General features: G+C 39.4%; 2 protein-coding genes across 2 annotated transcripts; one reads left to right on the top strand and one right to left on the bottom strand.

Moving 5' to 3' along the window:
- The first annotated feature begins 20,013 nt into the window (after window positions 1-20,013).
- OSTN (osteocrin) lies at window positions 20,014-42,658 on the top strand. The gene is made up of 5 exons (XM_075266693.1): window positions 20,014-20,085; window positions 28,027-28,113; window positions 31,263-31,477; window positions 38,543-38,639; window positions 42,445-42,658. Exons 2-4 carry the CDS (start codon window positions 28,027-28,029, stop codon window positions 38,625-38,627), a joined length of 387 nt encoding a protein of 128 aa, XP_075122794.1. The 5' UTR covers window positions 20,014-20,085; the 3' UTR covers window positions 38,628-38,639; window positions 42,445-42,658.
- Window positions 42,659-53,885: 11,227 nt separating this feature from the next.
- On the bottom strand, window positions 53,886-59,051 carry UTS2B (urotensin 2B). The gene is made up of 5 exons (XM_075266694.1): window positions 58,939-59,051; window positions 57,790-57,888; window positions 56,741-56,778; window positions 54,883-54,976; window positions 53,886-54,226 (listed from the first exon to the last, which is right to left on the bottom strand). Exons 1-5 carry the CDS (start codon window positions 59,039-59,041, stop codon window positions 54,201-54,203), a joined length of 360 nt encoding a protein of 119 aa, XP_075122795.1. The 5' UTR covers window positions 59,042-59,051; the 3' UTR covers window positions 53,886-54,200.
- Between the last annotated feature and the right edge of the window lie 13,038 nt (window positions 59,052-72,089).

Here is a 72,089-nt window from a genome sequence, read left to right on the forward strand (position 1 = left end):
GATTAAATTAAAATTGAGCTGGGTTGGAACATACAGCCCAAGTCTGTATCTTCTACACTCTTGTCATGTATTCCTCCTGTTCTCATAGGTGACATTCACAAACAAGGTGTCCAACATCTTCTGACACAGTGCCTTCTGGAATGATGCATACAAACCAAACCAAATGGCTTTTGCATTGTTCAATGTTTGAGGGAAAATTGTGGAGACATTTTATCAAGCAGTAATGACTAGTGCTTTTCTCTTTGGAGCAATAAGCTGCAGTGGTAGCATTAGGATTAACAATGTTAACAGGACTAATAAACTGATTGTAAGGGAATTGCTAGGACCGCAATTCCCCAGTAACTGTTTGAATCCTGGGACGGGACACAAGAGACAGTGAGCCCTAAGCTGAAGCGCCCAACTTTCCCTTCCTATTGCCAGGCCCTATCCTACGTAATAGGCGGCAACCACGAAGACAGTCCCTACCTCTATAGGTGAGACACAAAACGCAGACAAGACAAACGACAACAATGGGAGGTCAGCTAGCCAGGGTTCGGTAACAGTCGAGCGATGCAGTGCCAAATCGGAGTCCAAAGAATTATCAGTAGGGAAAGCCAAAGGTCAAGGATAATAGTGTAAGCAAAAACAGGGACAGTAAAGAGCAAGTATGCACACGGCAATAGCAAGCACTGGTGTGAATGGGAACCAAGGATATATAGGGAGGAAGAACCCGCCCATGGAGTTGACAGGAAGGCAGGCTGTCAATCACAGGCAAGACAAAATTAACCACTTAATGGACAGAGGCAACAAGGGAAGAAGACGGGTGTGGTGCAAATGCAATCACAAAACTAGAGCAGAGTTCACACAGTGCGACCAAAAACTTTAAGCCAAGAACCAAACTGCACACGCCTCCTGCGCCGCAGCACGTGAGCAGAGGTTGGTGCAGTGACCCGAACAGGCAGAGATGTTACACTGATCCTGTCCCAAGAAGAATGCACCTCTCTACATACCCATAGCAAATGAAACAGATCAGTTTTCAGTTTCCGAAATTTGAGAAAATGGGTTTGCAAGATTAGATGGTGTAGCTGGGAGGTTACAGGCATATATCACCATATGCATGACTGTAAAATGTGTTTCCCTCCTTAGCTCATTAAACACATGATAATGTAACATGATAATCTTACGCCACCCATGCAATATCTTATCAGCTACTATCTGATCTAGTTAAATAACAGAGTTTTTTTATGTTCCCTCACCTCCCCTGGCCCTCCAATCTTTATTCTCTGAGGTCTGAAAACACTCCGGAGTATAATGATAGCAATGTTTGTTGGGGATCGCAATCCTCTGGCCTCACATAGTGATCCCTGCTCCTGATCAAAGATCCTTTCTGCCCTCTAGGTGACATGACATGAGATTCAGGATGGGAAGCGGAGACAGGCATGAGCAACAGAGGAGATTGGTAAGTAAATAAGACCCCTTACCTACTGGGGTTACTCCAGCAGGTATCGGCTTATTAAAAAAAAGCACCAGGGGCCCAGTGAGTCTCCTAAGGTCCTGGGCCCCGTTGCAGCCACTGCCACAGCTACTTCGGTATTTACGCCACTGCCAGCTGTTTGTATCACCAATGCGTCCCCAGCTTTAGGATATGTTTCTACAATCAAGTTTTCAAAGCCAGGTGTAGATCATAAGGAGAGAGAACATGTACGAGAGATTCTATTTCTCTATATTTCAATCCACTTAATGTTTTGACTTCAAAAATCGCATAAAAAACCTATACATGGAAATGTAGTCTTATACTCATAAACATTTCATATACTCATATTTCTCCTTGCAGAAAATGTCATGATGGACAGAAAACCACAGTGTACACTAAAGAACCTTTTTTTCCTAATGCTAATTCACACCAGCTCCCGATCTCCATTTTCAGGTTTCTGTCTTCTGCCGACAGAAGACGGAAACCTGGCAGACCAAGTCCGGCTGTGAGTGCCGGTGAGCGTTTTGTGCTCTCCGCGGCGAAATCATTTTTTTTTAACCGTACACAAAGTCCTGCATGTCTGAATATGTGTCCTGTTAAAAAAAAACAATTTCACCGCGGAAAGCACAAAACGCTCACAGGCGCTCACGGCCAGACACTTTCCAAATCCATTCAAATGAATGGGTTTGAAAAATGACTGCAGGTTTCCGTCTCCTGTCCAGTTTCGGGCAGGAAACGGAAATCTGCAAAATGGAGACCCGGGGCACAGATGTGAACCCGCCCTTATAGTGTTAAAAGGGTCATTTTAAAGTGAAAACATTTCCTAGGAAATCCTGATATTTAACTGATACAGTGAACTTAAAGAAAATGAGTCTGGGGGATACTTAGGTTAATAGCAGAACACACACAAGTAACTTTCCCACAATCCTGATTTCTCTAATTTGTCACATTGTTAAATGTGTAACTCTGATTGCTGCCTATTTTTCTATCATTCTGTCTTTTTCGCGCTTTTCATCTGGATCTTTGATGTGTATTTCTCTGAAGTAGATGCTGATTTCTATACTGACTTTCTTATTCCCAAACCGCCCAATTTTTTTTATAAAAATAATTTCCAGGAATTAAACGTGGTTTCAAAGAAACCTTTGGATTGAAGCATTAATGTTTTCTGGCCATGCATAGGACTCCAGTCAAAATACTCATATTTCTAAATTAGTTTATGTTTCACTGATATTTCTTGTGTAGCACTGCAATTACCTTAATATCCTAATCTCCGTTTTTTTTTACTATCTGTTTGTTCCAATAGTTTGTGCCCATAGTAACAGCTGCTGGCAACAAGAAACAATCTGGATTTCATACTTCAGTTTTAGTGACCGTGTTCACTTAAGATCTGAACATTCAACTAATGTAAACCCTTCATTACAGTACATGACAGGGTGGAGAAAACTAGGTGTGGTTCATGTTGAACTGTAAAAACCATATTTCTTGTATAGTAACATATTTTTAGAGCAAAGATAAGAATCCTTGTACAGTCCTATGAAAAAGTTTGGGCACCCCTATTAATCTTAATCATTTTTAGTTCTAAATATTTTGGTGTTTGCAACAGCCATTTCAGTTTGATATATCTAATAACTGATGGACACAGTAATATTTCAGGATTGAAATGAGGTTTATTGTACTAACAGAAAATGCGCAATATGCATTAAACCAAAATTTGACCGGTGCAAAAATATGGGCACCTCAACAGAAAAGTGACATTAATATTTAGTACATCCTCCTTTTGCAAAGATAACAGCCTCTAGTCACTTCCTGTAGCTTTTAATCAGTTCCTGGATCCTGGATGAAGGTATTTTGGACCATTTCTTTCTACAAAACAATTCAAGTTCAGTTAAGTTTGATGGTCGCCGAACATGGACAGCCCGCTCTCAAATGATCTGAAAACAAAGATTGTTCAACATAGTTGTTCAGGGGAAGGATACAAAACGTTGTCTCAGAGATTTAACCTGTCAGTTTCCACTGTGAGGAACATAGTAAGGAAATGGAAGACCACAGGGACAGTTCTTGTTAAGCCCAGAAGTGGCAGGCCAAGAAAAATATCAGAAAGGCAGAGAAGAAGAATGGTGAGAACAGTCAAGGACAATCCACAGACCACCTCCAAAGAGCTGCAGCATCATCTTGCTGCAGATGGTGTCACTGTGCATCGGTCAACTATACAGCGCACTTTGCACAAATAGAAGCTGTATGGGAGAGTGATGAGAAAGAAGCCGTTTCTGCACGTACGCCACAAATAGAGTTGCCTGAGGTATGAAAAAGCACATTTGGACAAGGCAGCTTCATTTTGGAAACAAAAATTGAGTTGTTTGGTTATAAAAAAAGGCGTTATGCATGGCGTCCAAAAAGAAACAGCATTCCAAGAAAAACACATGCTACCCACTGTAAAATTTGGTGGAGGTTCCATCATGCTTTGGGGCTGTGTGGCCAATGCTGGCATCGGGAATCTTGTTAAAGTTGAGGGTGGCATGGATTCCACTCAGTATCAGCAGATTCTTGAGAATAATGTTCAAGAATCAGTGACGAAGTTGAAGTTACGCCGGGGATGGATATTTCAGCAAGACAATGATCCAAAACACCGCTCCAAATCCTCAGGCATTCATGCAGAGGAACAATTACAATGTTCTGGAATGGCCATCCCAGTCCCCAGACCTGAATATCATTGAACATCTGTGGGATGATTTGAAGCGGGCTGTCCATGCTCGGCGACCATCTAACTTAACTGAGCTTGAATTGTTTGTCCAAAATACCTTTATCCAGGATCCAGGAACTGATTAAAAGCTACAGGAAGCGACTAGAGGCTGTTATCTTTGCAAAAGGAGGATGTACTAAATATTAATGTCACTTTTCTGTTGAGGTGCCCATACTTTTGCACCGGTAAAATTTTGGTTTAATGCATATTGCGCATTTTCTGTTAGTACAATAAACCTCATTTCAATCCTGAAATATTACTGTGTCCATCAGTTATTAGAGATATCAAACTGAAATGGCTGTTGCAAATACCAAAATATTTAGAACTAAAAATGATTAAGATTAATAGGGGTGCCCAAACTTTTTCATAGGACTGTATATTTGGTACTGTGCATTTCATGATGTCACATATATCTTTTCACAAATCATGATTAAAGGGGCTCTCTCAGCAAAATCATGCTGATAGAGCCCCACATATGCGTGAATAGCCTTTAAAAAGGCTATTCAGGCACTGTAAAAGTTAAATTAAACTACCCCCCAGTTTTAAAATAAACCCTAAAAAGAATGTGATCTACTTACGGATCGTGCACGCTGGGCGGGCATTCAGGGTGCGCCGTCTTCTTCATCCACGCCTCCTCTTCCTCCGATGTCCTCGGGTCCCGTCCTCCTCCGGCGCTCGCGAACTGACATTGATATAAAAAAATGGCTTGGGCGCATGCGCAGTAGTATGCGGCTTCTACTACGGCTACTGCGCATGCGCCCAGGCCATTTTTTTATATCAATGTCAGTTCGCGAGCGTGCACGATCCGTAAGTAGATCACATTCTTTTTTAGGTTATTATTTTAAAACTGGGGGGTAGTTTAATATAACATTTACGGTGCCTGAATAGCTTTTTTAAAGGCTATTCACGCATATGTGGGGCTCTATCAGCATGATTTTGCTGATAGAGCCCCTTTAAGAAATGCTAAGTTAAAAGGGAACCCATCATGTTGTACCTGCAGCCTTATCTGAGTAGGGAATTGATATATAGTGTTAACCAACTGATGAATCAGGGGAAGCTCTCAGTCACTGAGTAGAATTGCCCACTGGACTCCAGAGCATATTGAAGATTTTCTCTCTTTTTTTTTCCAAACACATTTTATTAAATTTTTATACATTTTACACATATAAAAGGGGAAATATCATAAACATCAAACTTCAAGCACATCCAATAAAAATCAAGCACTTATTGATGGAGCCGATGAGCAGCACCTGTTACAGTAATATGTACAATGTCAAGGAAGGGGAACATACCAATACAACAAACAGATGAGCAGGTGTTTCAAAAAGTACTGGTTTGAAACGAGGATGACATCAACAATGGGTATTTGGAAAATGGTATGTGGTAGGAGACACTAACAGGAGAAAGATATGCAAATAAGTGTTTATGGGTCTTAAAATCAGCAATGCGTGTTCAAGGGTGGTTCAGGATACTGCTAAGGGGGCAGCGGAGGCAACGCTGACAGGGTTCCCATGTTTTAAGAAAGTTCTGCCTTGATTCCTGATCCCATCTGCAAAGCTCCTTAAATCTGAATAATTGGTGCCCTTTGTCTTTCCACTGCTAGGGAGTGGTGGGGTTGTGTCAATGCACGAGCAACTGTGATACCGAATGATGCTAGCACCTCTATGGAAATGGGGTAGGACGCTGTCCCCAACACTATGATGGCTGACTAGGCCCTGCCTGAAGGTGATGGTCAGCTGTACCCAAGCTAAGCTTGGCCCCAACAACTACTACCTCCATAATGCGGAGACCTAACAGACAGATGGAGTGAGAGCTGAAAGAGGCTAGTAACTAGGATACTAGCGGTGGTCACCCCTAACGATAGAATAGGTGCAGCTGCAAATGGTAACAACTAGGATGGGACATGCTGGAGAACTAACAGGCGCAGCACAACCACTCAACACACAACAGGAATTTGAAGAAAGGAAAAGTGGAGTAGTGAGGGAAGGGTTTCGCAGGACAGGGGCAAAAATAAACCTGAAGCCCTAAACAAAAACTCACTAATACCAAAACAGTGACAGGCAACCAGAAATGCAGGACAGGGGTTGAGTAGAAATGTTGAGGGTTAAACAGACTCGAACACAAGACAAAACTCACACCACTTCCAAATCAGCTCCTGAGACAACTCCACAAAACACTCCTACTAGACTGGGCCAAGAATCCTAGTTGATAACAACAAAAACCAGTGAGGTCTAAAGCCAGCAGTCAGCCTTTTACAGACCCCGGAACGGCTTGATAGGTTGATGACAATGTCAAACACCGAAGCTCGCATCTACAGAGACACCAAACCAGCTCAAGTAAACACTGAGGCAGCTACCCAACCAGCAACTGAACAGCTCAGTGGAAAAGAGAATAACTAGAGAGTCACAGGACACCGGCTCAAGCCCCCAGACAAAATACACAACAATTTTATGAAACCACTCAGGTCCTGACAGGTTGGTTTTGTGGCATCTTTGAGAGATGAGCAGTCTTGCCACAGTTATGAACCATGTAACCAGGCAAGATTTTGATGGTGTAAAGTCTAATGTTGAGAGCCATAAAAGTATGGTCTCACGGTAAAATGAGATCTCTCTATTACAAATCTTTTTGATTTGGAGAGCGATCAAAGGCATGACCTGGGGTGGCTGGGAAGCTTATCAAGCCAGTTGAGCTCCCTATGGGGTCATCCTATCTGCTGTTTACTTTAAAATATTAGATTTGGACGATTGATGGAATAGTAGAGGTGGGGTTTGTTATGAAGACCACCAAGTTGTCTGCAATCACCGCTGTTATATGATGGAAGCGCTCAGTATGAATTCCTGTAATGTCAGGGAACTGCCAAAGTTTTTAAATCAAGGTCTCCATTACCAGAATTAACAATGCAACAGAAAGGGGGCAATCCTGCCTGCTACCATTTTTGATGGTGAATGAGTCAGAGAGTGTACCATTGATTCATATTTGGGCTGTGGGTTCTGTGTATAGAGAAAAGATATCTGTTGGGAAAATTAGGTAGGTAGGTAACATCAGTCTTGACATGTGGAACTGGCCCTCTCTACTTGGATACTAAATAAAACACTTGCCCTCATTTATTCTAGTTTGTGATTGTTACAGTAGCTGATACTAGATGAGATATTTGGTGAATCTTTAAACTCTGTAATCTAAGTTTATACCACCTATTTGTTGACTTGCAAAAAATTTGTCACAATTTGTCACATTGAAACCACAGTCCACCAAATGGGAGGAGGCGTTGGGTATCCCCATTTCTCAGGAACAGTGGCAGATTGTCTGGTCTTGTACTCAAAAATCTTCCCAGTGTATTACTTTTAGGGAAACGCAATATAAACTCTTGATGCACTGGTATCATACCCCATCTCTTCTGCATGCTCTGATTCCTACACTTCCATCAAGTTGCTGGCGTTGCAATACTGCAGTGGGTACATTATTTCATATCTTTTGGTCTTGTCCTCTTGTCCTGGGTTTCTGGGGGGAGGTGAAAGCCCTGACATATGCCCTCTTTGTGCAGGGGGTTCCTTTAGACCCCCTCCTGTATTTACTGAACCTCCCTCCCAGGCACCTAGGTAGCACCTAGTAGCATGTCTAGCCAGGTGATCTTTATGACACTAGATGTAGTGTATCCGGAAAATGGCCTGATTGCCAGTGATGCAGCACTGTTACTACAAGCAGCCACCAGGTGCATCATGTTCCCTAACTTTTGCTTTGCTTATTACAATTATTATACCAATTGAGATATATTACAGTTTTTCTGTTATACTCCTTTACCACTTCACACACACACACACACACACACACACATATATATATATATATATATATATATATATATATATATATATATAGTTATGAATACCATCTTATTATCAAGAAAGAATAGTGTATCTCACTGAGATTTTGTTCCTACTGGTGAAGTGTCCACCAATTCTTTGTGAAGCATATGCAGAAAAATAATTTTAACAGAAGTGATTATGTTTATAATTCAGCGATGTTCCACTGGATTCAGGACCTCATCCGACGGACCTTAACGGCTACAGACCTGTAGCATTGACATTCCACTTGCTAAAGGTCTTAGAGAGATTGGTTCTCACACATCTCCGCCCTCTAGTGAGCTCAGCTATGGACCCTCTCCAGTTTGCTTATCAGCTGGGCATTGGGGTGGATGAGACCATCATTCACCTTCTACACAGAGCTCTTTCTCATCTGGAGAAACCAGGGAACACTGAGAATAATGTTCTTTGATTTCTCCTGCGCTTTTAACACCATTCAACCAGGGCTATTGAGAGACAAGCACTTCTTAGGGCCTTTTTCAACGCTATAGTAGCATCACCCATCTTCTCTGGAGTGGCCTGCTGGGGGAGTAGCATACCAACCAGGGATAGAAAGTGTAGAGCATACCATACAGAGAGCTGAAAGATCCTTAAGTTGTGATATCCCTCCAACCTACTGTCACTGTAATGCCTCTACCTTGGAGATTTGTATTTGTATATTGTATTACCTATGCTTCTGTAACACACTGAAATTCCCCATGGTGGGACTTTTAAAGGATTATCTTATCTTAAATAAAAGAAAAACTGAGTTGAATTCTTCATTTTGTCATCAACGTTATAAGTGATAAAGCACAGAGATTACCAAATCCCAATAGGTGAGGCTCTAATAGAACAAAGCTTGAGAAGCCCTGATCTACAGTAAAATACTTTCTACTCAGCTTCAGCCTCAGGGTTCTAGATCTGGTAGATGTGATAGTCTTCCCTCCTTAACTTATTTAAACCACAGGAAGCACTCTACTCTTATACTGCCTACAATTTCTCTTTCCATTAATTGGCAGGCATTTTCTACCCAATAATTATTTTGCCTTTATTGTTTTATCACTTTGGTATCTGATTTCTGATTGGCTAATTAATAAATAGTGTTTATCTGACACCCAGTAAATCAGTTATATGTAAGTGGGTGGTGTTAAAGGGACATTCTGGAGACTTTTTCAACATTTCCTATCATTTTCCTTGAGAGATAAGTTGTGTCAAATATGTCAGGCTTTTTCCATCTTCCCAGTAAAATGAAACCTGCATAATAGATAGACCTTAAAATACAGTACATGTATTTGGAGGATTTTGCTGAGCTAATGTGTATGCCCACCATAAGCATTTCCATGTCAGAAAATTGTTTGTGTTCCATTATAACCTACGTTTACATATAACAATAACAGTCATTGCTGCAGTGACTACATTCCAATCCAGTTACTAGGCAAAATATACCACCTATTCTTTTCCTCTTTTCATTCTCAACCTTGCTGTTCAGACTGGGAACCTTCTCCTCAGCTCCACTGGCAGGATCAAGTTGACAGATGGCTTATATAAGGAGATATTAACTGTATTATTGATTCTGATCCTTACCCTGAACTTAACCTTTGCCTTTTTACCAGACTTCTCTTGTCTTGCCCATTGGTTTTGTCACCTGAATAGTGCGGGACTGTAATACCGTGGGCACACGGGCTGTGCCTGCTGCACTACTTTCGGCACTCAGCTGTGTTACGCAGCCAAGTCCAAAGGCTAGCTGCCGAAGCCGAAAGATACTCTTATTCTTGTGGATTAACCTCCTGGATGCCTTGATCAATAGCAAGATACCCCCCGCCACCACTCAGATCCCCCACATGGGATCACAGGGTCCAAGGAATTGGCTTTGCAGTCAGGAGGTCATGCAACAGCCTCCTACCTGCCTATGCACATTGCAATGTGCTATGATATATAGTATTGCCCACTGCACTGTGGATCAGAGATCCAAGGTTCAAGTCCCCCTATGGGACAGGGAAAAACTAAAAAAAGAAAAAAAAAAAAAAAAAAAAGTGAAGAATAAACAAACAATAAAGACCCCACCTTTAAAAAACACATAGCATAGACAAACATGTTAGGAATACCCACGTATGCATGAGCCCCACTATTCAAAAAATAGCATTAATTATCCCATATGGTGAACGCTGTAAAAATATATACCCCAATATGCGAAATAACGTATTTCGTTCACCTTACTTTTCACAATAAAAAGTGATTAAAAAGTCATACATACCAAACATAGGTACCAATAAAAAGTACAATTTGTCTGACAAATAAAGAGCTTTTACTTATCTAACAAAACAGTAAAAAAAAGTAATAGTCACCAGAATACATTGACCCCAGGAAAATCGTTAATTAAATGTTTAATATGTAAAAATGGTAAAATATAATAAAAACAAAATAAATATGATATCGCCGTAATCATAATGATCCACTGGACAAAGATGCATGTGATTTTTAAATGCAGAGTGAACAGAAAATTATGATAAAACATTATCTGTATCCCAAAATGGAGCCAAATAAAAGTACAACTTGTAAAGCAAAGAATAAGCTCTCACACATCTTATGTTGACAGAAAAATAAAAAAAATCTGAATTTTGTTAGGTGGGGAAGGAAAATATGAAAAATGTCAGCGAGCATTAATGTACAAACTATACTGTGTCATTAAGGGAGGGATACTGCTGCCAGTGGCATAACTATCGGGGTAACAACGGTAGCAGCTGCCACAGGGCCAAGGACATTAGGGGCCCGGCGAGAGCTGCTACTTCTGCATTTTTTTTTTCTTAATAGGCCGTTACTGGCTGGAGTTACTCCAGCTGGTAACAGACCCTATTTACTTACCGATCCTGGCAGAGGTCGGGATCGGTAAGCGACGCCACGAGCCCCACAAATACTATTATACTATTATTATTATACTCAGGGGTCTTTTCAGACCACCAGGTATAATGATCGGAGGTCCGGGAGAGGTAAGAGAACATAAAAAACTGTGTTACTTACCTTTCCACGCTCCTGGCTGGCTTCGGGCCTACTACTGTGAGGTCCCTGACGTTACATGACCAGGGCCTGCGTCCTGGGTCATGTGACGTCTGAACATCAGGGAAGATGTCCGACACCACCGAGGACTTCAGCGGAGCCAGGCATAGGTAAGTGACAGTGCTTTTTTATGTTTGTTTCCCCCCCTTGGGTCTTCGATTATTATACTCTGGGGTGTGAAAAGAGTGTAATAATTGTTCATGGGTGTCCACAGTGGGCATAATACTGTGTGCAGGGGCCACTATGGGGCATAATACTGTGTGCAGGGGCCACTATGGGGCATAATACTGTGTGCAGGGGCCACTATGGGCAATAATTCTGTATGCAGGGGCCACTATGGGGCATAATACTGTGTACTGGGGCCACTATAATGCAAAATACTGTGTGCAGGGGCTGCTATGGGGCATAATAGAGTGCGCAGGAATGGGGGGGTCGGTCGTTGGGGTCTTTGGCGCTGGACGAGGGGGGGCCATGTCAAAAGTTTGCCACGGGGCCCTGCCATTCCTATTTACGCCACTTACTGTTACTCATTTTCCCAGGTTCTAGTGGGCTGTTCTTGAGCACCTTTGTCTCTAGCATTAGGTCAATTCTGGTTGCTTTGTATTTTATGTCAACTTGTTGCCTGTTTCCTGGCTACAGCTCCAAATCTTCCTCCCCCTTGTTGCATGCAGACTGATATTCCTCTAATAATCTTTGGTCACTCTCCTAACTTTGGTACACATTTATAATTAAAATAATTCAAATTCAATAATTCAATAGATGAAGGGACAATACAAAAACTTTCTAAGGATTGTTTACTCCTAGGCCAGTGACAGTGACAAGGGGACATCCTCTACATCTGAAGGAGAGAAAGTTTCACCCGAAACATAGAAGGGGATTTTTCACAGTAAGAAGAGCGAGGCTCTGGAAGTCTCTGCCCCAGGAAGTGGTGATGGTGGATTCATGAAACAAGTTCAAAGAGGGCCTGGATGCCTTTCTTAAACAGAAGAATATTAGGGGTTATGGACTCTAGATTTTAAGCACACATTGATTCAGGGTTTTATACTGACTGCCAGATTGGAGTCGGGAAGGATCTTTTTCCCCTGAAATGGGGCAATTGGCATAAGTCTCATGGGGTTTTTTTTGCCTTCCTCTGGGTCAACACTGTAGGGGATTGTAGGGTTTTAGGTTGGACTTGATGGACTGGTGTCTTCATCCAACCTCATCTACTACTGTATGTAACTATGTAACTGTAATAACCAAATTATCCATGTTGATATGATACAGTAGGTATATAACACAGTTATCTAGAGTTCTTTAAAGCAATACTATCACAAATGCTCTACAAAATAAGCAGAGAATCTATTGTAAGGGCCTTTTTGTAAGAATATTCAACATTAAATATTGTTTATAAAGATAATTGCAAAAAATAATTGTGCATCACTCATGTTACCTATGCTGGTGTTGCATGCCATCTCTGAATGAGAACTGTCAATCATTACATAACCATAACATCATATGTTTGGTTCACTAAGTAAAGTAGGATACATCAGAAAAGCATGGGAGGATGGGAGAAAAGTTTCTGTGCGTCATTCAAGTTTCAAGTCTATGTATATTAAACACAAGCATGTGGATCACATCAATTTACTCATAGGGGAAGCAGATTACAAACACCTTCATTCAGTAAAGCTGAAATTTGTACAAGAGTTATAATCGTGTATATGGCAAAGAATGCCTGCAAGTTTGTGCACTTACTGTATTTTAAACTTATATGTAAACTTAACCATATTGTTGCCAGGGGATCATTCCATATATACTCATTAAAAAAAATAGGATTTTTAACAGATTTATTACAGATCTGTTAGTGTTTGTTGTTAACATTTTTCTATGGATGCTAGCAATGGCCACTACTAACGCCCCCTAAAATACCTTATTACAGCAATATAGCATTGCTGCTTATGTAAGTGTATAAAATGCTCTTCAGTCATACCACTTCCCTTTCTTCGGTTAAAAATGAGAAACATATGTCTATATTCGACTATCCTGACTATACCTAGAAATCTCTAATGTTTCGTCATCACCAATAACTACATCATCCATTCACTTCATTCCATCATTGTCTTTTGAGTCCCCAGTCCACGTGCCATGTTCCAGCTATCTAGTTATATTTTATATAATTTTACATTTTTTATTCTCCCCTGGCTGAAGGGAGACGCATCCGGTGAGATGTCTCTTAATGAATTAAGTACATCTCTGGCCCTGTCTGTGCTATAAAGTCAAATCTGTAACAGATAGTTGTTTGTCCAAATTATAGTAAATTTGCTTTTCCATGGTAGACCACGACCCCTTCTGGTACATATTACTACCTACCCACCCAGTTTTTGGAAAGGTGGCAAGTAGTGCTCAGAACAGTAAAATGTCACACATTTTAGCACAAAAATATATGTAAGTAAAAAGTTGTAATTTCAGTACATCAGAAAAAGTCATCATTGGCTTGTGAAGTAGACTGTTACATTGGATTTTCTGATCCTGTACATTTGTTTTGTTGAGCAGTGGTTTATCCCGGCACTATAGATATACTGTACAAGTCCATCATTCTAGCCATAATTATTTTTAGAACATATTAAAGGAAATATTTGAGACACGGGATATTGAATCTTATCTGAGAGTGACACAGAAGCTATAGCTTCCACTCTTTACAGTGCTGATCCAGAGATATAATCTCTTGATCTCTGGCACCAAAAATATAAATAATTGAAAGGTTATATGACATTTTCTAGTGTGGGAAAATTTGTGTAGTGGAAATAACAGATGTTTAATGTTCAAATGTAAAAATCTTTACTTGCACTATAAAAGTAAAGGGAAGAAGCACATGTACTTTTTGTTACTTGCCGTGATGGTCAAAGTAATATACTATTACCCATTAGACATTGATCTATAGTAGCTGAACAATGGCCAAGAAAATGTCCTTTAAAGAGCTACTGTTTATTTGTACCTATAGATAGCTTTACATGTCAGGACATAATTTAAAAAAAAAATCTGGTTCTCAGAAATTCTTAAAATTAGGTACATACAACTTCAGATTAACAAGAATACACAGATACCACTGTCCATTATTTATTTTAAAAAAAGAGCCAAAATGGAAAAGCCATGTGTGAAAAATTAAGTACACCCTATGAATCAATAGTTTTAGCAGTGACACCGTATGCCCTGTTCACATCAGCATTTGTATTCTGTCCGGGGGAGTCCGCATGGGGACCCCCCAAACAGAATACCAAACGAAAGTGCAAAGCGCTGTGCTGTGAAAAGTGCACGGACCCCATAGACTGTAATGGGGTCCATGTGCTTACTGGCAGATGTCCGCAGTGAAGTGGTTCCCAATCTACTTTCCTGTCCCCATTATAGTCTATGGGGTCCGTGTGCTTTTACAGCACAGCGCTTGCAATTGCGTTTGTTTTCCGTTTGGACATTGGTAATAATGATAATATTTAATATTTTGTGCAATGTACTTACAAGCTGATAAAAATTCATAATGGGGTGGAATTGGAGAAAAACTGTGTTAGCGTGACTTTCTTATGGGCTTATTTCTACAGAATTCAATGTGCAGCCAAAATTACTGTACCTGTATTCTATGGTACGATTCCAGGGACACTAAATTTGTATGTTATTATCTATGTTTTAACCCCTTAAAAAATACAAAACTTTACAAAGAAAATTCACATTCACACATTGCAGAAAATAATCTGCAGAGGAAATGTTCACGTTTTTCTAAAATGCAGCATGTCATTTATGCCTATGGAAAACGCTGTCATTTTCCATACAGGTACAGTATAATGGAAGTAGAAATGCAAAAAACACAAAGGTATAGAAAAGTAGTTCTGTGTACACCATACTCCCCAATCCTGCACACAGGTCTTGGGAACTGAAACTACTGAGCAACACTCTTACCTGGTCTTTAAAACTTTGTTTATCTTCTACTCTAAAAAGCATCAGAAAACATTAAAAATCACCTAAAATCTCACTTATCAGGGGCATAACTATCGTGGTAACAGCGGAGGCAGCTGCCACAGGGCCCGGGACCCTAGGGGGCTCGGTGACAGCTGCTACCGCTGCAATTTTTTTTTTTTTTTTTTTTTAAATAGGCCGTTACCTGCTGGTGTAACTCCAGCACATAACGGGCCCTATTTACTGCAGCACCAGGTGCTGCCTGAAGATGGAGAGTAGCTGCCTCCTCCACTGTCCATCTTTTAACAGTAGTAAAGTCAGCAATTGCTGCCTTTACTACTGTACCCAAGCAGGGGCTGCCTGCTGTCTGGGCCCCTGCTGCCTCCCAGCACTTGCATAGTGACAGCGGGCAGGAGAAACTTCTATCTCCTGCCCGCAGTCCCCAGGCCCTGTGCCGGCATCTATACTAGTAGACTGAAGGACCCGAGACATGACGTCATCATGACGTCATCAAAGGTCCTTTAATCTACTAACATAGACTCAGTGTCTTTTGTGGGCGGAGCTACCCGGATTGTACAGGTCAGTGTACAATGGGGGGAATGGGTTATAGGCTGTGAGGAAGAGGGGTACATGGGTGTTCAGGCTGTGTGTGAGAAAGTCTGCACCCCCATTCCTTCCTTTCTCACATACAGCCTGCACACCTATGTACCCCTCCTACTCACAGTCTGCACCCCCCATTCTGCCCTATGTGAGCAAGAAGGGTACATGGGCATGCAGGCTGTGTGTGAGCAAGAGGGGTACATGGGCATGCAGGCTGTGTGTGAGAAAGAAGGGGGAATGGGGGTTCAGGCTGTGGGTGAGCATCAGTGTGGTGGAATGGGGGGTTCCCCTCTCCAGATCATCCTCTTGCTCGCACACAGCTTGCACCCCCATTTCCCCTCTTGCTTATACACACCCTGCACCCCATGTCACCTTCTTATTCACAAACAGCCTGCACGCCAATGTACCCCTCTTGGAGGAAGCCCCATGTCAAAAGTTCGCCACGGGGCCCCGCCATTCCTAGTTACACCACTGTCGCTTATGATGCTGCTAAAACTTATGTATTAAGTATCTCTTCCATTTCTAAATGGAAAAAAAAATTGTAAGACAGAATGTAAGTTGCTTTTATTATTTGTTAAGTCAAAGGGGTTTTTCTCAACAAACAAACAACCATGCAGATAAACCATCTTCACTGTACATGTGACTTCAAATAGCGCCATAATATTTCAGTATGCAATGGCTATAGGGGGCAGTACTTATTATGCAGCATATGACTGCTTACTGGTGAAGGCAACATTTCCTGGATGCATCTTAGGGTAAGTTCAGACAGAGTTTTTTGGTCCGGAACCTGAGGCGGACACAGCAACCTACACTGACTTCAGAGTATGTCCTCTGCCACAATGCAGGTGCGATGACGTAAGTCATCAGTGCCTGCAGTCAAAAGGAGGAGGATGCCTGGCGGCTCTTGATGGTACTTCAGGTAAGTATATTTGTGTGTGTATGTGTGTGTGTGTGTGTGTGTGTGTGTGTGTGTGTGTGTGTGTGTGTGTGCGTGTGTATAGTGTGTGTGTGGGGAGGGGGGAATACTGTAAAGACATTAATACTGTGTGAGGATAGGGGCTACTGTAGAGCATTTAATACTGTGCGGTGAGGAGGGCTACTGTGTAGTATTTAATACTGTGTGGGCAGGAGGGCTACTGTGGAGAATGTAATACTGTGTGAGGAGGGGGCTACTGTGAAGCATTTAGTACTTTGTGGGTGGCTACTGTTGATCATGAAATACTGTGTGGGGAGGGGGGTTACTTTGGAGCATATAATACTGTGTGGAGGAGGCCTGCTGTGGAGAATATAATACTGTGGTGGGGCTACTGTTGAGCATATAATACTGTGTGGACAACCTACTGTGAAGCAGATAATGCTGTATGGGGGCCCAAAGTTGAACATATAATACTGTGTGGGGGCCACTGTGGGGCATATTGTACTGTATGAGGGCCAATGTGGGCCAAATTGTACTGTGTGGGGGCCACTATAGGACAGATTGTACTGTGTAGGGGCCACTGCGGGGCATATTGTACTGTGTGGGATGCCTTTCCTATTTATATCACACAGTATCTGGTTTATAGCTATATCTGGTTTACAGGCTGTAATAACATTGCACGGTCACTGTAAAACAGATCCTGTGTGATGTAAATAGTGAATATTAATTGTTCAAAAGTACCAAATGCAGAGACCTTTACCTTTTAATACAAGCTCTGTAAAGCCCCATTCACATGACTGTAATTTGTGGGTCCGAAATTGTGGATCAGCAGAGTATTAAGGTTAAATTGCTGAGTTGGCAATTTGCGATAATTTAGTGGGTTATAGTTGCAGTTTGGGCACTAAGTCTCAAAAAGGTTGGCCATCACTGGTCTAGTCTAACATTACACCATTTATTAGTTGGCTTAAACTTTGTTGTGGCAAAGTTGCCACATTTTTTACTCATGTTGTTGCAAGTTAGGCCATGCACCTTTCCCAATAGGTCACATCCTATCCCAGTACATGTAGCATAAGAGTCTAAACAATGTCTACAATGCATCGTTTTGCCATTTTCACCATGGCAAGAAAACTCTGAATTTTAAATTACTTGCAAAGTGGATGGGATTCTGGCTAATTCCATTCACACATTGCAGAATAAAACGGAAATGCAGCAATTTCAAAAACCATAGCATTTTTGTAAATCACAGAATGTCAATTATATTGGTGTTTGCCGTATAGGTATAATAGAAGCAGAAAGTCCATAGAGGAAAATTCTTCAGACTTTCTGTGAAAAATTTTGTGGCAAAAAATGCAATGCAATTCCACCACGATCTTTTCTGCAGCATTTTTTGGCTGTGACTCGCTACGTGATGCCTTAGCCTTAGACAGTTTCTCCAGCCTTAGACAGCAAATTCCTCCACAGTTAAGGCACATTTTGCCTGATAAATCTCCCACAGTGAATGCATTAAAACAAAATCCATAAGAAAATGGTGCTACTACAATTTCTTTTTATATTTCCAGTACCTTTATTAGTGAAGTCAGGAAGGAGTTAATGCTGAATTTGATACAAAGAAGCAGAATTCAAATTTTTGCACTGCAAAAAAATTATACTGCAAATTCTGTATTCATGATACAGTACAATGACTGCCAGTGCCACACATTATGATTGTCAGGGCTGTTTCCTGGCCAAGCTAACATTTCAATGCCCTTTGCCGTGAATCACTTTTGCATAATTTTGATGTGGTGAGGATCTGAATCCTAGTCTACATCTCACATATTTTTCCCATCACTACCAAATGATAAAAGATAGTTTGCTCTCATTCACTGTGTGTATGTGTGTGTGTGTGTGTGTGTGTGTGTGTGTATACATATATATAATTTTTATTTGCTTTTCAAAAAATAAAGCAAGAGAGGAATAAAATAGAAATAAGGAAAGTGTTACAAGGAAAGTCCACAAACATACATAGCCAAAAACTATTTTGTGGGAAAGGAAATTACAGGTATTTACAAAGAGCATCAAATAGTCCACGGGTACGAATAGCAATTTGGTTTGCTAAGTTCTTTTCAGAATCTGATATCAAACAAAGAAATGTAGGAACAATACAAAAGTAAGCACAGTGGAAACTACTGTACAGGGCCCTGATGGACTTCAGGCACCCAAAGAAATTTATTAGACAGAACATGGTGGTGAGTAGAAATATAAGCCTGTAGGAAGTCTAGGATACCATGTCATGGTTACAAAGACACTGTAATGCTCCATTCTGATCACTTTTTTAACTTCCATTTAGCATATCAGTTTAATGTATGCAAAAAACGGAAACAAATGGATGACCATCCATTTACAAAAACTTCAATTCCTGTCCATTTTTTTCCAAGGAGAAAACATAGAATACTATTCTTTTATGTCCATTCAAAAAAACAGACAAAAATGGATCCCTTTTTTTTTTTCACATTGATGCCTATGTAAATGGACACCCATCCATTTGTGTCTGTTTGCATCTGTTTTTCACTTCCATTAAACAGATGAACTAAACAAATATAAAAAACATGATCTGTATAGAGCCTAAAAAACATCCAAGCAGTGGAAAGAAGACAAAAAGTAGCACCTAGAATAAACTGGAATTGAGTCTAATTGTCGGCGATGATAGTTCATAAGCAGATAACCACAATTACCGATATCAATAATTCATAAGGGGCATACAGAGTGTAGCAATGTCCTAAAATGTTGTGCTAAATAACTAAGATGTATACTCATGTGATGGCAATCCAGCTCGGCTGACTGATGTTCCCTGGAAAGCAACTCAACAGGCATCTTGATGTGATGGACTATACTAATATTATTGCATTAAAATTTGCTTAGTGTACAGGTACAATTATATCACATTAAATGCCACATGTGTCATATACATGCGTATTTGTAATATAGGATCTCCTCATATACAGCCATGCATTACTGCCAGTATGTGAATGTTATTTCTAAACGCGCTATATGCAGTGATCTAAAAGTAATTTCAGATAGGGTATGCCTCAGGAGTATACTGTTATTGTATGTATATGCAGACATAGTATGCATGCACAATTATATTGCATGAACACTTGTAACATAAATATGAACCACCCCTTATAACCAATCACAGAATTATTACAGGTTATTTGTAGTTTATTATTCAATAATGAATCAAGAATTTTTACTATACATATATACAGTATATATATATATATATATATATATATATATATATATATCAGTATATATATATATGGCAATTACACATCAATAAAGGTAAAAAGGATAGTGAGTTACACAGAGGGAGTACAGTCTTAAAATTCAGATCAATGGAAAATCTCTAAAAATGATGTAAGAGAAACCTAGGCAGGGATTGGAGTGCGGAGGCTGGAGCAAGGTCTATAAAATCTCTCCCAGTACAAGCTGAAGAAGCAAGGATTAGACAGGAGGAGGAGGAGGAGACAGAAACATACTGAGCACACATAAACTTTCAATCAGTTGAATTCTATTCAAGGTAAGCAGAAGAGAGATTAGCAATGATTTTATGTTCTTTGTTAAATGATTGACTTTATTATTATATGCTATGCCTAAAATATAATAATAATGGATTATATATTGTTTGTAATCTCACTGACAATATTTGTTTGCTATCATCCATTATCTATAAGTTAAATTATTATAATGACTATAAATGGCTAGAGATTATAAATTGGCTAGAGGCTAAAATAAGCTAATAAGAGAAAATGTGTGTGATATGATATATAACATTTATATATAGAATATTTGAAAACCAACAATATTTGCTTCATCCAGTTGCAGATTCCTGGAAAGTGTAGGGTAGGCTATTTATTTGGCCTCTTCCATATGCCATAATGGGGGATTCACCCTTATGAATACATTGCATCCATCTACATATATGTATATATATATATATATATATATATATATATATATATATATATATATATATATATATATATTATACCTAAACTGATTAAATATACTTCTAATTCAGACTATACCTTATAAAATACATTTTCCCTAACTTGCTTTATATTAATAATCTCGCGGATTGCATTTCTAGAAAACAAATAATCTATTATCACTATTATTCTTTTTTTTTTTTTTTACAAAATTTATATTCATGATCATTATTTTTCTTGGGATATAAACAATATAATGTATCAACACTAGGGGTCATGTATCAAAAGATTTGTTTGTCTCAGAATAATTTTTCAATTTTGGTACCTCTAACCTGTACAATATGATGGAGATGTATCAAGCAAGTGTAAGGGGAAATAGAACAGTCACCCAGGGCAGCCTATTAAGTAAGTGCTTTCACTTTATCGAGGGCCTTTGGAAAATGAGAACTACTGTAGGATCCAACTGGCGGTTGTGGGTAACTGTTTCACTGTCTTTAACACTTCTTTTGATACATTTCTATCATAATACCACTTTAAGCTGTATTCACACAGAGTAACGCCAGGCGTTTTTTGTGTGCTTTTTGCACATAGCGCCACGTTAACGTTGCGTATACGCGGCATTAACGCCGCGCTATTTTGCGGTGGCGTTGACCGGCGTTAACGCGGCGTATACGCGGCGTTAACGCGGCGCTACGCGGCGTTAACGCGGCGCTATGTGCAAAAAACACACAAAAAACGCCTGGCGTTACTCTGTGTGAATACAGCCTAAATCGCTGCAACATGAAATTACATCTTTGTGATATCTCTAGAGCTAAAGAAACTGTATTTTGTATAAAGAAAAAAAAGTGCAGTACTGTACATATTCTCCTGTAGAAATAGTAATATATATATATATATATATATATATATATATATATATATATATATATATATGGCTCACTACTATTGATCTTCACATTCTTCATATTCTGAGAAATAATTTATAGCCAAATTTCTAGACAGCTGAAGAATTTAACTAAAATTAAATTTAATCTCTATCTAAAGAATAGAGGATAAGTTGTAGATCAGTGGGTCCAACAACTGGAACAACTAATGATCATGAGAACATTGGTACCTGGTACTGCAGTTTCAATGGGCCAATAGTCATCAACAGGTATGCTGCTGGTCCATTCATTTCTGCTAGAGATATACTGTAGTAACTAGGGATGTACTTAGCTGCTCATCAGCAGTACCCTCTCTTGTGAGCAGTGGAGGTAACAATGGTAGGTCACCCCTCCACCACAACCTACAACTTACTCCAATCCAGTGGATACAGGATATTATTAGAAATCCATTTAAATATGTTAGGTATTGCCAGGTATCTGTGCTTATTATGACATTATGGTTAAAGACATACAGTATTTTTTTTATTATCTATTAACTAAACAATGTTGTTGCTAAAATGTTTTTAAATATGTAACAGAATAAATTATATAAAATATAATTAGTCACCATTGAGCAAAGAAACGAGATAACAACAATAATGAGTACAGTGTAATATTTTTTTCAATGTTCGAAAGTGGAAGGAAATTGACCTTACACACAAGTATGGGCCACACCTCGGTATAACCATCAGGTTCTGATGTGAGATTTTTAAATATGTTTTATCACCACATTAATAAAAATTATAATATCCGATATAATGAAGCAAAAAGTTTTGATTTGATGAAAAATTTATATTTGGAAACTTAATTTCCCATGTTTATTTACACATCATATTCTACTTCTCAAAGATTAATGCATAAATCACAAACTTTATATTAGTTTCTACTACTAAACAAAACGACCCTTTATGTCATTGCACCCGAATTTACTGCAGGTTAATCGTTTGGCCCATATCTCTTATGGAAAACCAACTGAGGAAAAAGTTCATTTTGTAAGCACCTTGATAGAGTACCTTGATACTAGTGCCCTCCACATTATACCCTTTTACATGAATAAATGTAAGGCCGTCATTTAGATGGATCCCCATTATAAAATTCTATTTGTGGACGTGAATACTAACTATTTCTTAAAGAGACCCATACATATTTCTAATGATATTACCTCTATCCTACCACTTTGACTTTTTAAATACCATTTGCACAATTTTCATTGTCCAAATGGCATTTTTATGCCAGCCTTGTCACCTCCTGGTAGTTGTGGTATGAGCAGAGCCTTCAACCCCAGCAGGATCCTCCTGATAAATTAGCCATATCCTTCAGTGATACAGTGGATATCAGGACCAGCATAAAAAAGTTAGACATAGTGACTCATTGGTTAGCACTGTTGGCTTACGGCATAGGGGTTCTGGGTTTGAATCCTACCAAGGGCAACATCTGCACACAGTTTATATGTTGTTGTTGTTGTTAGATACATTGGCAGAACAACTAGTGGGTGTTGGGGATAAGTACCTGTATAGCAGCCGCTAACTCCCTTATACAACAACATTCTCTGCACTTTAAGTCCCTCGATGAAAAAAGCTAATTACAAATGTTTGTCATTGACATTAAAGAATATCCCCCTGAGAACGCTCTTCTTGATGATGGCAAGTTTGGTTCACTTTTAGGTCGCCACAAGTAGAAGTGCTTTATACAGTGTATACAATTCATACTCTAATAAGTTAACTATGACACCTTCAAGACATCTCTGACTCTGACATGCCTTTTATGCCGCCCTCTTATTTAGGTGATCAGATACTTATTCCAATTTCGTTTATGTCCATACATCAGAGATACACCTTACCTGTCCAACGTACCATTAAAGCCAAGGTGGCTAAAATAATAGGACTTTGAGAATTAAGTTTTTCATCTTGACAACCCTTACTTTAGACATTTTTGCGTCCCTTGTTTGTGGTGGATACTTTGATTTGAATTTTCAGCCCCGGGTCTGTGCTTTGTCTTCATCAGTCTTACCAAACACTCAGCGGTGGGAAAGGGGCTATCCTGAATTTTTTGCAGCACAGGCCAATCTCAGCTGCAGATATTACAGATCAGGCATATCAGGGTTTAGTTACACTTATTCGTCATATGCACATTATTTGGCACACAAGCAGTTAAACTAACCAGCAAGTTCTAATGATAGATTACTGTATGTTGTACCTTTTTATTAGTCTTTTCTGATTTCCAGACATAGAGAATAAATATTTTGTGGTTTGTTCACCTCACTGTGACTCATTCCTTTACAGTAAATGGAAACATGGTAGGTACATCACTCACATGGACTTTAGTGCTCTTTTTTGTTTCTCTTGTAAATGTTGCGTATTCTAGAAAGGTATTTCCATTAAACTAGTTTCCCAAATGTTCAGGATTTTTTTTAAGCTTTAGCAAATTTATGAAGACATAATATGGAATAGAAATGTAAAAATCATCTTTACCATTTTATACCAAGAGATCTGTTTAATAATGTCATTTAAACAATTGAAGAACATGTAAGTATATTTGTTAACTTTTATTTATTTTTTTAATTTCCTTATTTCCTATTTTGTTATTTTTTATGTATCGTATTAGATTAGGTTTGGTGAGTGGTGTCATCAATTTACTCAATTTACTTCAACACATTAGTTTCAGATTTTGTACTTCTTACAAACAATGCACATTTTCATATATATATATATATATATATATATATATATATATATACAGTACATTAACGGCCAAATTAAAATTTGCTGCATCTGTATATATACAGATTTGTTCACTTTTAATTTAGCTCAAATTTGGTTAAGGGCTTCAATTTTGCCTTGAAAACAATTCAATATTGTACCAACCTAAAAAAAAAAACAATGAGTACAGTAGCTACACATAGATGCTAATAGGATATCACTTATTACATTGTGATATAATATAACTAAACAATATTGTATGGAAATGTGATCACCTAACACACATATTTAGACATGTTCAGCCTAGAGGAACGGCAAGAGAGGACACATCTATAGATAGATAGATAGATAGATAGATAGATAGATAGATAGATAGATAGATAGATAGATCAATCTCACAGTTATATACATAGATAATGACACCGTGTGATGACACTCTACAGAGTGCTACTGCAATGTTTGTGTTTGGTTAGCTAGACAGATATATAGACAGGTGTTAGAACAGAGGTATGTATCCCATCCATTTCCATAAGCATACACAGTTGACTAAGACTGCATGTTTATTTCAATGGCGCTGGTCACTTCCAGTACAACTGCTTACAATAGGGTTTGAAGAATTTAATATGAGTATTTTCCTTACATATCCCTAGTCTAATCTGCCTGTTATTGATAAAAGCAAAAGCCTTCTCTAATGTCAACCCTATCATGTCTTTTATATACTTTCCATCCATGATTTTGGAGGTGGGTTTGACTTTTGCGAAATATTTTTTAAAATTAAGCTAAGGCAGGGACTTCTTGGAAGCGATCTGTATTGTGCTCTTGGTAAAGACCTTGCCATATAGGAGCCAGTTGACCAGCATCATTTTCACTTTTTTGGCATACAATAAGCTTTTTGTATCATGCTTTTATGTTTTTAAGCTCATTTATATTTATTTATTTTTAGTATATATTTATTTTGCCTGGCTATGGAAGAAATTTGTCACCCCATTTGTTTCCTAGTGTTTCTCTTGAAATTGTAAAAGAAACAAAGATCCGTATATTGTGACTACTTAACCTTAATGTAAAACTGGATATAGTTTTTTAAGACTTGATCTAGGTTGCAGTTCTTGTAATAAACGTCTACGCAGTTTTTCTAGTTCAGGAGAACTTGCTGTATGAGTAGTTGCAGAATGGAATGTGTCAATAGCTAAAGTCAGGAGAGGTCATAAGGTAGGATCTCCCCAAAAATACCAGAAATAGCCTCAAAGTCTTAAAATATTTTCCCCTAAATCACCTTTAACCTCAGCATTTTGTTTTGGGCGCCAGGGTGAGGAAATAGGAGGCAGCAAATGATACCACTTCCAAATTCTGCACGAGTCTAATTTCAACCACTTAATCAAGTGTCTTTTGTAAGGCAGGTGCTATGGTTTATTTTTGTTAGTATACCATATCCTATTTTTAGAAGTTCAGTCTTTTGGATGAATAAACCCAAGCAAGCACATTAAGCCATATTAAATGTGTGTATTTAGGCAGTCCGTTTATTTTTACATCCTCACATCCAAATAATCAGGATGTGGTTATCGAGGGGTGATAGAGTCTCTTTATACTTCTACATGCATACAGACAAATTATAAAGCTATTCATGGATTCTCTATTGTAGGAGAAATGAGAGCATGACTAAGAATCAGAGACACCAATGCTAAAAACACATTACAGACACGCTTTTATGTGGAATTTTTGATAAGCATTCATTTGCAGGTTAAAAGTACAGAAAATGTATTACATAATAAGCCACCTTTTTATCAACACAATGCTTAATAGCAGATTCCATATGATTATCTTTCTACCCTCACATGAAAGTTGAGTAATTTTTATCTTTCCATTTTTCTTCCATTTTAGGCATTGTAGTGACTACCGGGATATACTGTAGAAAAACATTGTTTCTTGTAAAGGTTTCTTAAATCTAAGTGCATCTTATAGATCTTTAATGACTCTTTTGTCTAACCTACATTAGTGTTTGGACATGACTACCCTATAACCCAATGTATTACACAGTACAACACATTGTGCGATACAATACTAAGATTACATTTACTAATTGTTTAGTAATTAATGACACTGAGTCAATCTCTCTAGGATTGGTCTAAAACATTCTGTTTTTTGCTGCTTTTTGCTTCATTCTCCAACTATCAAATATTCATGGCCTTGTCATCTTAATCAGTCACTGTCACAAATCTGGTTGTCTAGTCTAAATTTTCACTGTTTTACTATTAGAATCTGTAAATCTGAGCCAGCCTCTGCAGGCTTTCTACTTCCTTTATTCCTATAGGGAAACCACCAGTGTGTCCATAGGTATAACTGACATGACGGTTTTGGAAATCACAGCATGTCCATTGCGCATATTTTCCCAGCAAGGACTGTAAAACGCTGGACTCAAATTGCGGTGTGTAAACCACATGGGGTTTTTTGAACTTTTAAATTGATGACCTATCCTCAAAGATAGGTCATCAATTGAAGATCAAGACCTAGGACCCCATGCGTCAGTTGTTTTAAGCATCAGAAACCCTCCCTGAACACTGCTTCCCCTTCATAGGCCATATGACATCACCTTCATTGGTCACGTGGCCTGATCACAGCTCAGTCCCATTCAAGTGAATTGACTGAATAGCAATACCTAGCACAGCTGCTGTGCAAATGTTTGGCACTGTTCTTGGTAACTAATGAAAATGGTGCAGCGCTAACCTGAAGAGTACAGCCTCCTCCAACAACGGATCGGTTAGGGGCCCATGTGTCGGACTTCTTCCAATCTGCAATCAAGACAGGTCATCAATTATTTAGTCTGTAAAAAAAACTTTAATTTCAATAGGGAATACAAAACATTTTCTGATGGGTGTCTTACCCTGAAGAATATGTTACATACTGTAAAACTAGTAATATTACTTTAACATTGTGTGTGATGCAGAGTTAGGCTTTAAGTTCTTTCAGATCTAATATTTGACACCGGATTATCTAGTTGTTGGGTTTTCTATGACATCACATTGTTAGTTATTTTACTAGCAGAAACTATGCAGTTGTGAATCCAAATCTTTTTACTCTTATTCTAGACCTACATTGAATGCCAGTGCCACTGTAAGCTATGAAAGTTTGGAGACGTGTTAATATGCTTGTAAAAATCTATTACAGCAAATGCTTTCCTCAAATGTGAGACTTTCATATAAATTTTTATTCATTGTGGCTGTGGAGGCAGCGACTATAAAAATGCATTTCCAGGGTATATTTTTCCAAGATTAACAATAATTTGGGAACAAAAAACTATTTTTAGGTGCGAAGTGAAAACTTTTTTACCTTTGTTTAAATTATACATGGTTCTCTATCCATAGACTCCTAATTCTTTGTGTTTATATTTTCTTCCCTTTGGCCCAATTCACACATCTTACATTTGAATTAGTAAAAAATAGTTATGGATCTACAAAAACATTCACATTTTGATAAATAATGTAATGTAAATAGTCTACGTACACTATAGAGACGAACAAGGTGGAGTCTAAGGGAGGGAGAAGGCCTTACCTCTACACTAGCTTTCTTTTACAAGGGAACTTGACTATATCTCTTCACGTGAACATCAGCAGACTAGAAGAAGAAGAAGAACCCCAGGTCTCTTAAGTAGTGATATGTCGTTCTGAATGCTCTATATTTCACCTGAACACCTGGAATCAGTACCTGGCTGAGTGACTATAGCTAAAAAGAGCTGAAACTCCTGTTACAAATGGGAATTCTCTTGTAGACTGCTGATATAGTTCAGCACTGGCCGAGCTACAAAACATTTTGCTTTTGTTGTGAGGTTATTACCCTCTATGCTCTATATTCTGACCATTTCTATATATGATATATGATTTCTTATTCATAAGTGATATTGCCATTGTCTTTACAGATGCTGGACTGGACCAATGTAAGCGTATACCTTTTCTTTGCTGTTACGATATTGAAGTGGAGTGGTCTTACTGAGGCATCTTCAGAGGTAGGGGAGTAAGTACTGTAGAATTATCTTACCTACTATTCATTGCAATCTAGCTCCGACGTGGCTATTTTAGCAAACAAATGTGTATTCTATTTTGTGCTGATTCAAAGACATTTTTTATTATATATATATATATATATATATATATATATATATATATATATATATATTAAAAGCAAAGCACACACTCTTTAACCCCTTCCCACCTCAGCCTTCAAACCTTCAATTTAAAAAAAAAATGTATTCCTCACCTTCCAAAAGTCATAACTTTTTACTTTTTCAATTCATACAACTGTATGTGGACTTTCAAAAATTCTAACTTATAAAAATTACAAAAAAGAAGAGATCACCTATGATAAAAACTGCATTTGCACCATTTTCTTATGGGTTTTATTTTTACTGAATTCACTGTTTTGCCAAATTACCTAATCTGTGGGTCAGTACAATTACGGCCATACCAAATTTATATACCAAATTAAACACTGAAACATTGAAAAATGAAACCCATAACTTTTTTTATATTCACAAATTCATAAGACATCTTTTTCATTGCAGGAAACGTACTTTTTATTTATACTATTTTTGGGATGATCTGATCACCTCCCTCTAAAAATTGCATAAAAAGTGAAGTGTCAAAAAATAGTTGTTTGATCATTTAGATTTTTTTTTCCAGCATTCACAGCATTTATTGTATATGAGAAATATTTTTGCATGTTTACAGTTTAGCTGTTTTTGGACACAGGGATACCTATTGTGTTTTACTTAATGTTTGACTATTTTTATTTCTGAACTACAAAAAGAGGGCTTATTTGAAATTTTATTGATTTTTTTTTTTTTTTTTTAAAAAAGGGGACTTGAACCCTAGCAGGTCTGATCATCAGTACAATATACTACAATACAGCTGTATTGCACTATATTGTAAAGTCCATTCATTGCTATTTTGGGCTGCCTTAGGCCACAAACATATAGTGAAACCAGACCTGGGAGCCTCCGGATCTCACTCCAAGGGATGGTGATCCTGAAGAAGATTGTGTCACCCATGCACCGCTAGTGAACAGATACCTCAATCACATTTGATCGAGGCATCTGAAGAGCTAATGCCTATGATCAAAGAGGACTCTGATGGCAGAAGCTCAGCACCCGAACAGGCACTAGATTTAAAGTGCTTACATCCACTGTACTATTATGGCAAATGTCAGCAAGGGATTTAATTCCATGGTTTTAAGTATCAGGACATAATAAATAAATGTAGTCTTTAGAATGTCTTAATAACAACACATGACAAATTACACAATGTTATTTATTTAACAAAAATGAAGCCACAATGTCAAACAGTGTATGAAAATTTAAGTACACTCTTACTACGTCCATAGGAATTAGTCCGGTGCTATTTACAAATGCGCTTGCTAGTGTAGCCACCTCTATAATTGTAGAAGTTTCAGCAATTTCCTGATTACATTTTGAGACATGCATTCAAACAGTGCCAAGGAGGAGAGGCATCAGCAATGATCTTAGAGAAGCAATTGCTAATGCCCATCAATCTGGGAATGATATTTCCAAACAATTTGAAGACCATCATTCTGTAGTGAGGAAGAGTATTCACAAGTGAAAAACATTCAAGTTTACTGATAGTTTTCCCAAGATTAGATATTGCAGTAAATTTACCCCATGGTCAACTTACAGAAATTGCAAAAAACCAAGCGCTAGGTCTAAGACTGTACAGGCTGCAGTTAGCAATTAAATGTTCTAACTTATGACTGTACAGTTAGAAAAATGCTGAACAAGCTTGGCTTGTTGTGATGAGTTACCAGGAGAAAACCATTTCTTTGTAAAAAGAATATGGCAGCAAGGGTTAAATTGGCAAAGTTGCATCTGAATAAACTACAAGACTTCAAGTACAATGTCCTTTGAACCAATGAGATCAAAGTGGAAAATGTGTGCCCCATTTGCCAAGAAGTAAACACGGCATATCAGCAGAAACATATCATACAAACTGTCAAGCACAGGGATGGAAGGGTCATGATTTGGACTTTTCAGCCGCAGGAACTGGGCATTTTGCATTCATTAAGGTCAAACTTGATCTCCTCTTTATACCAAAGTACTCTTTATAGTAAAGTATTCCAACATGAGGTCATCTATGCAGCAGCTAATGTTTGGCCGCAACTGTGTCATGCGACAGGGTAATGATTCCAAGCACACTAGCAAGTCTACAATAGGATGGCTAAAAAAGAAAATAATTAAGGTGTTGCAATGCCCCCTTCATAGTACAGACCTCAGCCCAGTGAAAAAGCTGTAGCAGGACCTCCAATTATAAAAGTCTACCTCCAATTATAAAAGTCTACCTCCAATTATAAAACAACAGATCATTAAAGAATAGTATATATAAGAAACTTTGTAATTTATCTTATATTAAAAATCTTTATCCTTCTTCACTTATTAGACTTCTCTTCCCCATCACCCCTTCACATCTCACACAAAAGTGTATGGGGAGGGGAATTGATGAACAAAGCTGTTAATTGATTCATTGCATTAATATTCAGTGCAGCAGGAGAGCCTTATCTTGAAACAGCAGTGTTAAAAGAGCTCTCTGAATAGCAGAGTATAGCAATTGTGTCCTTCTCCCCCTTCCCCTCTCCATAGATTTCTAGCTCAGTCTCATATTGGAAGATGGAAACATATTCATGTAATAAAAGATAATACAAAGTTGCTTATATTGACAAATAAAATTCATATATTTTAAAATGTAACACTTTGAAGCAGCAGCGCATAAACAAATGCTCACAAATCAAATGAACTGAAGCAACAGCATGACTAAGAGTAGCTCACAATTACTACAGAATGGGGGGAGTCGATACAGATTTTGCATTGGGGGCTGAGTGCTTCATGCTACCTCTTTGTTCCTCTGAGTGCTTCTACAAGCTGGTGATTCATAGGGTGTACTTTCTTTTTCACACATGGCTTTTCCAATTTGGCTTTATGTTTGTTAATTATATAATTAAATGCTGGAATCTGTTCCCTGTTATTGGTTGTGTTTACCTAATTTGAATGTTAAGGTGTGCTTTATTTTTCTCATGACTGAATATTTCAGCTAGATACATTATATGCTTTTTGGCTTTTTTGTAACATTCTCTTTCAACTTTATTGAACAGCGGTTTGACTCCCCGATTGTTTTGGACGTTGCTCAACGATCAGTTTCAAATGAAGATAAGACGGCAGATCTGGCAGCTAAACTCTTACTTCTAGATGAACTAGTCTCTCTGGAAAATGATGTGATTGAGACCAAAAAGAAAAGAAGTTTTCCCGGATTTGGATCGCCACTAGACAGAATTTCTGCAAGCACCTCTGAAATAAAGGGAAAACAGCGGTGAGAGAAAAAATCTGTATAAAAGAATATTTTACTATCTCAATTTTAAACCAAGAGGGAGATATCAGTATAGTGTCATAAATAAGGGATGCAGCCCAAGTATAAATGAGAACAAATCCATTTTTAATTATGAGTAAAAATAGACACATAGTAAGATACTACTCTGTTTCAGTTTTTGATCATGGTGTGCTAAACTGGTATACCTGGTATACCATTTTAATACACCCACTATTGGAATGACGTACTGTGCAAATAGCATGTAATACATAAATGGAGTAATGCGCCATCCATCCATAGATGCCTTGTGTTATATTTCTACTATCACTGGTTATATTGTACTCTCTATAGTGTACTCAAAAGTTTAATTTTTCTAAGAAAAACTCTTACAACTTGTAAACAAATAGTGCTTCTTTTTACATTAAGAGTTTTATTGATTTTTTTTACAAGAACAGAGAACTGTCAAAGAAGGTATCAACATAGGCGGTACATGGGAAGTGACAGAGGGAGGGAGGGGAGAAATGGGGACAACAAGCAACATTGGAAGGGGGAGGGAAAAACTGAAGTGGAAACAACAAAGGCCCTGTCACAACAAAATAGTAATTCTTAAAATAAATTCATAAAAAAGAGAAGTAAATAAACCAAAAAATTAGAGAGGAAGCCATAAAAGAGAGTGAATAGAAGAAAAGAGGGAATGAAAGTGCAAGGAGAAATTCAGGTACAAAGTAAGTTCACTAACGTAACTAAGCTAATAAGTAACATAGTTGATAAGGTTGGATAAAGACACCAGTCCATCATATGAACCTATAATCCTACCATGATGATCTAGAGGAAGGCAAAAAAAATCCCAAGGTGGACATTTGACCCATATTAAGGGGAAAAATCCCTTCCCAAATCCAAATATGGTAATTTTGAATAAATCCCTGGATCAACATCCTATCCCAAAATACTAGTTCCCATAACTTGTGATGTTCCTCTTGTACAAGTTATCAGCCATCACCTCATCATAGTATTGCGATTGCTGTAAAAAAAAAAAAAAAAAAAAAAAAAAAAAAAGCTGTTGTTTTTTAAATTAATCTTATCAACCAATATTCCCAAGTGTTTTTCAGCAGTAGACTTACCCAGTGTTTTATTATTTAATACATAATTGTAACACTTGTCTCCACAACCCATGTGCATATATTTACATTTACTAGATAAATCTCATGTACCTGTATTATTAGTAAAAGAATTTTTGTATAAATGATTTAATAAATATTTTTATATATGCGATAAGGCCTGGTTCATATCTGCTTTCAGTACTCTGTTCGGGAGTTCGCTTGGGGAACCCCCCCCCCCCCATCGGAATACCGGAGGCATTGACAAGCGGTGAGCAATGAAATCACACGGACTCCATAGACTATAATAGGGTCAATGTGTTTTCCATGCGGTGTCCGCACTAGTCATGTGGAAAGGAAAGTAATTCTTGAAGTACTTTTTTCTCCACATGATTCGTGAGGACACTGCACGGAAAACACATGAACCCCATTATAGTCTATGGGGTGCGTGTGCTTTCATTGCTCACCACTTTTTAATGCGTTCAGTATTCCGTTCGGAGGTTCCCAAGTAAACTCCCCGAGCGGAATACCAAACGCAGATGTGATTGAGGCCTAATAGTTTAGAAAATCACAATCTGTTCAGCATAAACACAACGTTTCTAAACATTGGGGAGGTACATGTATATAGACAGAGGGATAGAAGGAAGGAGTGGAAGTCCAATACAGGGGGAGACAAAGCCCCAATGTACTATACAAAACATAAAATTTAGAAAGCACATCCCAATGTGAACAGGTTCAATTTGCTATGGCAGTAATATGAATACAGAAACTACAACAGCACTCTGTAAACAGCACCAAGACCTACAGTGCCTTGCGAAAGTATTCGGCCCCATTGAACTTTTCAACCTTTTTCCACATTTCAGGCTTCAAACACAAAGATATCAAATTTTAATTTGGGGGGAAAAAAATCAACAACAAGTGGGACACAATTGTGAGTTGGAACGAAATTTATTGGATATTTTAAACTTTTTTAACAAATAAAAAACTGAAAAGTTGGGCGTGCAATATTATTTGGCCCCTTTACTTTCAGAGCAGCAAACTCACTCCGTTCAGTTCAGTGAGGATCTCTGAATGATCCAATGTTGTCCTAAATGACTGATGATGATAAATAGAATCCACCTGTGTAATCAAGTCTCCGTATAAATGCACCTGCTCTGTGATAGGCTCAGGGTTCTGTTTAAAGTGCAGAGAGCATCATGAAGACCAAGGAACACACCAGGCAGGTCCGAGATACTGTTGTGGAGAAGTGAACACACCATCCCCACTGTCAAACATGGTGGTGGCAGCATCAAGGTTTGGGCATGCTTTTCTTCTGCAGGGACTGGGAAGATGGTTAAAATTGATGGGAAGATGGATGGAGCCAAATACAGGACCATTCTGGAAGAAAACCTGTTGGAGTCTGCAAAAGACCTGAGACTGGGACAGAGATTTATCTTCCAGTAAGACAATGATCTAAAACATAAAGCAAAATCTACAATGGAATGGTTCACAAATAAACGTATCCAGGTGTTAGAATGGCCAAGTCAAAGTCCAGACCTGAATCCAATCGAGAATCTGTGGAAAGGGCTGAAAACTGCTGTTCACAAACGCTCTCCATCCAACCTAACTGAGCTCGAGCTATTTTGCAAGGAAGAATGGGCAAGAATTTTAGTCTCTCGATGTGTAAAACTGATTAGAGACATACCCCAAGCGATTTACAGCTGTAATCGCAGCAAAAGGTGGCGCTACAAAGTATTAACACAAGAAGGCCAAATAATATTGCACACCCCACTTTTCAGTTTTTTATTTCTTAAAAAAGTTTAAAATATCCAATAAATTTCGTTCCACTTTACAATTGTGCCCCACTTGTTGTTCATTCTTCCCCAAATATTTTTATTTGATATCTTTATGTTTGAAGTCTGAAATGTGGCCAAAGGTTGGAAAGTTTAAGGGGGCTGAATACTTTTGCAAGGCACTGTATGTAAATAGAGCTAAAAAGGCATTGCTGCATAGGTGTAGTTAATAGGAATAGAGCATACTCTTAGATTCACCTCTCCTGGGCATCCCTGCAGGTGTCTTCTGGCCTCCAACTGACGTCTCACGCCTTGAGGTAACTGTTGTGGTCTGTGACTGGACCTCGGCAATTACTTAGGCTGACATCGGACCCCTGCAATGCACTGTGCAATGTTCTGCTGGGAAAGCTTGGGTCATGTGAAAGTGTCATTGACACATACTACCTACCAAAACATTGTCACGGACCACGGCAATGGAATTCACTAATAGCTTTGGCCTCATTAACAGTATAATGCATCCTTCCACACCTCAAACTTTTTATAGAATGGCTAAAACATGGCAAAGAGTTCACAAGGCCTTCAAATTCCTAAGATCAAAATCCAATTGAGTATTTATAGGACAAAAACTGAAATCTAATCAATAGGAGCCATATCTCACATACTAAAGACTTGTCTGATTACTGGTAAGAACTTGAGTGTAATTTTGTGAACCTAAAACTTTCTGATGTCAAGAAAAACAACACATACACATGAACCTAGTGTAACATACTATACAGTAGAGCAATTTATGTAAGAAAACTTCATATAACCAAGAAACCAAGCCTAAAGATGTACTTTTAAGATTCTACCACAAGAGGGCGCCAGGACACCATTAAAGTTAATGCTAACATTAGAATTTTTTTTATACAATTGTTTAAATACAAAAAGAAGAGCAGTAAATAGTATGTCTAAAAACATAAGCATTATAATAATATAAAAAAACTATTAAGTATGAGTTTAAAATATTTACACACGAACTAGCTGAATAATAAAAATAATATCTTAAAAACTTAAAAATATGTTAAGAAAAATATATATATACATCAGGGCTGTTTTAGATTGGTCAGATAGATAGCAAGATACTGAGCTGCGGGGGATCCTTGTCCTGGACTGGCTTAAGGAAGCAAAAATGCCACCCTCCCTGGGGCCCTGGCATAGCGCCGCCTGAAGCGCTCGCTTCAGGTCGCCTCATGGGAGGTGCGGCGCTGTGTGGTATATAGTTTCCACTGGTGAGGGTATTCTTTATACAACACATCTGTTTGGCACACTATATTAGTATTTATTTGATTGGTGAAGCCCGAGTTTAAAAAAAAAATAGTTTGAAAAGTCCTATATTCTATAAGATGGATTAGTTCATAGATCATACTACTGTAAATGCTCTAAGTGTTATTGTAATCTTGAGGACAAGAAAAATGCATAGTATGAACCCAGCCTAAATTGCTACTGGCATTTATTTCTATTTACAGACACGGTAGCGCTGCATTTTGCCATCTTGGCCTTGGGTGCCAGGTGAACTTGTCCTACTGACATGATGATTAATACTTTATGTAGAAGTAAAGGTGGAGGCCTGTATTTCCCCATCTTCTCCACAAGATATAGAACTATCACAGACGTAATAACACTTTTTACAAGAAGAGGAATTTGTGCTGCACATATTCCAGAATCACTTCTTTATTAGCGCTCAAAAATAAACCGCCTGCGGACGCCAGTGTTTATGTTAACTATAATTACTTACATACTGTTTGGTTTTAGACACAGCTAGGATTCTGCAATTCACACCTAAGTGAGTCAAAAATCATCAAACAAGAGGAAACAGCTGCAGAAAATGAAATGGCTACCTAAAATACATGTCTGATAGTCCAGTCATTATGTGAGCTCTAAGCATATATTTCCTGTAAACTCTAAGACCCTTAGATGACCCTTTTGGTAAAAGGGGGTTACACCTAAAATCTAAATTAAGCTGTGCTGTTACTGCTGTTATTTAACTATTTCATTTTTTTTTTCCTTTGAAATGTTGGTTAATACATGATGTAACCTTCATTACTATCACCATGGAGGTTGTCACCGAGCTTCCTTAGAGTCTTATACTGAAAGTGTTATAGTCAAGAATCATGGTTATGCAATAAAGCAATAGGGCCAAATTTATAAAATCTATCTAAGGCCCCATTTCTACGGAGTAACGCGCCACTCATTTAGGCACGTACACACTTCAAACAGATCCCATTGATCCCAATGGGTGCCGGCTTACACGCGCTACACATTGAAATCAATGGGAGGCTTTATAACCCATTGATTTCAATGTGTAGCGCGCGTAAGACCGGCACCCATTGAAGTCAATGGGATCTGTTTTGAAGCGCCTCGCTCTGACATGTGTATACGTGTCTAAATGAGCGGCATGTTACTCCACGGGAACGGGACCTAAGGCTAAGGCCCCCACGGGATGACCCGCAGCTATAAAGCACTGTGGGACAAACTGCGGCGGCAACACACTGCGGTTCTTCCCACAGCATTTTAAACTGAAAGTTCACAGAGTTTTCCTCTGCGGACTTTCTGTTACTATTATATCTACGGGGAAGCAACTAGCGTTTCCGTAGATATAATTGACAGGCTGTCCAGAGTAACTGATCACACTGCTGCTATCATTTTTGAAGTGCACATGAAAAAAAACGGAAGTCACACTGTCACTGGATGATGTGAGCAAAGATTTTAGTTCTATAGTTGGATAGTTTTTTCCTTATCCTAGGTATTACTGATGGACTGTGAAAACGCATACAGTAGTATTATTCGTCTGTTCTATATAGTTTGCCTTGATTATAACAGCCTGAAACGTGGAAAAATTTAAATTATAATTTTAAAGAACTTGTTCCATCTTTGATAAAGGAGATTTTTTTTACTTAGCGCCTTGAGGCAGAGGAGAATATCATTACAAAGAGTAGATGTAGTAATGGCAAGCTCCATATGACCTTTTACTACATAGTTTCCTATTTATTTGGATAAGCTAAATGTAAGTCTACATATATCCTGCAGAGGTCACTATGGCTTATCTGACTATAATGGGAACTACAATAGACACCTCTATGATGATCAACAGATAAAAATGGATATGACCGATTGGAACAATCCCTTAAGGCAGGTTTTACATGCCATGCAGTTATTAATTTCAGTAATGAGTAGCACAAGTTACTATGCAGTTCACCATGGCCACAGGTTTGTTGGCATAATATATATGTGTTACTCTTAAAGAGGACCTTTCATCAGATTGGGCACAGGCAGTTCTATATACTGCTGGAAAGCTGACAGTGCGCTGAATGCAGCGCACTGTCGGCTTTCCCGATCTGTGCCCCGGGTAAAGCGCTATTGGTCCCGGTACCGTAGCGCTTTACAGTCAGAAGGGCGTTTCTGACACTTAGCCAGGGACGCCCTTCTGCCCAGCAGCGCCTATCGCGCTGTACAGTGTGAGCAGGAAGGAACGTCCCCTCCGATAATACTCGTCTACCGACGAGCTGTGTGAGCAGAGAGATGGGGGGGGGGGTTTCCTCCCCGCTCCACAGTACAGCGCGATAGGCGCTGCTGGGCAGAAGGGCGTCCCTGGCTAACTGTCAGAAACGCCCTTCTGACTGTAAAGCGCTACGGCACCAGGACCGATAGCGCTTTACCCAGGGCACAGATGGGGAAAGCCGACAGTGCGCTGAATTCAGCAGTCAGCTTTCCAGCAGTATATAGAACTGTCTGTGCCCCAATCGGTGAAAGGTCCTCTTTAACTGCAATTACAATCTGCATGTAGTTGTTCAACAAACTATCCACCATGGAAACCCAGCCTAATAGCTAAGAATGGACTCTTCTAAATGATGTAATTAATGTTATCATTAATATAGTGCTAATTTGTGTATGTAATTTGGTATGATACTTGATTAACATATTTATAATGAACAGTGAAAATAATAAAGTCAGACTTTATATAGCAAACATTTTGAAACGCTTAGCAATTAGATTTTATTAATAGACAACATCATTTTCTTGATAAGTTTTTCAAATTGTCAAAAAAGTGTATATTATTATTATTATTATTATTAATTACTAAGAAGGCTGATTATATCCAGATTATATACTGTATTTTAGAAAAAATGTCATACTTTAGAACTTTACTCTTGTCTTTGCAGAAAAGTTGTAGATCTCACAAAAAGAAGATTTGGGATTCCCATTGACAGGATTGGCATGAACCGCCTTGCTAATACTAGAGGCTAAAATAAATCCATAGTGAGTATCTCATTATTTACAATATTTTATACAGTTCTGTTAATACTTAATAATGAAAGGAGTATCCCCTTCATGCATTTTGCCATCTCTACAGTATGTGGTAAATATCTTGTTTGTTGCATCTCTGATTCTAGTTCTTCCAGTACATGACAATAGCAAACAGCAAAGGTTATACTTACTTATCAAACAGTTATTACATATCATCAGGACATAACATAGAAATTAACCTTTAATCCATGGTCATAAGCATCTACGGTTCACATATGTGTGTCCAAGTAGTGTATATTTTCTTTTTAATACCCATGTAAAAGAAAAAAAAAGCAGCGTATTTTATTCCAACTTGTTGAAAACATAATGGGGGAGAGGAGTCTGGCTCTCTATAGAGTCATTTTACACAAACCTGCATTTCCACAAATTTCACTAACATCACAATGCTCTCCAAGTAGACAGCACTTGGCTCTATTTACATAGTAACTAAAACACCTCCAATGTTAAACACTGCCTCCAAACGACATAATAAAAAGGTGCTTAGTGTTGTGATGAAAGTTAACAAAATAGGCCACAGTTATTAAGTAAAGAGTCACTCAATGGTATCATGGATCAGTCTGAAACGTCTGGGACCACAAGTTTGTGGTACAGTATTACAATTGGCACAGTATTACACGGGTATACCAGTCCAACCCAAGGCATAGCCTTACAGTAACCATATATAAATAATTACTCCAATATGTGTAACAGGTCCTAAAAAAAAGTGAAAAAAAAGTCCTAATGGTCCTGTTGCGTTGCAACCTAGGATTCATCAGGATTCCTTTCTCAACAAAAGTCTATGTCACCATCTTTTTTCAAGTACTCCTTGCAAGTGGGTGGGCAACTCAATTTATTTCAGAAGCAGGTTTTTATAGATGTAGAATCTCAGATCTACACTAAAGAGAAATGTAGCATCACTGAGGTAGAGAAAAGGATAATAGATTGGTTAAGAAAACATGGCTTCCTTGTACTTGAAACAGCAGATTAAGGTGAATACTAGATGGGATATTAAGTGGGGACTACAAAAAAGAAGCCAAAAGGCAATTTACGGAATGCTACAGTGTACCAAGTATTACAAGGTAACTCTGCCTATAAGATCTAGTCACAGTTACAATTCTTCCTTAGACAGAAGGTAGACAGAAAGGGTGTTTTGTCCAGATATACTTGTAACACTCTGCGGGTGTGAACACACAGTACCATCTACCCAGTTTAACATTGGGCACTCCCAAGGGTGTTGCCTAAACAGCCTCCACAGTATTCACTATTTGACTTCACTGCAGAGAAATTACTGCCGGCTGTTGGAGAGGTTAAGTTATAGGTAGGGCCAGAGGGATGCCAGGGGTCCTGCAAGAGAAATAGTAAGGTACAGGCCAAGTTCAGGGGTTGGAGGAATATGTGCACAGTTGTAGACTGCAGAAGATCAGGAGTCCAGAACAGGAATGTAGGTTTGAAGGTCAAAGACAAGCCAGGGTCAGAGACAAGAGATCAGCAGAACAGAGTCAGAATCAGAAATATTGCACAATAAAGTATATTGCGGATATTATCCTGTGCCCACGTAGCAGGTTATATATAATTTTGTACCCTTGTGGTAGTCATCCCCCATTATCAAGACAACACCCACTTTTGGAACCTGTCACATCTTTTTGTGCGTCTCACACCCCTTTTTTGTGATGTAGGCAAATTAATGTGCTAGTCATGGCCATATTATTATTATTATTATTATTATTATTATTATTATTATTATTATTATTGTTTATTTATATAGCACCATTCATTCCATGGTGCTTTACATTTGGGGGTTACATACAATACACAAATATACAGTTAGATATAATACTAACAATGACCGACTGGCACAGTGGGGGTAGAGGACCCTGCCCACGAGGGCTTACAATCTATGAGATTATGTGATAGGCACATAACATGCACACATCACATATTAAATAATAGAGAGCCTGGCAGATGCAGGAGATTTGTGCTTTGTTTCAAGAGTCCAGAAAGCCATCCCTTTTTTGGGGAATCTTGACATTCGAACATAGAGTTGGTGAACACGGAGCAAATCTCTTTCTTGGAAAAGGGTTACAACAGGCATAGAGTTTTGCTGAGAAAGAAAGCCCAGTGGAGCCTAGGGTATAATGCAATAGGACCATAGGGACTAAATGACCAAAAAAAAAACAATATTTGTGTATTTTTGTAACAGCTCTGGTTCTATCTCTCTTTTTTAGGATCTATTGCACATATTTGTGTAATTATTTATTGATGTTTTCTGTAAGGATATACATTGGCTCAGACTGGTTTGCATGTGTTACACTATGCCCTTTTGGCCCAGGTCCATCTGTCTGATCTATGACACCCTTGTTAGTTGTAGTCTAATTTGTTAACTGTAACAACAGTAACATTCAGCAACTTTGTAATATAAGTTTCATAGGTGACATACAGAGTTATCCTGAACTTCTACAATAGGTGAAATGGCTGCAGTGTGATATCTTATCACATAAGACAACAGAAACCAATGAAAAGTTTTTTTGTCTTCAGTAATAAGCTAACACACAGCAGTGACTTAACCTATTGTAGAAGCTCAGGTTAACTCTTCTACATCTGTACATCTTAGAAGCAATGTAAAATTCCTGGTTGTTATCTGAATGGTTCTGATCAAGTCTCTACTTAAGGATGCCCCTGTGTGCTCAAAAGCTCCTTTTTCCTGTTTTGTTTAAGCTGGAATATTGTTTTTTTTTTCTTTAATGTAGATTGTGAGCCCCACATAGAACTCACAATGTACATTTTTCCCTACCTTTCCCATTTTTCCTGTCTTTTTTTGAATATGGGGTGGAAATCCATGCAAACACGGGGAGAACATACAAACTCCTTGCAGATGTTTTTTTGCCCTTGGCAAGATTTAAACACCAGGACTCCAGCGCTGCAAGGCTGCAGTGCTAACCACTGAGCCACCATGTGGCCCCTGAATATTGGGTTGTTGTTTGATAGGGGTTGTCCAGCTTCAGGAAATAAATATTATTTGTATAATGAAAAGTTAAACAATTCCTCGCGGTTTTCTTGATCTTGGATACAAAAATAGCCCATGGCCATGTGATAGACACACACATCATTAATTTTGTGCTGCCACATCATATTCCAAACACTGTACCAAGAAGGGCATACAAAGATCTTACAAACTCCTTGTAGATATCATCCTTGTTTGGATTTGAACCCAGGACTCCAGAGCTGTAAGTTGCTAACCACTGAACCACTGTGCTAGACAGCTGTCAGATAACATGCTATGCACCTGTGTCCATCACATGACCATGGATTGTATATTACATGACCATAGACTGTCATCAAGCTGTGAAGGAATGATTCAGAAATTATATTGGAAATAATATAACTATTCATCATATAAACAGTAACATTTACTTGCTGAAACTGGAGAACCCCTTTAATACTGGTGAGTGACGCCTTTATTTCTTCTGTTGTATATGGACATTGAGATAAGTTCATATTGTATGGCGTTATACTGCCGTTTGTTTAGGATGGCCCCTCCACTTCATGGACATTAGATATGTTCCATGCTGTTTAAGCAGTGTCCTTTCTATTTTTTTGGCTACTTAGTCTTAAGTAAATTGGCAGTTTATTGAAAGTTCAATGCATTATAAATCTGTGAAAGAATTATGGCCGGGCAACATTTTAGCGCCATTAGATCTGTCTAGGTTATTTTGTCGAGTAGAAACAGGATGTTGTTTAGATGTCTTGCCTTATAGAACGTTCTTTTTTATCTTTGAAGGTACATACACCCTGGATGATATACAATACATCTCAGAAGTCACGAAAACACTCTTATATCTTCCAGAGCTCCAGATACTGATTTATGTTACATTGATTAATGAACTGACCATCTATAAATCTATTTCATGTCCACTGTCAAAACAATAATAGATCCAATCCATCAGATGAGAACGTCCACAGCTAGGGTGTGTCTGGTCAGGTTGCAGGGTGTATATATAATCTTACACTGGCTTGTGTTCCTTGGTTTTGTGTTTTTATCATGAAATAGCAATATTTGTACTGAAATTTGTCCTGCCTACGAATTTACTGCACTTTTAGTAACTGAATTTTACCACGTTAATGAATTCCCCACCCCCTTTACACAAAGCATTAGTCATACTAATTTTCTGGCCAAACAGAATATAATTATAGCATGTACTTGTAAGCTTTGCTCAATATTTTAGAATATTCTAGGCAAAAACTATACACTGTACATTTTATTTCCTGAGGGAGTGTTACATGACACAGGGACTCAACACCAAAGAGAGAATTACTATGCAACAGATTTGTTGCACATGGATTTCTGCAATTTCCAAAAATTTCTGCACTAGAGTGTATGAGGGATCCATGAAAATGGGTGTTACTCAGGTGCAAATTTACTTTTTTCACAGCCATTTTGCACTTCTTCGTGTGCATTTAGCCTTACAGGCTAATGCAAAGTGCATAGGGGAGGAACAATCACTAGTGCAATTGATCATCTTAAATGCAATTTCATTATGTTGGCAGCATATACATTGCATATCTGTGCTGCCAACGATTAATTTTTGTGCAACATAAATATGTGATCACTAAAAAAACAAGATTTTGCTCATTTTTGGCTGATCTCTGAAACTTTTACAAGGGGGCAGTTATTGGGAATTAGAGAACCTAAGGATGCTCATTTGGCCAGTCAACATCCCATGTAAAGCTGAGTTCAGACGGGGTTTTTTTGGTCAGGATTTTGACGCGGAATCCACGTCAAAATTCTGACCAAAAAAACGTCTCCCATTGAGCGGGTTTGCTCCCGCTTGCGGAAAAAAGAAGCAACATGCCCTTTCTTCAGGCAGATTCCATGGCCAGTTCAGCCACTCCCTCCCAACTAGGCCCATTCATTTGGGCCTAATCCAGAGTGGAGTGTGAGACTGGATGCCGATGCACTGCACTGGCATCCAGTCGCAGCTACCGTTTTTTGGTCTGGAATCTGAGGCGGCCTCCGCGTCAAATTCCGGAGCAAAAAACCCTGTCTGAACTCAACCTAAAAAGACCGTAACTCAGCAATCAGGTGTTACATTGTTGCAAATCAAAAAAACATTTACCTTTGCTATATTTTAGACAAATAAAAAAAACTGCATTTTTAAATGGAAACTACAAGAGACACTTTGCAGTCACTGCATTACTACCAGCTTGTGTACATGAACTTAATGTAAAACTAATGTAGGCTGGTTTCTACAAGTCAAAAACATACAGTATGATGTACATATACAAAATCCACAATTGTTACCTTTCCATTGTAGAGGAATTTTGATGTGCATCACAATATTGCCTGACATCGCTAACCCATTAAAGAGGTTGTTTGAGACTGACAATTAAAGGGGTTGTCTAGGGTTAAACAATGCCATAAAATCTGGAGTGCTATAAAATATATATGCATTTATGTAATATTTATTTATTCCAGTTATCAAATGCCACACTCTGTATACAGGGCAGCAGCAGCAACGGTGACATCATGCCTACATGACTGCTGCAGCCAAACACCACTCTCAGACTAGGTTCACACCTGTGCCTGTTCTCCACTCAGGAATTCTGTTCCCCATTCTGCTTTAAAAATGCAGGAAAAAAAGTCCTGCAAGCAGGATTTTTCTCTCCGCATTTTTGCGCTCTTTCAGGGCAGGACTGCTCGGAAACCCAGCGGACTCCGTTATAGGTCTACCATTATAACCGGGGCCTGCTGGTTTCTGCAGGTAACCGCTTTTTTGGACCCCACAAACGGAAATACGAAAACGTGTGTACCTAGAATCAGCTGTATACTGCTTGACTACAATGGTCCTGTCAATGTGATGTCACTGCTGCGGCCTCTTTGTATACAAACATTGCAGCAGAGCTGACAAGCAGTCCGGCAGTATAAATCTCATCCTCTGCATAAAAGTATCTCATCTTAGTCCAATGTTATATTTATATGATGCATGTCAAATTTACTTTGTGTTAAATGTGTATATTGTCTAACTCTACCAATGACACAGCATCTCCTTCCTGCTACAGGTTGTGATAATATTATGTTATTACTGTAACAGATTTTCATACGTGAAGCAACATTATGAAAGGCCTTGCTATAGTTACAAAAAAAAGGTCTGCTGGGGTTTCTTTTTGTGACACTCAAAAAATCTATTTTAAGGACAACACTCTATATTGTATTTGTATTTTTTTTTATAAAGGAATGTACCGAAAGCAGGTAGAACCTAGGGCAGCTATACTGTTCATATGAAGTGGCTGGACCACGCTCATAGAGTAACAGTTGTGTGATGTAAGTTTTTTTGACCTATGTGACAGGTCAATGGCTTCAGTCACTCTTAGCAGTTTATGGAGAGATGTATAAAAAGTACCACAAAGGAAAACTGGAGAAGATTTACCAGCTCATAGCACTGGTGTGGTGTCATTTTTCAACCTGCCAATTTCCCTAGTATGTATGTGAATTGTCTTTTTGTTTAGACGCTAAATTTTCATAGTTTTAGGCCATAAATGAAATATATTCTTCTCTTATGTCTTCATTAATCCATAAAATGGTTCCCATTAGTCCCACACTGTAAATTATCTAAAATCTTCAATTCGGTTATTTAGTGATCTTGGGCAATCCCTTTAAGATTTCTCTATGTACAGCTTGCCATATCTTTACATTTGCTAACTCTTATATGTGTCTTTAAAGGTAGTCTGTCAGCAGCAAAATCGACATCCAAACCATTGACAATGCATTGTTGGGGCATACGCCATTATATGTTAAAGATAATCTTATAGATGCACCAGTTCCGAGAAAAAGCCATTTTTAGAAATATGGAAATGAGACTCAAAAACAATGGAAGCATACCAGAGCCTTCAATGGCTGCAGCTGGAAAATGTGAGGTGTTTATGTGGGAATATACAAAGCAGCATAATAGCTGTGAAATAGGAAGAGGCTGTCAATTCAGTGTATGGAGATGGGGATTCACACTTGAAAGTGTACGAGATGCTTTTTTAAGGCAATGGTGCTTCTATTGGATTCTGTAAATTTATGATAGTGCTCAGCAGAATGCTATCTACAATACACTGTGACTCATATGATATTGAGTTGCCTGGTGACATAGTGAAATGCAGATAAAAACTGCAGTGAAAACGCATTGCTGTGTTTCTCAGCATTTTTTCCCCCTTATTAAATATCTAGGGAAAATGCTCGCAATTCCACAGCTAAAATTAACTAGCTGCGTTTTTTTTCAGTAATACATGCATTTTTTTTTTCTGCAATGTGTGGATGAGTTTAATTTAATTTAATCTCATTTACTTTGCTGGTACTGTAAAACACCTTTTTTTCAGCTGCATTTCTGCAGTGTGGAGCTTCAGCCTAAGGCTTAGGCCCCACGGGACGGTATGGAGCACCAAAGCGCTGAGGGAAAAACCGTGGCAGGAATGCATCACGGTTCTTCCTACAGCGCTTTGAACAGAAAGTTCACAGAGTTTTCTTCCGCAGATTTTTTGTTACCATTATATCTGTTGGCATTTCCATAGATATAATTGACACGCTGAGATTTCTAAAACCACTCCGGTTTTGGAAATCGCAGCATGTCCGCGCTGCAGTTTGAAAGGCATGAATCCCTTGAATTCACATGAATCCCATGAATTCACATGAATCCCATCCACTTTGCAGATACTGTAAATCGCGGCATTTCCAACCCATGGGGCCCCGGCCTAAAGTCGTTTTTTTAAGACTTGGTGTATCAGCGCACTGCACACTTGCATGTAATATATTATGATCTTGAGTGCAATAGCCATAAGTGTAGAACACTATGCATGCTCTATTGACAGTAAACAAACTCAAAGGCCGAAATACAGCATGTACAATTGTGAACTGTACAATCCTTTGCTTTGATATTAACCTAATGACCTGCTCAAGGTCTACAGTATTTTTGTAGATGAATTAGACACACATATGGATGACCAGAGTAGATAGATTCATGCATCCACTGGTTAGTAAAATAACAACTGATTTTTAGGTCCATCCACTGTAGTTTGTTCAGCATTTTTTGTTCAATTGGGTCCATAGTAGCTTTTTATTGTCACCTTTGAACATCAGTGAAGTCCATCAGAATTTAATGTAGACTTAAGAGTAGACATAAGGAGTAGACATAAGAGATCTTATCTGAGAGCACATGAGCACAACTCAGTTCAGACATACGGTAAGTTAGGCCAGACGTAGCCATTAGTTTCCCATGTAGCTCCTTACGGTGTTTAAAATTCTCATAGATTTATCTATGCTTTCATGTAGCATCTTACAACATATTTAACTACTTATTCCCCATCAGGAATGAATCATAGATGTAGCATTAACTAATATTTTTGACACTCATTCTTGCTGAATGCTAGATGAAAGCTATATTAATGCTGTTTTACCACTATATTTTGGTGTATGTAAAAGATTTGTAGGCTACTATTTATGCAGATAGAATACTATATTCTTATTCCCTTTATTATAAAAGACCATTAATAAGAAAGTAGTGACAATGGACACATTGCAGGGCAATGTAACTCACCTGTGTATATTACTGTAGCACAGTCTACGGGAATATGTGTCACAATTGACTATATAGTCCCTGAGTACATGTGTTTAAGGGACTGTGCATCTTCAGATTTATTTCATTTTTTGGTTTATATATTGTATCTACAGCTTGGTTTAGAAACATAATGTACACACAAATATTCTGTATAAATCAAAAATTATTGCATTTTGTCAAATAGCAAGCATAAGCAATGTACTGTAGATTGTCTGCCATTTTGAGGATGTGTAAACCAATAAAGTAATCTGAAGATGGATAAAAACAATACAATACAAAATCACAATAACCATGCATGAATTCAGTGCATGGGTTATGGAAATAAGACTTTCTTTTTTACCTCTTCTATGTTTTATGATCAAATGTACAGTGAAATAAGAAACTCACTTTTATTACCACTGCAATCAAAATCACAGTCCCAATGCCAGCAGTTGTTGTCACTTGTTACGTGCTGGCTGTATAATATTGGAGGTACTGTACTGTTCATTTTCTATATGTATGTTTTCCTACACATGTACTGGCATACCCTCCAGACTTTTTACTACTGTTCGACTTCACAAAAAGTTGTTTTTGTTTGCAATAAAATCCAATTATAAAAACCATTTTTGTATTTTTGTTCATTCACATATAACATACGTTCTCACTACAAAAAAAATGCCTTTAAAACTGTTGTCCAATCAGACCAACACCATTACCTGTTATATTGAAATCCCCATCTCAGATCATATTAGTCTGAAATTAGCCATTTAAACTCTGTTTTACTGTGGTCCTGAAGTGTGAGGGGCCAGGGATCCCTATTCTAGTAATCTGTTGCAGGGCTGGAACAAGGCCCATATATACTTCCTGAATTATATTGTTCATATATATATATATCATTAGAGAATATATTGTTTATGCATGTGTCATCAGTATATTACATTGGTATGTATGGATATATGTAATAGCTAGAACATGTCAAGGCTGAGACTACTCTCTCCCTGTAATCACAGGAACAGATATGCTATCACTTTATTACTCTGGAAAAGCCATGTTTATGGCTCTAACCACTCTTTGTCCCTATCGAGAATCAGTCGGGCCCAAGAGAGGGTGGTTGTGATGGAACAGTGACCTCAAACATCTGTGGTACACAGCTTTCCCAGATGGAGATAGAACAATTAATTTCCAAGCTTTATAAAATGAGTACACCTGGGCAGGGTGTGTGTCTTCACAAGTAATGAGTTCACCATTACAAAAACTTGAATGCCATGGGACTTTGTCACAGCTTTGTGGAGCAGCAACAAGCTCGGCATTGTCCACCCCATCTGAGAGACCACCCAAGCTCCATGGAAACTTAAGGAGTCTACCAGTTTACCAGGTTTTCTGTCTTTTCTTCCTTATTTTTTTAAAACTGTTTTGCTTGTCTGAACCACTAGGGAATTAAATGTAATGGTATTTTGTATATTCTCTTTGAGAACCTATTACCTTTTTAAAGTGTGTTTACATCTGACTGTTAGAAAGACAATTGTGGCTCCTACTGAGCCCAATAACCAATTCAGTAGTGGTTGCAGCAGGTATTAGAGGTGCGTGGACTGACTGTATTGGGGTATGATTTACATTCACGCTAAAGGGTGAATGTAAGATTGAGTTAGTGGAGTGAATTAACTCCTGACAGGCACACCCACGTCACATGCTAAGATGGTCTGTACAGGCATATGACACCAGGCGTTTGAAGATTAAGCCTGCCCAAGTCTCAAACCAAGAATCTTGTGTGAGGGAGGAATTTACCAAAAGCATAATGTATTGTATATTGAGGTATCTTTATATGCCAGTCCCCTATATGTTTAAAAATACAAATAAATTTTAAGCATACAGTATACTGTTATATAAAGGTAAATCTCTATATACAAGGACATCATATATATATAAATAAGAAATACAATTTTCAATCTTGTATACAGAGAAAATGTCATTACTAAGTATGGGGCTCGACAATTTGGTTTCTGTTAAGCCTTCCAAAGATCCTGGGTTTGAGACTTGAGATAGACATGATGGAAAAAAAATACAATAAAATCTTAAATAGATGGGGGTTCATCTCTGTAATTTACTTATAGTTTTAGAAATCTCCGAATATAGAAATGACTAAAACTTTAATGTAGAAAAGTAAATTACAATAAACCTATTATAGTAATACACTTTATTAATGACTTCATAAAATAAAAAGCAAGTAAGGGCGGGTTCACACCAGCGTCCAATCTCCATTCTCAGGTTTCCATATTCTGCTGACAGAAGACGGAAACCTGGCAGACAGTGTCCAGCTGTGAGCGCCGGTGAGCGTTTTGTGCTCTCCGTGGCAAAACAGGTTTTTTTTTTTAACCGGACACAAAGTCCTGCATGTCCAACTTTGTGTCTGTTTAAAAAAAAAAACGGTTTTGCCACGGAGAGCACAAAACGCTTACAGGCGCTCACGGCTGGACACAAATGACTGCAGGTTTCTCCTGTCCAGTTTCGGGCAGGAAACGGAATCCTGCAAAACAGAGACCGGGGTGCAGATGTGAACCCAGCCTAACATAGCCATATTTGGTATAGTCATTACAGTTATGAACCACAAGATAAGATCAGCACAATATTTATAATGATTGCCAAATGGCATACATTAAAAAAGCTGAATTGTTTATTTCATTTAACTAATAACAATCTGGGTGGTGATATTATTATGTAAGGTCTGAATGTATTTCGATGTGTCCTTTTATAAAGGCCACAACCTTGAAAACACCACTTTAACAGTGATCTGCCATTCACAAATTACACTGTGAAAGACTCTCCAGGATTGACATCTCTGTGCCTAAGAGTGGTTCCATTTCCAACTGTACTGACATACTCTGGACATTCATACCGAAGATACCTTTCATGCTGCTCTGCCATTTTCTAGGTCACAGGCTACTGTAGGATCGCGACCAGTTCTAAAAACAAGGTAACATCACTTCATCAAGCCTCCTGAACCAGACCACTGACTCTAATAGCAGTGAGCTGTGATTTATTTTCTACAAACAATAATGGGCACTATAATTGATGAGGCAGCACTATAACTAGTGAGAAGCAGGAAAGTGTATATGGAGCACTACAACTGATGGGGGGAGCTACAATCTATGAAGAGGTACCGCTTATTAGTGGGGGGAAAGAGGGTTGTTATTACTGTTTTGGAGCAGAAAGGGACTATTAATGAATCACTATTTTGATTAAACAATCCAATCTTGTTAGGATACAAGTATGTGTGGGCATTACTACTCTCTAGAGTACAGAGATAGCGCTTTTATTGTGTGGTACACTATTACCACCTTTGGCTCACTATGTACTGGTAATGGGAGTGGTCACTAGAGATGGGCAAACCTCTCAAGATTTGTTTCAGGTGGTTCAGGTCACTTATCTCACTTTTTTATTTCATTATTAATTAAAAGTTAAGTCATTAGATTACTATTATGAATGGAAATCTTGGGTTGTTTTGCAGAAATGCAATACAATGGTTTTGTAGAAATATTAAATATTTTATTATTTGGGAAAAAAAAGTTGTGGCTGTGAGCTAAGTTGAAAAATGATGAAGAATTAGCTTTTCAAAATAAAGCCACCAAAAATTATTCTGTGATGGGAGCAGATGTCAAATCAAAATAGTTTTTTTTTATACTGTGAGAAGGTGACAGGCAAAGTGCTGGAATCTCGCTATATCTCCCCCAGGTTTTTAACTTATGTGTGGTCCAGTGCAGGTCTTCAGTAGGCCTCAGCTCCAGGTGGAGCCAGAAAAAGGGCCAGGAAAAGGCTGCAGATCCAGGAAGTGAGAGGAGGCGGCTGTGTCTGTCCTGTAACCCTGAGTCAGCAGAGACAATATTGTGCTTGTTTTGTTCATGTGGCTGGTAGTAAGCCACATGTATAGTTAGGTTATCATTTCTGTTTAGTCACTCAGACAAGCAGAAATTTGTTTTGTTTTTGCCTGAAGTTAAGGCTGTATTTTATTTTTCTCATTTTATGCCTGAAGTGAAGGTTTGTTCATGTTCCTGTTTTTTTCTAAATAAACCGGTTTGCTGCTTATTTTGTGTCCCTGTCTCTGTCTGTTTGGGTTTGCACTACTGCTTCTACCGAGCTACCTTCCCCACAATACCTACACTGTGGCACCAGCAGTGTGGTATAGTGAAATGTGATGGTGGACCAGTTTGCAGGACATCTCTACCTGAGTGGTGACAGTAGTGATAGCTGTTTACAAGTAACAGCCAGCATCAGCAACAGTACTGAAAATGGAAGATAGAAAGATAAAGGGAGATAGGGAAACCACTATTCGGATGCATCAACTGGAGGTGTTTGAAAATCCTCAGTGTTGGAATACCAGGAAGATCACAGCAGTAACCTAGGTGAGTCACAGGCAATGAGATCACAAAAGCAATCACAGGCAAAAAAAAAAAAAGTCTGTGTCAGATTTAATTGGATTCTGAACTAATGGCTTAATGGGATCTGCATCTAAAGCCTCTCACTAACTGAGCATACCCAGCCAGAATTTGCAGCAACATAGTAGAGCAGTGTAGGGAGGAATGAAATAGTAGTTGGTTCTGTTTGGGTTTAAAGTCGCTGTAGTCACCTTGACCAAAACTCCAATACTACCCAGGGGCTGGACCTGCAGTAGGAATGTTGGTTGAAATATCATTCAGGATAGTAAGTATCCTGCAGTCTTTACTGTTGTTTTCAGCAAGGCAGTTGAAACAATATTCCACAAAAATGGAGGCACAGCTTAGGGCACCACTGGACTATGGGCCTTTCCTAGCAGTCTGTGTCATGTACACAACTCCAAAATAGCTCACTTTCGTCTTGACTGCAAAAATAACACTAGTTTTGACTTGTTGACAAGGTTTTGTGGTATCCTAAACTATACACTAAACTTTATTTTCCTTAGCAGAAAGAAGACACTAATTGTCTCCACCCTCTGACTAGAATGATCTATGGTCAAATCTCCCCAATCACCCACAAAAGGGCATTGGCTTCAGGGTTGGGCTAACTGAATCACATGGAAAGGACACTACTGCAACCCTGCACAGTGTCCTGATATGGACCTGGAACAGTATACTAATGAATATGTGTTACGTAGCAGTAGTGGACAGAAGGGTGAATAGTGCTCATACATTTGTACAACTCCCCAGGGAAATGTAATATAGGGCCACTCAACTACAATGAGAAGGTGATTCTTGGTTGCACCCAAGAGCCTGATAGCAAACCACAACTGAGATGCACTGATTCAAGAGCTAATGTAGTGGGCCAAAGAGTGTAGCAGTATTAAGACTATAAGACTGTGTGATATCCTATCTGCCTACAAATGGACTACTGAAAAGAGAAAGACTGAGTGGGACCAGCCACTGCTGTCCTGGTGCTGAGATAGAAGCTGGGAGGATTTGTGACAGATAAGACTCTGTCAACTGAGACAGGTGAGCAACACCCATGGGAAGCACCCATGGTAAAGAATATACTGAGACTAGCCAGCCAGCTGCCAAAAATGGAGTTAAGGGCCATGCATGACCACAAAAGTATAAACAAGTAAAGACTGTACTGTGAGTGTGACTGTATGACGCTACTTGCAACTCTTCTGCTGGAGAGATAACAAAGGAAGACTGTGCTGCTCCTGTAGGCACATAATTGTAGCACCATGCTTGCAGAGTATAACTGTTGGGTATTTGCTTGTTTGTTGACATAAAGAGGACCTTTCATAACTTCTAAGAAGTCCTCTTTAAGTTCTGTATATTATAGAGATTGTGTTTTGTGCAAGACCCGGTTCACATCTGCGTTTAGTATTCCATTTGGGGATCCCCTGAGTGGAAACCTATACACATTAAAATGTGGTTAGCTAAGAGAACACACGGACCCCATAGACTATAATGGGGGTCTGTGTGGTTTGCGCTCGGTTTCCGCACGAATCATGTGGAGAGAAAAGTGGTGCTTGCATTTGGTATTCCATTCAAGGGGGTCCCCGAGTGGACTCCCCAAACAGAATACTGAACGCAGATGTGAACTGGGCCTAGGGACTATGTTCTGGGCCTTAAGTGAGAGACTCATCCAGAACCATCAAGCCAGCTGCCTCTAATCAATAAGCCAAAGTTACCAATAGTAAAACTATAACCACTTCATGAGTAAAGCCTTGTTTAAGGTCATTTGCTACTTCTGTCTGTGTTTTTGTACCATGTTTGATTTGTGCCCCAGATATACCATTCCATATATCATTCACAGTACCAAAAATATCTGCAAAGTCTTACTCATTTCCATGCTTCGTTTAGCTAATATATGTCTTAAGTCTGCCAGAATGGCTCTTCTGAAATGTCATTAAGAGATACTAATATGGGTCTACAAACTGGAGAAATCACCAATGGCAAGAGTAAAGGGGCGATGATGGTCTTATTGAGCACTGTACCCCTTTACATCAACTCGGAGAGTAGAAAAGCAGAGTAAATGATACATCGTATGTGGTGCAAAGCTTAAGACTACACATTGTCAGCAAGAAATCCATCATGTGAACAGTTTAAATATAATTCATACATCTTTATTCAATCAATGCAAAAAATTAGTTTCTGGCTCTTTTTAACAGGTAATAATGTAAGGAATGAAATACTTGGTCTAATAAAGATGAAAGTAGGTAATGGATTGCAGCTGACATTGGAAAACACAATAGTAAATTGAGCTCATAACTTCTAATGAGTCAAGTGATGCAATATTCTTAATGCAATGTGGGGCTTGTAAAACCACGGGGAATTAAATGTTCAGTAATGTCTCATATGTAACGTTTCATTGAAGTGAACACCAAACTACACAAATAAATTACAAATGTTGCATAAAAATATAAGTTCACAGTTTTTCATTGTTGCAAATTTTTGGTCTATATGCCAAAGCTCTGGTAATTGGAATCGGAATGAATATATTCTTTCCTGCTGGGTAATCTTCACACACAGTATTTCCAGAAGCAGGCTGTAAAAAGACCAGAAAAAACTCAAAATATACATCAACGAACATAGTGATAGAAACACATAGATGTTGTCGATCAATCACCCAAAAGATTATTCTCATAGAACTATGCTGCCAGCTATCAGTCCACCTCTAAAGCAAAGACTTTTATGTAGGTAGTCATTGCTATGTTTGCTGTTTCTTTGGTAATGGAAGGAAAATTCTGCTTTAACGCTACTAATGTGGATTAAGAATGAAAGGCAAGCTGCTATATGGAATTGTAGCAGTTGCAATCTTTCATTTTTGTGATAGAAACACCATGTACATTACTAGTTATAATTTCTTCCATTTGAAAAAGCCAACACAAATCCCAATACATGAGTTATAAGAAGCCAATATTTATGTTTTCTAGGCACTTTTATTTCGACAGGAAGGGGGGGGGGGCATCATCAGTACCATAACACATGTCCAAGCATTCAACTAGTACCCGCTCCCAATAAAGCTCTAGATGCCCTAACACTAAAGAATCTTTCTACTAGTGACTGATACCAATTAGAACTGATGTATGTAAATTGTAAGATGTTGGGAAGAGCTAGCCTCATGTGTGCAGCTCTCATTTCATTATACTCTATGGGAGTTATGGAAACAGAAGAGCAAGCAGATTTCCACATAGTACATACCTCGTTTGTTTGGATGTGATGATGGGAGCCTGTCTATCTCATATGTCATGTCACCAGACTTCTCTTCCAAAAGCTGTTCCTTCAATTTTTCTAGCTGTTATAAAAGTACATTATTACTAAAGTTTTGTGGTACTGAATAGGGTGATAGCTATGGATGCGTTATGAATACGTGAAATGATCTTTCATCTTAACAAAAAAGTAGGTAATAAGTGGATGACAGAGTTACCCCTTGTTCACATCTGCGTTTGTATTCCGTTTGGGGGAGCCCCCCTCGAACAGAATACCAAACGCAATTGCAAGCTCTGTGCAGTAAAAGCACACGGATCCCCATAGAATATAATGGGGTCCGTGTGCTTGCCACCAGATCTACGCACAGAACATGTGAACAGGAAAGTAGTTTACAATCTATTTTCCTGTCCACATGATTCATGCGGTCAGCACGCGGCGAGCACATGGGCCCATTTTAGTCTATGGGGTCCGTGTACTTTTACTGCACAGCGCTTGCAATTGCATTTGGTATTCCGTTCAGGGGTCCCCGTGCGGACTCCCCGAACGGATTAACAAACGCAGATGTGAACAAGGGGTTACCCAAGTAATATTCTTAAACTAATGCCATAAAACAAACACTAAATTATTATCTGTTTATGGCATAGAATTAAGACCTTTAGGCTTAAAGGATGCCTTGCAGAATCAGTAAAATCCATAAAGACATCATATACTGGGGTCTTGTAACTGGGTGATGTAATCACATTACGTAACCACATTGACCGTAAGAGGACCAGGGATAATTTTTAATGTATATTGTGGGGCTCAATTTTTATATAGCAATACATTTCTACATGCCTTTATATATTTATTAATATAAAATATTAATATTATATGCATTATATTACATTATCATAATTACTTTTGTGTTTGGCAGAAACAGCATCACTCCTAAGCTTAGGCTGAGCTTGGTGTTGTACCTCAACTCCATTATAGTGAATAGAGTCATAAAGGAGTGGGTTTGGGAATAAATCTGTAAATCTCAGACAACCCCTAAAAACTCTCTCTATTTCCACGTCCATATACCATATTGATTTATAGAGAGGGGCGTCATACTCTAAACTTTCCAAAATATGTCTGACTGACTGAGTGGTTCAGTTCAAAGGATGGCTACTGCACTGGAGGACTCAATGTGACCATGTATTATATGGTTGCACATACCTGGGATGCCACTATGTAATGCTACATGTTTGCTGAGGCAGAGACTATAGGAGTAGTGTGTGGTCACCTACAGTTTCCTCTATAAATATCAGATATTAGCTGGTAGTTTCAACTGTGATATCCACCACAAACAACCTAATAGCCAGGTCCTTATTCAAAGAAAGAAAGGATAACACTTTAAAGGATGTGAAGTGGTCTGGGTAGAACAACCTTTAACTGCGTACCTGCATAAGTAGATAACTAGTAGAGTATGGGCATATTGTTCATATATTAACATAGGTCCAGAACATTTCATTCACTGTGAGCTACATTCAGCTGTGGCTGGTGATCAAGTGCCACAAAAGAAGATAACTTGGAGAAATAAAGCATGAAATTGGAAACATTTGCAGATATTTTACTGTAATGATAACTAGTGGTATTTTATCCTCTACATTGGCAATGCTAAGAGATACAAATACTTATTCGGTATTGCCAGTATTTATGATATAACGTAACCAGTACTAGTTACGTTATGTTGTTCATAACTAGTTGTTCACTGGTTATGTTGGCCATAACTAGTACTGGAGTGCTTCCATAATGAGCCACACAGATGGCGCCACATGGTGCCACTGGCATAAATTATGTAATCATTGCAATTTTCTTTGTCACTTACCTGTTCCAGTTGCTCTAACTTGCTCTCCAGCTCCATCTCTAATAGACAGAATATTTCACATTTAATACAAAATGTCAGCTATTTCTTAATATTAGAACTAAAACATTATCTTAGATTTCATTCTGCTGTTATTCTTGAGTTTCATGCATGCTATTACCTCTAGTGTAAAACCTTATCATGGCCATAACATACTAGATGGATGACAGCTAAACTTCCCAATTTTGGTAGGACCGGTTACCCATTTAATGCGTATGTCACTTGTCTTCTTGTATAGCAGATATCAGAAGAATGAAGGGTTGGGCATGTTATATTCAGTATGCCTGATCCTTTTATTCTCAAGGGAGTTAATCCACTGTCATTTATGGCAGTAGCCATTCTATTGTGAATACATGCAAACTGTGGAGAGGTGAGTGTGCATACTTAGTTGGGGGGGGGGGGCTAGTAATACATAGAGGAAATGCTTTCAAGACTTTGAATAACAGACGGATAAAGAGTAAAAGTACACCAGTTTTCAAATCCTACAGGGATACTATTTTTTCAGGGAAAAAATAACTGGTGGCAGATAAATAGATTTTCAGCATATCTTCAAGGTTTGACAGAAGTTAGTTTTTTAAGCTAGCATTATATTTTACAAGTTTTTCATGAAACACTGCAATATTATACCACAGTCTTTGTATAGCTGCATAGTTATAGGGAACAACTTAACAATATAGCTCCAATCTAACCCTATATTCACACGACCATGATAATCGGCCATGTGGCAGCAGCTGGTAAATAAATTGTATTCAAATGGATTTATTAAAAGGAGGTTTTAATGGACCCTCAAAAAATAATGTATGTATGAGGGATCCATGGAAATGGGTGCTGCTCGAGTGCAAATCTGCTACGTAAAGTGTCCATTTTTCACAGTCATTTTGCACCCCAGTTGTGTGAATATAAAGTAAGTGGTGTCATCATATTAACTGTATATATGAATAGCACTTACATAAGAAACGACAATAAGATTGCAGTAGCGAGCTTATCCAGTCTTAAAAATTGATAGCTCTTACCAAAATGTGAGGGTCTTCTTACAGGCAAGTGCTTATTTAGGAGAAGTGTCAGGAGCATGTCTTGATGGTTCACATCTTTTTCTGGATACAGTTCATTTTCTGCTATGGCCATAAGAAAACAACATGGTAAATCCACATGATAAAATGGGTTTGCCTCACATTTTCCAGATTTTTAATATGTAACAAAGAAACCGATGAAGCAAATATGTTGCAAATGTAACACAAATGTAAATGTGACATCCCTCATTTTGCATTACTGTATGATACTTTGTATTACAGTTACTACATAAACACTCATTTTTATAACATATTAAAACATGTATAGCTTGTTGCTGCTTCATTGGAAATACAAGATAATGATACAACAGCAGTCAGCTATATATTTGTGATTTTGATCATCTACAGGTGGATAAAGTCATTGGCATCACTGTCAGTTTCAGCATATAGTATAGTTCTAAGCTGAAAGTATAAACTTATTACTTGCTTGTCAGGTATAGAAATTGTATATCTGTGGAAGAATTAAATCTATTTAAAGCAATGTATGTGGTCAATGAAACACATGTGCAATGAGTACAAATAAATAAGTGAATAATTCCAATGTCTCTGCCCAATATAGTATATAATAAGCCGTAAATGTTTACCATTTTGTGTGAAATATTGTTAGATAAAGATTTTGTACTTCTTTTTAATATTTTTACAACATGCTGGAGAAATTTCTCATTCACCTGACTTTGAACATCTACTAAGATTGTTTACCTGGTTTCCACTCCAAATGCGGAGAACCTACATTCCCAAACATAAACTATTCAGTAAAAGTTTATTAGAAATATTGAATTTAAATAATGTTAGATAAAAGAAATGCACATTAGAACATTGTTAGAAACTACATATACAGTATGTTTATAAGACTACATGAACTATATAACATGGCTGAGATAGATCTATACTGCAATAATAATTTGTAAATACTATGGATATACCAACTAGTCATTAATATGATATTAATATTATATGTAAAGAGCAACAGGTGAAAACAATAATCTTGACCTGTAAGTTATTTTATAGTTATACATTTATATGACTATGGGAAAAACCAAATGTCTACTGTCATGACTTGAAACAGCAAACTATGAATTATTGATAGCTTACCTTGCAATAGATAAGGTTTGCCTTCAGTAGTCTGCATGGAGACCATGTACAGGAAAGTTAAAGTCCCAAGACAGAGATGTACAGATGCAGCTTTGTGCAACATTTCTCCACTACGGATGGAAGCTTGTAGAGTACCTGAGGCTTGAATGTGTTTCTGATCCAAGCCAGCTCACTGTTAAATAGTGCCCACAGTCGTCATTGTGTCATATTCCAAAAACCCCCCAATAAAAATCATTCATCCCGTCAATGGCATTCAATTCTTGGAAAACTGACAAATGAACTGCGTGAATTTCTTGACGTCAAACCTAGAGCAATCTATTCAGAATATGACCAATAAAGGACTACTTGGATACACATGCTAAATACAAAGAAGGTATTGGTGGCAGGCTCATGGTAATTTATAGTTGCATTTCCATGCTCTCATTTTAATTACTCTGAGATCTTTGTAATGAATGCCAAAATGAAGGCACAGGAATCACTAACTAAATTGATTTCAGGTTCTCGATCCTTTAAATGACTCTTCTGGTTCACAACATGATGCTACGGAATTCATTTGGAAGAGAAGATGATAAAATAGGGAAGAGAGAAGACTTAAATTTATCAAAGAGACATAGCAGGCCTTCAGGAGTGTCAGGAGAAGTTGTAATACATTGTGTGTCTTAAGAGAACACAAGGTAGAAATTGACCAGAGGTTTGATTAATTTTAGATGAATGGATGTCATCTGCTACTGATGACTTCAAGTGTGACTCTTCGTCCTTTTGATCTTCTATGGTTATCTGTCAATGTCACATTTCTCATTTGCTCTGCCAAAGTTTCCAATCTGGGCTAAGATGACACAATCTTTGGTCTGAGTTCAGAAAGCTATAAGAACAAACTGTACGTGTCTTACAAATAATGTATACGACAAAGCTGTTTGTACGTCACAGCATATGTAATTGTAGTCCCATTCAAGAATCTATTGCATATTGGATTTGGCCCAAAGAAACTGCATCTAAGGAGAGGCATGCTTGAAGGAGAATGATTAAAGTTCTCTGAGCCTCAGCCATTCTGATATATTCATATATGCTACTGACAGTTTTGTTCACATTGGAATGTATTATTATGAAAGGCTTGTAGCACTCAATATTATAGGAATAATGTGGCAGGAACTCTCATGGGACACTAATATAACATTTTCTTTTATTTGAGCACTGTGACTGATACTATTTGATGGCAATTACATTAAGGTGATATGGGATACTATTATGTTGGCACTGTATGATACTATTATCGTACTAATATTATAAAGGTGAAAATTTGTGTGTTTGGATGTTTGTGGGTTTGGATGTTTGAATGTTTGGATGTTTGTTCCTAAATCACGCAAAAATCGCTCAACCGATTTGCATGAAATTTTCCACAAATATAGTTCATAGGCAGGATTGAAAGATAGGCTACTTTTCGGCACAATCACAGACATACGTTCTTGCCAGGAGCCACAGAAAACCAGAACTCATAGCAGCAGCTCTGCAATCCCACGCACTTCTTAGCATAGCAAGCCACAAACTCCAGGCTAGCCCCTAACCTCAGGCAATAACATTTACATATAATTTCACACTTGCCCTCTCACTTTAAGGTTACTCAAGTGGCCTACCTCTTCCATGCTCCACACCCGGCATCTTTGCCGAACACGAGCGCAATCGGGATCCACGACACCACCTGGCCAGCCACAGCAACTACACTGTATTTGCAGGTGCATGCGCACATTGCCAACGTACACAACATCTTCCAGGACACCACCAATTTGCGGCTGTAGCCTAGGCCAATGCGTCGGAAGTCCTCGGCAGCCCGCGACAGTCCCTGACGCCGCACTCAACTTACTGGTCTTGCGCCTTCCTGACCCTCCAGCTTAGCTCTGCTGAGTATGCCATGTTATTCGGCAGCAGGACAGTGCATGCATCGGCAGGGGAGTTAGGGGATTTTGCAGAGGGGGCCCTGCTAAAGAGGGGGGGGGGTGCAGGTCGTGCCTGACAGGTGGGGGCCATGGGGGGTCTGCAGGAAAAGGGGGGATTGGGAGGTAGACCTGGGGTGCCGCGGGAGAGACAGGGGGTCAGTGGCGCCGTGGGGGGGAAGCGTGTAGAGGATGGGGGCGCAGGGAGTGCCACGGGGGTGTGGCCGGGGCCATGGGAGAGAGAGGGGGACCGGAGTTGCCGGGGCGGGAAGGGGCATGCGCGCGTGGGATGAGGGTGGCTGCGGGGAGCCAGGAGCAGCCAGTTGGTAAAGAGCCCGCGAGGACAGGCGAGGATCAAATGGGACAGGGACACGCAGGAGTGGACGTGGCGGCACACGGCGGATCATAACCAACGTCTAATGCCTAAATATCAGCGGCTCAGCACCAACTCCAACCCGCAGAAGAAGTCGCGGGCAGATGCTAGTTTGGAAATATCCTACTAATATTATAAAGGTGAAAGTTTGTGTATTTGGATGTTTGTGGGTTTGTTTGGATATTTGGATGTTTGTTCCTCAATCACGCAAAAACCGCTTAACCAATTAAAACATAGTTCATAGGCAGGATTGAAAGATAGGCTACTTTTTATCACAATCACGGACATATGTTCTTACCAGGAGCCGCAGAAACCAGAACTCATAGCAGCAGCTCTTTAATCCCACACACTTCTTAGCATAGCAAGCCACAAACTCCCTATTGCCGCCTCTGGGCTAGCCCCTAAACCCAGGCAATAACATTTACATATACTTTAACACTTGCCCGCTCACGTTAAGGTTACTCCAGCGGCCTACCTCTTCCATGCTCCAGACCCAGCATCTTTGGCGAACACCAGGGTAATCACATACCTCCCAACTTTTGAAGAACTGAAAGAGGGACAAAATGTGCGGCGCGCACAGCACGCCGCGGCAAATTTAGCCCCACCCACTTTGTGTTGACTACGCCCACTCGTTAATTTTTCATGTGCCCGCACACAGTATAATCCTCCTACAGTCACCCGTAAATTATATGTCCCCCCTCTATCTCTCCCCCAGTTTCATATACACCCTTCATCTGCCCCCAGTTTCATGTCCCTCTTCCATCTCTGCCCCCAGATTCATGTCCCTCCATCTCTGCCCCCAGATTCATGTCCTCTCCATCTCTGCCCCCAGATTCATGTCCCCACATCTCTGCCCCCAGATTCATGTCCTCTCCATCTCTGCCCCCAGATTCATGTCCTCTCCATCTCTGCCCCCAGATTCATGTCCCTCCATCTCTGCCCCAAGATTCATGTCCCTCCATCTCTGCCCCCAGATTCATGTCCCCACATCTCTGCCCCCAGATTCATGTCCCCCATCTCTGCCCCCAGATTCATGTCCCCACATCTCTGCCCCCAGATTCATGTCCCTCCATCTCTGCCCCCAGATTCATGTCCCTCCATCTCTGCCCCCAGATTCATGTCCCTCCATCTCTGCCCCCAGATTCATGTCCTCTCCATCTCTGCCCCCAGATTCATGTCCCTCCATCTCTGCCCCCAGATTCATGTCCCTCCATCTCTGCCTCCAGATTCATGTCCTCTCCATCTCTGCCCCCAGATTCATGTCCCCCATCTCTTCCCCCAGATTCATGTCCTCTCCATCTCTGCCCCCAGATTCATGTCCCTCCATCTCTGCCCCCAGATTCATGTCCTCTCCATCTCTGCCCCCAGTGCCATGCCGTCCTCTCCTTCATCTGCCCCCAGATTCACGTTCCACCTCCACATTAAACTTACCTTCTCCTTCGCTCCCTCGCCGCTCTCTGCCCGCCTCTCTCGCTGACACATGCGGCTGAAGGAAGGAGCTGACACAGCTCCTCGCTTCGCCGCTGCCCGCCTCTCTCCCTGACACATGCGGCTGAAGCTGCTCGCGTGCTCGCTTCGCCGCTGTGTCTCTCTCTCGCTGACACATGCGGCTGAAGCGAGGGGCTGACCTGTGTCAGCTCCTCGCTTCGCCGCTGCCACCGGCTCCTGGCTTGTACATCGCGTCTACAAGCCAGGAGCCGGCAGCAGCGGCGAAGCGAGGAGCTGACACAGGTCAGCTCCTCGCTTCAGCCGCATGTGTCAGCGAGAGAGAGACGCAGCGGCGAAGCGAGCACGCGAGCCGCTTCAGCCGCATGTGTCACTGAGAGAGGCGGGCAGCGGCGAAGCGAGGAGCTGACCTGTGTCAGCTCCTTGCTTCAGCCGCATATGTGTTCAACTCAGATCTGCGTCCTCTGGACGCAGTTCTGAGTTGAAATCGGGACATACCTCCCTCCAACCGGGACCGCGGGACATGTCACCCAAATCGTGACTGTCCCGCGGAAATCGGGACGGTTGGGAGGTATGGTAATCAGGATCCACGACACCACCTGGCCAGCCACAGCAACTACACTGTATTTGCAGGCGCCTGCGCACATTGCCGACATACACAACATCTTCCAGGATGCCACCAATTTGTGGCTGTAGCTTAGGCCGCTGCGTTGGAAGTCCTCGGCAGCCCGCGACAGTCCCCAACACCGCACTCAACTTACTGGTCTTGCGCCCTCCCGACTCTCCAGCTTAGCTCTGCTGAGTAGGCTGTGTCATTCGGCAGCAGGACAGTGCATGTGTCGGAAGGGGAGTTAGGGGATTTTGCGGAGGGGGGGGAATCTGGATGTAAACACCGACGTGTCTGTTACCCTTCCCTCTGAGTGGGAATTCTATACCCAGTATACATCGTTTAGGGCATTCTAGTCTGTAGGCACGGGGTGTACCAGAACAGGGCTAGCTATCTATATACCACTGCATTGGAAGGGAAGGATCTAGTATTAGGTAGCTGTACTGTGTCAGTCTGACCCTGGATTGCTGACCACAGAAACACAAGGCTGCAGTCTATGTATATCAGTGCAGCTTAAAGACCTTCCTTCATGTTAATTGAGTGGGTATTACAGCCCTACATTCAGGGAGTTTTCCTCTATATCAGACAGCCGAAATAGCAAACCTATACACCCCCTAATCACATACCCCGGCAGTGACCAGAATTGGGTACGTGGGAACGGTGTTTGTGGGGAGTTGGTTGTGTTAAGAATACCTGCACTAGTAGACCTTAGAATTGGGACCAGGATATTGTTTATTGGAGGTCCTTTTCTCACTTTTTAATGCGCTATAGGGACACGTCCTACTTTTATTTACGAGTTAATAAAAGCTACGTTTTAATATTTTCTTTCGTTTGGGGGGTACCCATTTTGTCCACTATAACTTCATGGTATTACCACACCCTAGGTACAAAACATAAAAATAAAGCCCTATGCGTCACTGAAAAAAAGATGTTAGTTGAATAACCCAAATGATAAAAATGTTATAGCCCTCAAACGGAACATACAAAAAAACAAAGATGTGTGTAGCCCTGAACCAGAAATTGTCCCAGTACTGAAGTTGTTAAAGCAAATAGAGACTGAAAGTGAATTTGATCTTTACACTAACTGCTTGCAATGATGCAGTTTTCAGTCCCAAGGAAGGAAAATGTTCTTTGCATCCAAAATGTGTTGACTTTTTATTTATATAAAAATCTTTATATATTCTTAAGATGATTGATTTCAATCAATTGAATTGATTCTATTGGTTATGGATACCATTGGTGTGTAAAATGGAACAAGAGTAGCATAGTAGAACCTATGAACTCATGGTCATGGTTATGGCTTTCAATCTTTCTACTCGCAGACTGATAATGAATTGTAGGCAGCATATCTGAAACTGTGCAGCCCCCGCAGTAAGGGCACAGTGCATTTCATGAGTGTCTCTATTAGCCCATATGGATGATGGATAAGAATGGACGGACTGCAAGTACACATAACCAGAATGAACAACTGCTGCAAACCCAACTTTCTCAATGAGGAGGAAATAGTAACTATATTATTCACAGTATTATTGTAAATTAAAATATTACTCTTCATCATGGAGGTATGCAACAGTGATCATCTGTATTAGTATGTAAGGTCACAACTTTAACAAATTTAAAGGGATTGTCTTATGAAGAGATCAATGCAGCAAACAACTATCATAGTATGGAGTACCCTGTTGAGCATCCTTCATTTTTTGAGCCAAAGTGAAGAGTAACTATGTAGCAGTAATCTGGGCTCAGGCACACTCAAGCAGTCAATGCATTACATTGCATCTTAATTTCAACTAGTAGTAGTTTACTAGATAGCTACTACTGTTATGTCAAGAAGATGGTTCAGGCACTGTCACAGTAACATCATGATTACATACAGAATGTCAAGTGTAAGACACAGCCACAATCCTGTGGCAAGTATGCCATTATATTGTCTATGCAAACAAATAATGCAAAATTATGGGATGCTAAAAAGTGAAATAAAATATATAAAATAAAAAATTATAAAACCAAAACCTTTCTATCATAAAATAAACAAAATAAAACTATTATATATATATATATATATATATATATATATATATATATATATATATACAGTCCTATGAAAAAGTTTGGGCACCCCTATTAATCTTAATCATTTTTTGTTCTAAATATTTTGGTGTTTGCAACAGCCATTTCAGTTTGATATATCTAATAACTGATGGACACAGTAATATTTCAGGATTGAAATGAGGTTTATTGTACTAACAGAAAATGTGCAATATGCATTAAACCAAAATTTGACCGGTGCAAAAGTATGGGCGCCCTTATCATTTTATTGATTTGAATTCCCCTAACTACTTTTTACTGACTTACTGAAGCACAAAATTGGTTTTGTAACCTCAGTGAGCTTTGAACTTCATAGCCAGATGTATACAATCATAAGAAAAGGTATTTAAGGTGGCCAATTGCAAGTTGATCTCCTATTTGAATCTCCTCTGAAGAGTGGCATCATGGGCTACTCAAAACAACTCTCAAATGATCTGAAAACAAAGATTGTTCAACATAGTTGTTCAGGGGAAGGATACAAAAAGTTGTCTCAGAGATTTAACCTGTCAGTTTCCACTGTGAGGAACATAGTAAGGAAATGGAAGACCACAGGGACAGTTCTTGTTAAGCCCAGAAGTGGCAGGCCAAGAAAAATATCAGAAAGGCAGAGAAGAATAATGGTGAGAACAGTCAAGGACAATCCACAGACCACCTCCAAAGAGCTGCAGCATCATCTTGCTGCAGATGGTGTCACTGTGCATCGGTCAACTATACAGCGCACTTTGCACAAATAGAAGCTGTATGGGAGAGTGATAAGAAAGAAGCCGTTTCTGCACGTACGCCACAAATAGAGTTGCCTGAGGTATGAAAAAGCACATTTGGACAAGGCAGCTTCATTTTGGAAACAAAAATTGAGTTGTTTGGTTATAAAAAAAGGCGTTATGCATGGCGTCCAAAAAGAAACAGCATTCCAAGAAAAACACATGCTACCCACTGTAAAATTTGGTGGAGGTTCCATCATGCTTTGGGGCTGTGTGGCCAATGCCGGCATCGGGAATCTTGTTAAAGTTGAGAGTCGCATGGATTCCACTCAGTATCAGCAGATTCTTGAGAATAATGTTCAAGAATCAGTGACGAAGTTGAAGTTACGCCGGGGATGGATATTTCAGCAAGACAATGATCCAAAACACCGCTCCAAATCCTCAGGCATTCATGCAGAGGAACAATTACAATGTTCTGGAATGGCCATCCCAGTCCCCAGACCTGAATATCATTGAACATCTGTGGGATGATTTGAAGCGGGCTGTCCATGCTCGGCGACCATCTAACTTAACTGAACTTGAATTGTTTGTCCAAAATACCTTTATCCAGGATCCAGGAACTGATTAAAAGCTACAAGAAGCGACTAGAGGCTGTTATCTTTGCAAAAGGAGGATCTACTAAATATTAATGTCACTTTTCTGTTGAGGTGCCCATACTTTTGCACCGGTCAAATTTTGGTTTAATGCATATTGCACATTTTCTGTTAGTACAATAAACCTCATTTCAATCCTGAAATATTACTGTGTCCATCAGTTATTAGATATATCAAACTGAAATGGCTGTTATAAACACCAAAATATTTAGAACTAAAAATGATTAAGATTAATAGGGGTGCCCAAACTTTTTCATAGGACTGTATATATATATATATATATATATATATATATATATATATATATAATAGTAAGTCACGCAAGCAAAAGACATGGCAGAAGCTTTTTTTCTTTTTCCCCCAACAAAATGAAATGTTAAAAATTGCAAACTGTAAGCCGATGGCTGGTCAAGTAACGGAGGGGGTGTACATCTTACCCAGACTACTAAGGTGGTTGAGATGAGAAAACTCCAGAAAGAACATTTCTCAGCAGATGACTATTGTCTGCTGAGGGTTATTTCAGAGTTCCGGTTACTGGGTTGGATATTTGGGAATGGCAGGTAGGTTGGTAGTGGGACCTGTCATTCCACCCCACCTCCAGTCCACACTTTGGGGATGTTCCAGCAGCGACTCAGCTGCAGAGAGTCTGCTCATCAAGGGAGGCTTAAGAGGTCAGCTCCAGCAGCAGACTGTGGGGCAGAGCTTGACTGGAGAGCCAAAGAAAGAGGTCATATTTTTGGAGCTGTGTCCTTAATGATTATACTGGCTTTTGGATTTCTGTTATTCTAGGTGAGGTAACCTATTCTATGTTTAGTTAGAGCTTAGCTGGGCAGGTATTTATTTTTGTATTGTTTCCTTTTGTTGCTGGACTACCTTTTTTTTTTTTTTTTTTTTTTTCTATAAATGTAGACTGTAAGCCCGACATGGAGCTCACAATGTACTTTTTTTTCCCCTATCAGTATGTCTTTTTTGGAATATGGGATGGACATCCATGCAAACACGGGGGAACATACAAACTCCTTGCAGATGGTTTTTTGCCCTTGGCGGGATTTGAACACCAGGACTCCAGCGCTGCAGGGCTACAGTGCTAACCACTGAGCCACTGTGTGGCCCCCTTGCACTACCTTTTTGAGTGAAAATAAACTCTACCTTTGTTTTGGACTAAAGAACCTGGACTTTTGTGTCTATGCCACCCCACCTAGCAACCCCAGACCCTGACAAAACACGTACATATTCTATATATACATATACATAGCCCCATTCCCATAGAGCTGTCTGCAGATTTCTGTGTTAAAGCTATTTTGCATCTCCCTATCTTAGACAGCACTAGGCAAGAACTGAATGGTACAGCATAGAATTAAGAGCTCTGTGTTCCCCTATTGTATTTAAATATTTCTATGTCCTGAGGACAGAGTTGAATTCAGAACCTGCTGTCCAGGCCACACCTGAAATGCAGGTCTGTCCTGCTAATTCTGGGACAGGTAAGAGAACACTCCTGCTGCCATAGGGACTGGTGCAAGGGCCTAATGTTGTAAATGGGAAGGTCTTAGCACACATATTGATCTAGCTGTCTAAGACCTTCTGCAATGACAACCTCAAAACTAAACATTACACCTGTACTTCAGAAGGTTTACCTAGCTTTAGCCTAGGCCTACAACATGTACTTTCATTCTGCACTACTACTCCTTAAAGGCATATAAAGGTTGTCCACACTAAACTAGACTGTATCATTACTTAACCAGAAAATAAACTGTCTAGGAAAGTAAAGTGACAAATCTGGGGGCAGCCACAGTATACAGCCATAGTATGTGAACCAAATGCAACAAATAAAGCATCAACAACTTAACAACTTACTGTATGTGCTTATGTTACTGTAGATTTTTTAAAAATATTATTTTGAAGGAAAAAGGTCTTTTCCAAGTTTTTCGAAGTCAGGGCTTACTTGACCCTCACAGTGTTTCTTGGTGATTAGTATAAAAGCTATTTTTCAGTTTAAGGGCTGTGTTGAAAACCTTTTACTGAGATTTGCATGTCTTGGCTGGGGTTCAATTACTTCAAGCCACTTCTTTAATGGACAATTCTGTAAATCAGACAGAGTACCAAATATAGAAGTATCAACTAGATCAATTATGTAAATAACATGAAATGTGCAAGAGCCAAGAGATTTAATTAATTGTTTCTTAATCACTTCAAATCTTCATAGGACTGTAAAGAAACCATTCCGCTTTATGTGTGGCTTCCATATAATAGATCACTAGGCAGAATAGACTTTATGTTGTACGCTGATCACTAAAGGAATACTCTGACAAAAAAGCTGATTCATTGCTTTGTTTTGGGCTAGATGGAAGATGAATGGCAGGAATTCCAAGAACACCATTGAGAAAAACTTTGCAATATGCATATCAGTCCCTGCACTTGTGTAAAGGACTAGCTTTTCTATAGTCTACACTTACCCCTTCGAGCAATGCAAATTTTCAATTTTTGCTTTTTTCCTTGTGTTCCAAAAGTTTTAATTTTTTTTTTTCACTTACAGGGCTTGTTCTATGCATGATAAATTGTACTTCCTTTTGTTTTTTTATGTAGATCGTGAGCCCCATATTGGGCTCACAATGTACATTTTATTTTCCTATCAGTGTGTCTTTAGAGTATGGAGGAAATCCATGCAAATACAGGGAGAACATACAGACTCCTGTTGTCTCTGGCAAAATTTTAACCCAGAACTCCAGTGCTGCAAGGCTGCAGTGCTAACCATTGAGCCACCATGTTGCCTCTCAATTTGTACTTCCTTTTGCTACCATTAAGTTTTTCATATGATGTACTCGGTAGCCATCTTCTTATGGGTTTTGCTTTTTAGCATTCTCTGTGATGTAAAAATGACAGGTGACCTTTATTCTGTGGATCAGTACTATCAGAGAAATACCAATTTTAATAAAGTTTTTGTTATGTTTTAAAGAGGACCTTTCACCAACTACACCAACTTCAACTCTTTTCATCCTTCAGTAGATGCTATTACGATTCTGGAATTTTTCTCTCTAGCCCTTACCATCCCCTGAACATATTTAGTGTACGTTTCATCACAATTGCCCTCTCTGCTGTCAGGTAGGCAGTCACTGTCTGTCTGTCAAGTCAAGGACCACCCACCAAACAGAGATAATGACAGAAGTGTTTACTCAGGAATATTGAATACTACTGTAGAGATGAGCGAACGCCGTTCGATCGAATTGGTATTGATCGAATATCAGGCCGTTCGAGATATTCAATTCCAATCGAATACCACGCGGCAAACGCAGTAAAAATTCTTACCCCCTCCCACATTCCCTGGCGCGTTTTTTGCACCAATAACGGAGGCATTGAAAAAAATTGAAAAAACCCATTGGCTGCCAAAAACATGTGACCTCCCATTTATAAGAATAGTCAGCGCCATCTTTGTCACATTTGCGGTGAGAGATAGGGAGAGAAAGAGATCTGCTGAGCGCTAGATAGGTATTAACTTCTGGTAGGAAGGGAAAAACGGAAGAAAAACAACAGCTCTTTTTGGAGCTATACACTGCAGGGAGAGGGGTTGAGCTTTCCACGGGGTGTCCCCCCAAAACAGAGATACAGAGCATTAAGTCCGGCTATATACGCTCAACCCAGCTTTGCAGGCGGTGTCCCCCCAAAACAGGGGTGCAGAGCAAATAGGTCTGGATATATACGGTCAATCCAGTTTTGCAGGCGGTGTCCCCCCAAAACAGGAATACAGAGCAAATAGGTCCGGCTATATACGCTCAACCCAGCATTGCAGGCGGTGTCCCCCATATACCTAACAGGGATACAGAGCATTCAGTCTGGCTATATACGCTCAACCCAGCTTTGCAGGCGGTGTCCCCCGATATACCTAACAGGGATACAGAGCATTCAGTCCGGCTATATACGCTCAACCCAGCTTTGCAGGCGGTGTCCCCCCAAAACAGGGATACAGAGAAAACAGGTCCAGCTATATACGCTCAACCCAGCTTTGCAGGCAGTGTCCCCCCCAAACACCTAACCTAAATCTGGTGTCGGAAGGGAAAGTGGTTTCTGATCTACATCTAAAGGACTAGAGCATGTTGTTTGGACTAGTAACACCTGATTAGAACCCTGTGGAGGTAATGTAGAGTCCGATATTAGAGGACCATCACTGGTAGTAGTAGCTGCAGCCAATTCTCCTCCTTTGCGGTCCTCTAAATAAAAGTTAGCCCCAGGACTTGATGCCAAAATGTTATCAATTTCCCAATCAAAATCAAGGTCAATGTCTGGGTCCTCAGTCCAATCCACTGCATCAATCCCACACAATGAGAGTGATGGTTCTGGAACCACCGTTTTAGGAGCTAACAATTTTAAAGGGGCATGGCTCAATTCACCCCAAGGGCAAAAAACTCTCCTGGTAAGAGGCTGACGTCACCTAAAGGGCCTCAATCTCTGCTGGTAGCTCAGCTTATGGGCCTCTAACTTAAAGGGGCTCTATCACTAGGAAAAGTCATTTTTAACTAATCACACCTTTGCATAGCCCTTAGAAAGTCTATTTCACACCTACCTATAGTATGTAGATTGCCTCAGTGGTTTCTGAATAAGTCCGTTTTTATTCATATGCTAATTAGACTGGTGCACGATAGATCGTGCACACCTCTCTCTATTGTTTTCTATGGGAGACTGCTGCTGCTGCTGCTGATGACTCAGCTTCCTGTTTGCCTCACACACATAGGAGATAATAGGAGAGAGGAGGCTGCTGGGAACTTCCTGAGCTGGCTGGAAGCTCATTAGCATATTAATAAAAACGGACTTATTCAGAGACCACTGACGCTAGGTTCACACTTGCGTTCTACTCTCCGTTCTGTGCTTTCCATCTTCTGCATGCCAGAAGACGGAAACCATAGACCGGGTCCGGCCATGAGCGGCGGTGAGCGTTTTATGCTCTCCGCCGCGAAACCGGATTTTTTAATCTGGACACAATGTACTGCATGTCCGACTCTGTGTCCGGATTAAAAAACCCGGTTTCGCGGCGGAGAGCGCAAAACGCTCACCGCCGCTCACGGCCGGACAGCTTTCTCACCCATTCAAATGAATGGGTGTGAGAGACTCCTGCAGGTTTCCGTATCCTGCTCTGTTTTATGCAGGAAACGGAAACCTGCAGTACGGAGAGCACAAAGCAGAAGTGAACGAGCCCTGAGGCGATTTACATACAAAAGGTAAGTGTGGAATAGACTTTCTAAAGCCTATGCAAGGATGTGTTTAGATAAAAATGACTTTTCCCAGTGATAGAGCCCCTTTAATTTGGAAGGGCTCACATTAAGGGCTAGAAAAGTGAATTTTTGAAGGTCTTACCTTCACACACACACA

Source organism: Leptodactylus fuscus, chromosome 3 (genome assembly GCF_031893055.1).
Source record: "Leptodactylus fuscus isolate aLepFus1 chromosome 3, aLepFus1.hap2, whole genome shotgun sequence".
Classification (NCBI taxonomy): domain Eukaryota; kingdom Metazoa; phylum Chordata; class Amphibia; order Anura; family Leptodactylidae; genus Leptodactylus; species Leptodactylus fuscus.

Excerpts from the sequence above, each read along its gene's own strand:
- OSTN (XM_075266693.1), top strand. The coding sequence starts at position 28,027 with ATGCTGGACTGGACCAATGTAAGCGTATACCTTTTCTTTGCTGTTACG. Across the intron at positions 28,114-31,262 it reads TTACTGAGGCATCTTCAGAG|CGGTTTGACTCCCCGATTGT; the intron begins GTAGGGGAGTAA and ends TTTATTGAACAG. Across the intron at positions 31,478-38,542 it reads GAAATAAAGGGAAAACAGCG|AAAAGTTGTAGATCTCACAA; the intron begins GTGAGAGAAAAA and ends TTGTCTTTGCAG.
- UTS2B (XM_075266694.1), bottom strand. The coding sequence starts at position 59,041 with ATGTTGCACAAAGCTGCATCTGTACATCTCTGTCTTGGGACTTTAACT. Across the intron at positions 57,889-58,938 it reads CAAACCTTATCTATTGCAAG|AAAATGAACTGTATCCAGAA; the intron begins GTAAGCTATCAA and ends TGGCCATAGCAG. Across the intron at positions 54,977-56,740 it reads AGTTAGAGCAACTGGAACAG|CTAGAAAAATTGAAGGAACA; the intron begins GTAAGTGACAAA and ends CTTTTATAACAG.